Genomic DNA, 72,089 nt, shown 5'->3' with positions numbered 1-72,089 from the left:
ATGCGTCGATTTGTCTTATACGTATTCGTCAGCAAATGAAATGAATGAAAGAGGTTTTAAATAGATGCTCAAATGTTGCATCTTTTTTGTGGTAATTTTTTCAGAGCACAAAATAATTACGAAAAATGTCGGAACATACACGTGCTCTCTTATCATTTGTCACATCTCTTTAAAAAACCTGTGTTTTTGTTGTCTCCAAAGGAAAACAAAAGACATCTCCTCGCTGTGGTTTACCTCTGACAGGGGGAAGCTCTGTGCAAGATGAGTGGCGCCACGTGCCAGGTTTGATCACTCTTCACTTGAGAAGACAGCATGCAGATCTGTCAGGCTGAAACAGGCCTCGATCTATATGCCTGTTTCATTTTCACGCTTTGACCGTTATGTATTTTGAATGGGAAATCGCTAACAAGTCAGAAGGCGTATTCTCTGGCGCTACAAATGGGATATGTTGGGAATTAGACTTCACACCCATGTGTTATGTATTGGAAGCTTGGTGAGTAATTTCTTCTCTCCTGCTTGTCAGGCCTTGCTTTCCGCTCAAAGTGGTGCACATGTCTTTGTGTCACGAAGCACAGACAGTATGACTCGATGGGCTGGATTACGATGCAAAGTTTCTGAACTATGAGGGGTGTAAAGGTATAAATATCAGAAGCTAAACAAAAAGTGCAGTCTTTTGGTGTCCGTTAATCGCAAATTTAAGTAACGTATTTTCTTTGGGAACTTTGGGGACAGGATGTGGGCTGAGGTCTAGGGCGGTCGACCTCTGAGTCCGAGTCTCGACAACAACGTTCAACATTCTGTGATTCTGGGCAAATCACTGAGGGTCATATGTATCATTCCAAATTCCAATCCCAAATGCCGAAATTCTGTGAATTTCGGCGTTTGCAATCGCAATTTGGCTCAGTGGTATGTATGAAAGCAAAACTGCCTCGCAAAATAAGGAAACGCAAAATTTGTGATTCCTTATTTTGCGATTGTAGTTAAGGAATCACAAATTGCGATTCCTTAAATGCAATGTAGGAGGCACAGAAAAAGTGCAATTTGGCCTTAAGGAATCGCAAATTACCACCAACTTTAAGTTGGTGGTAATTTGCGATTTCTTTGAAAAATTCACTTTTTTGCATTTTTCAAAGCACCATGTGGTGCACTTACATGCCCTTAGGGCATGCATGTGTGCCACATGTGCACACATGCACATTTCAGGGGTGGAACAGGGTGTCCTTTTGACACCCTGGAACCCTTGAAATTGCATTCTAAATTTGCGATTCTCTAATTGAGAATCGCAAATTGATAATGTCTTCCCATTCATTCCTATGGGCCTTTTAGGGAGGTATTCCTTAATTGCGAATTGCAATTTTCAATTCACAATTAAGGAATATGTAGGATTCGCAAAATTATTTGCAAATCCGACATACATAGCATTTTGCGATTCTCAAATAGCGATTCTCTAAAAATCGCTATTTGAGAACCGCAAAACCTGAGTTTGATATATATGGCCCTTAATCTCTCCGTGCGTAACAAAAATGAATATGTCCTTCTGTAACACAACTGGTGGTCATGTAAAGCTCTCTGATACCTTTGGGTCAAGTTTGCACGATATAAAACTCCGTAAAAAAACTTGTATTAGGCTGTGCAGTGCCTTCTGCATGCATCACTGCACTAGGTGTGAGTATTTTATTGTAGTATTTGTAAAGTGCTTCACACCACTGAGGAAACCCTGAGGCACTTTAAGGAGAATGTGTGAGAGGCTACTCACTTTGATAAGTGTGTCTGATAGAGTTTGGATAGACTGTCAGCTATTTTGGGCGAACCTTGGTGTCCTGCATGAGGTTCGGAAGGGTTCCACAAATTATACCGACAACATAGTAGCTGTGTTTACACATGGGGCCAATTTTAATAAGACAGTACTACTTGTAGCCCAAGTCGCTAGCTGCATGGGGATTAGGAATGATATAAAATAATATCATGGGAATGCTGTAGCCAGCGAGCTCAAAGCAGGAACAATAGAGTGGTGAAAAACACACTGCAAATGAGAAATCACATATGAGAATCATCGCGGGTATATTGGTTCTGCTTGTTATTTCCCCTTTCTCAGGGGAAAACATAGGAGCCCGATTTACATAGGTAAACTGAGACAAAAGTGGAATTTTACAACCTTTGATCACAAAGGGCAGCAGTCAGCAGTGCAAGATGTGGAAATACCTATGCAGTATTACATCTTCAGTTGTTCTGCCCCTTGAAGAAGTGCAAACAGATGCATACTTCCCATCTTGGGTAGAATGAGCAGACCTTTAAGTGGTAGGAAACAAAAGTTGGGGTCTCAAAAAGGGACGTGGCCTATATAATAGAGACTTAAAACATGTACATTAAAATCCTCTGTTCGGACAGAACAATCCGAACAATATTTTGTGAGCTTTCATCAGACATATCTCACAGTAATGAACATGCACCTAAAATAAGTCAAACCTATTGGCTTTTCCAAAGCTTGGCACCAGTGTGTAACAATGACTTTGTTGTGAATAATGACTATGTAAAAAAATGTAATTACTGAAAACAAGAGTGAAATGAACATTAGAAGGTCTGTGGAAGGGGCAGCCGTCATTGGAGTGTCTCAAGTTCTCCCGTTTTTCTAGCACACCACTTTCATCTGTTGTCTCTCTGTTGCACATCTATGCCCCATTTCTCCTGACATCTTTCTGAAATTCCCCACTTGCATACCTCATTTCTCATCTCTTTCCTCTTCAGCACTGTAGGAAAGTGGAGTTTTATGTGGTGTGGCGGCTTGACTTCACTATGTCATACTATCACGATACCATTAAGATGGTCCTTGGATTCACACTAAGAAATCCTTAGTTCATTCCTGGTAGTTTGGCAAAGACTGGTAGGCTTTATTAGAGGAACATGTGTTAGGCATTCACAGTACCAACATGGATGGTAAGTAATTGACATGACTCAAAAAAATACAACACCAATTTGTAAAAATAGAGTGTGTTTTTATCTTATTTAGATACCAAAACTGACGGAATAGCATACATATAACCAGAGTTAAAGATTTTTGAAGCAATATAAAATCAGCGTAGTATAATACATTTAAACTTCATCATTGCGTTCAATGGGAAAAACCAGGTACTGTTGCGTGGGACCCTTTCAGGGTAAAGGTGACGCGTGTCCTAGATGCTGAACAGGAGCCGCAGAAGAGCTGCTTTTACCACTTTCACAGTGCTGCAGGGAAACAAGATGAAAAAAACACAACAACAGGATGGTTCCTGACATTGGGCGAAGGTTGGCTGGAGTTACCTCTAGGTGCAACGATGAGTGAAGGGTCGATTGCTGGACTGGCAACCAACAAGCCTTGGCAGCTGCAAGTAGAGCAGACAGTAACTTCAACGTTCGATGGTCCTTGTGAACGCAGTAGCTGCCTGTATCTTCATGGAAAGCAGGTCTACAGTTCCCAGAAACAATTAGGCCATTTGGATTTGGGCGATCCCTTGGATGGCTTGATGGCCAGCGATTCTTTGGATCCAGGGCGTTGTTTTACCAGCAGTTTGCAGGGGAATAGTGCCCCTAGTGCAGGGGAATTTGTGGGTGCATCAAGCTTCCACAGGAGTTCTTCTGTCTGGGGGAACCAAGAGATAGCCTAGGTTGAGTCTCGATCAGGCAGTTCCAGGAGCGTTGCCACAGGTGCAGGGTATCCTATTTAGCTTTGTGCAAGTCCAGTTGTCGCTGACAAGGGTCTCTTTTTCTGTCCTCTTTGATGCAGGATGTTCAGCACTCGGGTCCTTATATCAGGGGTGTCCCTTAAATCCTAGATTTAGGGTAGTTAAGGCTGTGAGAGCAAATAGCCAATGGGCTGCTAGTCCCTGCTGCTAGTCCACCCCTGATGTGACCACATACATGGATGTGGGTCACCTTTTCTATACAGAACCCTCAATTCTGCCACTTCTAAATATGGTAGAAATATAATTTTAGTGAGCAGACCAGGCTCTTCATCCTGGAGGTGGGACTAGCCTTCTGGAGATGTGCACCCCCTTGACTAACTAATTTTCTGCCTTTCTGGGTGCAAATGTGCCTAGGGCAGGGGAGGGCTGTTTCTCCTCTGGGAGTCAGCCCTGATGCATATGAAAGGTGGTGAAGCCTTTAAAGCTCACCACCTTGATGTGCCACTTCACATGCCTGCTTGACAGGAGGGAGGTATGACCTCCTTCCTATCCAAGCCTTTGTTCCTGACTCCTGGGAATTATCACAGTGCCTGCCAGCCACAGCACAGAGGAGCTGGGACAGCAAGTTGATCAACCTCTAAGGTAGCCACCTGGATGCATGCCACATTGCCCTTGGCATAAGATGTGTGCCAGGGGTGAGAAGGAATGTTGTTTTATAACAAACTAGCAGCCCGTCCCGACCTTGTCTGGGAGCAACAGGCTTCCCCGTCCCCGCCCGCCCCGACATTGTCCAGCAGCCCGGGCCCCTGCCTGGCCCATCCCCGCCTGCCCCGAACCCCGCCTGCCCCGACCCCCGCCTGCCCCGACATGGGTCCCCTTACCTCAGCCGCCGCTCCTCCCGCCTGTCCGCTGCTCGCACCGCCGCTGGCCTGTCTGCTGCTTCTCAAGTCACTGCTCCTCCCCCGCACCATGTCCACCGCTCACTTACCTCAGCTGCCGCTCCTCCAGCCTGTCCGCTGCTCGCACCGCCGCTGGCCTGTCCGCTGCTCCTCACGTCACTGCTCCTCCCCCGCGCCATGTCCGCTGCTCCTCGTCGCGCTCCTGGACACTGCTCCTCCCCGCACTCCTGACGTGAGCGCGCACGTCGCGGCCGGCGCTACTTCAGAGGGACTACTGTTTTTTTACTCGAAATTTTTTAAATGACTTTTTTTTATTTATTTATATAGCCTATAACATCTACACACCCTGACGATTCCAACGGTGTATCGGGTGTGTGGTTCCCGAGTTTACCCGCCTCAAAGGTTGAAAGTTCTTCCTTTATTATAGTAGTATAGATATGACATATCTAGGTAGTACCAAAGGGGAGCTGCCAACCTGGGGTTTGCCTGGGGGCCAGCCCATGTTATCCTATGGCCTGTCTATCAGTTATAGTGTCCTTTAATGGTAAGGGCACTTTGGTTCATATAAGCTTGTACTTACATGTCCACATCATCAGTATAATACGCCATACCTACTGGGCTTTAGGAGGCCTGCCTTAAGGGAGGCTGGTATATATCAGAGGTAGTGCATTGACTTTGCCACAGAAGGTGAAGGCAAAGGCGAGTTCAGACAGTTTGCAGTGTGTATGCAGTTTACAATGGTAGGACTGCTGTCAGTAGTTTCTTTGAGTTACTCAGGGTGGCACAAACAGTTCTGCACACCCTGGGGACCTCGTTTCCACCCATGCCCTGTGTTAGAACCGGCTGTCTCTAGTTGGCAGAGGTATACACTTCTGACAAATAGGGACACACCTTTTCTAGTCAGGGCAAGGGGATCACACCCTTTGATAACCCCTGCTCACCCCCTTGGTAGCTTGGCAGAGCAGACAGGCTTATCTAAGAGGCTGTGTGTTAAGCATTTATGACCACATACAGTAATGAAGTGAATACACTACAAATGGACACGACACAGTAGTGTTATAAAAATAAGGATTTTTATATTAGGCTTAGCACAAGACCAAATAACGACAAAAAAATACACAATCCTAATAAATGCTCTTGGAAGGGAAAATAATAGTTCAAAGGTAGTTTCTTCTTTTTAGCACAAAGTCTTTCGTATCAAAAGCAACTCTTCTTCCTGGAAACACAGTTCTTGGCAACAATGTAACCCACACAGGAGTCACACGACGTCGAGGCAAAGTTAATCCAAAGGTTCGGCGTCGACCGCGAGGAGCGCTACGTCGAGCCCGGAGTCACACGGACCCCCAACAACACAGTACCTTAGGAAAATGAAGCACACGATGATCAGCGGCGTCGAGCAATTCGGCGTCGCGTCTTCGGTGTCGATCAGACCTCAGCAGGCGTCGTTGTCAATGATGCAGTTGCAAGAGTGAGCAGCGCTCATGGCGTCGAGAGGGCACGAGGTCGATGCGATCAGCAGTGGTGCAGATACGAGGTCCCTTGGAGCTGGAGCCGAACTCGCTACTCACTGGCGTTGCTGCTGGCGTCGATCAGGCCCGGCGGCCGGCGTCGAGGAAGCGGGACACTTGAGCCGTCACTCACGGTGTCGAGCTGGATTCGGCGACATCCGTCGGCGTCGAGATTGCTGATTCTTTCAGAGGTGCTGGATTCACAGGTTCCAGCCAATAGCACTTGTAGTAGGTGAAGTCCTTTAGCCCTGTGACCTCAACAGGAGACTGGCACTCTTCCAGTCCTTGGAGATTTTCTTAGCAAGCGTGATAGTACACACACCGTTCCTCTCTCCTGGTTCCTTGGCAAAAATAAAGAAGCACTGCAGGATTCCCCCCAGCAAACAGCACACTGGCGGAAGGGGTAGGCAAGTCCTTGGATCAGCAGGCTTCTTGTCCTTGGTTTCAGGGTTCCTTGTCAGAAGTGATCTAAATTCTTGGTTCAGGGGTCCTTCTCTTATACCCCTTTTCGGCTTTGATCCCTTTGTCCATGCAGGGGAATTTCCCAACATCCTGGGTCTGTTGTGGGTGGAGCCAGGCAGAAGCACCTGGCCTATTCACTGAGCAGGGCTGGGTCCTCAAACGCCCAGCAGGAGGTGGAGCCAGCATTGTCACTGGCAGGAGCAGTGCTATCGGCCTCCTGGTAGGAGGTGGGGCCAGGATCGTCCATGGCAGGCACAGAGCCATCAGTCGCTTGGCAGGAGGTGGAGCCAGCATTGTATCAGGCAGGGCAGGCTATCAGCAACTACTCTCCCAATACTCTCAACGCAAATGCCCCACTCATCCCACACTGACTCATCCAGACCTCTGGAGCCACCCAGCTCCTGTCACGCACACATAAGACCAGCAGAAACCAGAAATGGTTAGACAAGAAAATAGACACTTTCTAAAAGTGCTATTTTCAAACCCAGAGTCCAAAAACCATCCACACCAACGGATGCGTAATTTAACCCCGAGTTCAGGGATACCAAACTCGTCATTGCACCATGCTCCCCGAGCCAGCTAGGATCATAGCATTAATAATCCCGGCGGCTCATTCTAACTAATGGAGAACAGGTTACCTCGCGATAGTGAAAAACGAAGATGGCTGTAATTCACTATTAGGACATGCCAACTTGGTCAGGCCTGTCCTACCTTATACTTACAATGCACCCTGCCCGTGGGCCTACCATAGGGGTGACTAACATGAAGCTAAGGGAAGGTTTGAGGGACTGGCAAGTAGGTATACTTGCGCAGCCCGCGTGACAGTACCAGACTGCACGTAGGTCTCGCAATGACCGACCCGTACACATTCTTGTACGAGGCCGCTCTTGTGGGTGGCACAACACGTGCTGCAAGCCCACGAGCGGCATTTGTATTTACAAGCCCCGGCACTCCTGGTGCACTAGACTAGGGACTGACAGTAAACCAAATAAGCCAAACATGGAATTCAATCGATACATCAATTTATCATAGGGAGCACTTGCACCGTGGCACTGATCAGCAGTGGTACAGTGCCCAAAAGCATTATCCAGCAAAAACATCGTAAAACAGTGGAGGCAAACAGAAAAAATGGAGGAGAGACTCAAGCCAATGATGTCAGGTCTAACACCCTGGGTGACACTAGTGCCATATACTAGAGACTTATGAGGAGGGTAAAGGCCTTGTCAATTGGGATTGCCAATTCAGGCGGAACAGTTTTAGGGAGAGAGTACTGGCACTGGGGTCTGGGCAGTAGAGTAATAACCAGCATTGGAGCAAACAGTGTGTGTTGGGGTGACCATACAAAAAAGGCACCTTCCAAAAGCACCCTTTTTTCCCTCTCCCCGCATGTACTTCTTGCATCTCCTTCATTTTACCACCCCCCTATAAATGGAATTCATCCACTCACCTCAAGCGAGCATTTTTTTTACTTTCACACAGTCAATATTTGTGACAGCTCTGTACATCCTTCATATGCTTTAACACAGAATCACGATTTCAATTGGCACAAAAGACAATTGCTCTGTACGCTCTGCAGATGAGCCCAGGATAGGATGAACATGCATTCTGAACCACTTTATTACCCTCTGACAAGCAATGAGAAACCTTCAGCCGCACCTTCGGAGCTCCTAGTTGTGATGTAATGTAAACACCTACACACAACCTGAGTTCACAGAGAAACCTAGAGGCTACTTACTTCACATTAGGCACTCACTGTTCAAGCTTTATATGCTGTACAAAAAACCTGCAAAACACCTCACCATTGAAACAGATAACACTTTCACGGAATGCCAGATTAAGTAAAACGTGTTAAATATAAACAGGAACCACCATGCTGACATGGGATTTCTTAACAATGTTTACAGTCATTGTTCACTGATCAAAAAAGTTACTTACATTTTGTAACTCTCTTCCTGGTAGAGACTTTATCTAGCTATATTCCTCACATTTTGAATACTCCCCAGGAGTTAGATTTGATATTAAAAGTTTTAGCACTACGCATGTCCCCCAACAAGTGACGCTATGCAGGCCCGCACTGACATCACCCCAATCTGGAAGTGATGCATGGGGCCTTATATAGGTGTCACCTATGCATGCTGACATCAGTTGATTTATGAATTATCGGTACCCACAGACACAAAATCCTAATTGTGCAGTGACCAGTAGGAATATGGAGTGTGTGTTTCAGTGGTGCCTGCTGTCATTTTTAAAAGCCAGCCCTGCCTTGAAGGCTGTTTTTACATTGAAATTATATTGCAATTCAACTGGATCTAAGGTACTGCCAAAGTATTAATCTACCATATTTCTACATATAAGTCAACCCTAATGACTTCTCTAGGTGCCCAATGGGTAGGGTGCCTTGTAAATATTAGCAGGGACATTATAAAAGTGGTTTTAGAAGCCCTGGTGAGGGGAAAGCTGCTAGTTCAAATTTTCTCTATTGAAGGGAATGGCTTCATAGGCTAACGTTGTAGTATTTTATTTAAATATAATTATTGATTGGAGCCATCTAAAAATATGCTTCAAGGTATCATATAAATAGTTAAGATAAATCCAACAACTTGCCACTGTTAGATTTATTATAAATAGTACAGAAAATAAGTTATTACACTTTCTCTTCTATGAGCCAAAGTCCAGAACCTCAGCTGCTCTTTCCTGATTGGGCAGCCTCTGCCTAGGCTGGCCAGGCTGCTCTAATGAGCTGTGAACTGCCCTGCTAGAGAGACAATGGATTTCCTGTCCGCAAAGAAGTTCAAGGTTCAGAGCAGATGGATGGAAGGGGCTGAGGGGTAGGCAAACTAGTTTTCTAAGGGAGGTATGCCCACATGCATCAAGCAGAATTGCATTCGCAAACGGTGCGAATCGCAGAAATCAGCCGTTTGGGAATGCAATTCCTGTTTCTGAGATGCATCATGAAGAAATTTATTTTTCGCATTTTGCGAAATCGCAATTCTGTTTGCAATTCCTTCAAAAATCGCAAATTTAAGGAATCGAAAAAAACCTCAAAAAAGTGTATGCATCAAAATTCGCAAATTGCGATTTTTTAAGGAATCGCATTTAGGAATTCCTAAATTTAGAAGTACTGAGAGCAGGTGGTATTTTTTTTTTTTTTTTGAAAACATGTGAATCCAATTTGTAGGGTACTTAAGGGGTTCCACAGTTGAGCAAGACCTCTTTGAGGATCGCAGCAGTCATTGTCCTAGCACGTCGCTGGCGGTTGAGAGCAGCAGGAAGGAGAAGGAGGATGCTCAGTGAAAGGATATTTAGATTGCGCATTACTTTGTTTGGTCAGACACAGGCTGAAATATATGACAAGTATAGGCTGAATACTGACTCCATACTAGATCTCATTGCTGAATTAGACCCTATTTTGCGTAGAGAAACTCGTAGGACCCTAGCCATACCCACCCATGTGCAGGTCTTATGTTGTCTACACCTTCTAGCCTCAGGTTCCTTCCAGGGAGTTCATAGCAATTGCTGACGGGGTGTCACAGAGTGCACTTCATAGATTTTTCCATGAGTTCCTTAATGCAATGCTGCTAAGGATACGGCATCACATTCATTTTTCAAGAAATCCTCAAGAGTTGTTGGAAACAAAGTTGGACTTCTATAACATGGCTAATTTTCCACATGCTATAGGTTGCATAGATGGAACCCATGTTCCCATCTGTCCCCCATCTGTAAATGAGTGTATTTTACGCAACAGAAAAAATTATCACTCATTAAACATCCAAGTAATTTGTAATTCCAAAACACTAATCAGAGACTTAGTTGCAAGTTACCCTGGGAGTGCCCATGACTCCTACATTTTCAAACATAGTGCCATCCATGGGCGACTGTTGTCAGGTGAATTTGGAGATGGATATTTGCTTGGTAAATAATGTTCTGTTTTCCAAAGTAAATTTCAATCACATGCTGTTGCAAGATATGTCAACTTCAATTGTACCTTTTTACACCCCCATAGGAGACAGTGCCTATGCTGTGAGATCATATATGCTTACACCATACCTCAATCCATCAACCCGTAAAGAGCAAAACTACAACCATGCCCATATTTCCACCAGAAATGTTGTAGAAAGGACCTTTGGGGTCATGAAGTCTAGGTTCCGGATACTGCACAAAACTGGTGGAGCACTGCAATATCGCCCTGATGTGTGCTGCAATATAGTAGCGACATGTGCCATCCTGCACAACATTGCCACATGCAGAGGCTTGGAACTGGATGTAGATGACATTCTACCAAACAATGACAACCAGCCACAACAACCACATGCAAGAATTCATGGACCAGATGCAGCTGAAGGAAGGCGAAGGCGAGCAGAAATCACAGAGCATTATTTTTAAAAGAGGTAAGAAGCCAGTTTATATTCAGTAAATCAGATTGACATTTATTTGTAATCAAAAAAGGAGTAATGCTAAACAAAGGTAACATTAAAGCAAAATAAGTGGAAATTAAATCAACATTTAGCTTTTGACTTTCAGCAGTGTTTGGCTAGTATTGTCATGATGTCAATCCTTTAAGTGGCTGTCCATTTATTTCCTCCCTCTCACACCTAAAGCTTTGCTTTTTGTATTCCTCAGAGCTGAAGATGTGTTGCTTTGCAGTGCAACATGTCTTGAGCTGCGGCGCCCAACAACTGTTTCTGCTTTAGATTCACAAGTGGGTTTAGCACCTTCATTTTCATTGTCCCCATGTATTGATGGAAGCACACTCATGTCTTCCTGCATGACATCCTTGGTAGTTGTGTTGGCAACCATTCCTTCAGACAGCTTATTGCAACATTTACTTAATTCCTTTTGCATGCACAGTGTAGTTGTTATCATTTTAGCATTGCTATTGCACAAGCGATGTATAGCTCTGGTATAAGTGTGGATGCTTGACATTAATCTTAAGTGCCTATTGCAATTGGCAATATTCCGTGCTTGTATTGCTTCACACATACTTTCCATGGCTGTTGCCATGCGCTCCAGTTTGTTACTTGACGCCATATGTGCAGTTTCCATCACATTTGTCATTCTCACAAGACTGTCACTCATGGTACTGATGTTGTTACTAATATGGTTCAGTTTGCCCTTCATGGCCCTGATATCTTTACCTAGCAGCCTTTGGACTTTGAGGAGCTTCTTCTCTACTACACTGGCCTGGCACTCATCTTGTGAGGATGACCTTTGGTTTGCAGGACGTGACCTTCTTCTGTAAAGTTGTTGCAGTCTACTACGTTGACTTACATTTCTCTTTGGAATGACATTCATTTCAACTGCTTGTTGCAAATGTGCATGTGCATTGGGCTCTTCATCAGTGTCAGAGTCTTGCAGTTGACAAACCCTTTTACTAGTTTTTTTCTTTCCAACTGTTGGTGAGGATATCTTTTAATTTTGGACTTGAGTGTTCTCTATGTCAGTATTAACTGTGTTGTCCAAATCAATAGTTTCACCCTCCTTTTGAACATCTACAAAAGGAAAATGTATGTAGAGTTTACTTTTAAAATGTCTGTGATTTATAATTTAATTGCGCAAGATTGCATTTGTGATTCTAAATAAACATCTACTTTGCTAGAAAATAAATGTACTCACATATGGGATAACTTATTTTGCATTTGGATATCATTTCCATCATGAAGTTATTTTTGTTAAATTTGGAAAAAACTACATCTCCCAAGATGCATTGCTCCTATGCTAAATCATTACTATTACTTTCAACCTTTTTGTATGTGCTTGAGGTTAGATGCTGGGGATTACTTATATCATTTGAGGTTGAATTAAAAGGTAAGTATCTGAAACACATATGCACAGCAAAATTAGACAATTACACACTTACCTTGCGAAGTACCAGCATGTTCAGAGGTGTCTATGTCAATCACACCAATCACAGCTTCAGTGACCAGGGTCCCCTCAACCATGTCCTCCATTGGGGCATTTGGTTTATCCTTTGGGGGTCCTCCACCAGTTTTATTCGCACTTTTTATCCTGCACGCAATTTTCTCCTTCGCACGGCTGCGTAAATCATACCAGCGTTTTTGTAGATTTGTAATGTCTCTGTGGGCAACCCCCACAGAATTCACTTTGGATTGAATAGCCAGCCACAGTCTTCTCTTCACTCCTTCAGGGACCTTAAGGGAATCTTTGCCAAAAAGCTGATCATGCCTCAGAGTGACCTCATCTATTAAAATCTCAAGTTCCTGGTCACTAAACACTTTAATTTACGTTTTCTGGCATGCAGGTCTTCCACAGCACTTTCAGTAGCCATTACTCCTTCAAGAGCACACCAAACACACTCCTCCTGTAGCTGCAAGCAGAGCTCCAACTGCCAAAAGCCACTCCTGCAGTTTGAACTGGGCTTCAGCTGTGTGTAATCAGTGTACTGGCTTCCTGGGTGTGTCCTCATTGGTATGCATCAAATTGCGAATTCGCAAATTGCGATATCGCAAATTGCGAATTCGCAAGTCAAAATTCGCATTTTTCTTGCGATTCGGTAAAAATTGCGATTTTTACCGAATCGCAAAAAAATAGCGAAAAAAATTGATGCATACCATTTTGCGTTTCGTAATTTGCGATTCGGTAAATTTCGCAAATTAGGAATCGCAAAAAATTACTTTGATGCATGTGGGTGTACGTCACTTTAGGACATCACCCCACATCCTGCTTTTTCAGCCACAAAGATCCTCTGTAATTAGACTAGAGAAAGGGTGGGCAGGGAATCTTCAGGAAAATTAGCCACACCAGTAGGCTAGGTTAGCCTGCTACAGCTCCCCTGGAGAGACGCTCTCCATGTTGGATTTCGAGAGAATGGTGCTTTCTTGGACAAGATTATCCCACACTTTGGAGGAAGTGGTCAAATACCTAGGTGACCCCCTGCTTCCCATTGATCAGGGATAACTCCCTGCTTGATGCTGAGAACGCATGGATACATATAGGAGAGCTGTATAGTTCCTCAGATCTGCTGCCTGAAAAGACAAGGAAAAGGACTGTCCTGCTGACTCACTGGCCTGCACCAGTAGGACTACACTCACCAAGACTGTACCTGCTGCACACGTTGGGACTCAGAACCAGAAGGACTCTGCCTGACCCTGAAAATCTAAGGAGTTGACTCCCTGCAAGCTACAGGTTAACAGAACCCACCTGCATCATCTCCACCACGAGCCCCCTTCCTCGAGTGCGTCCGGAGGACTTTTGAGGATTTGGTCAGGTGCATTGTGGGAACTGCAATCCAGACATTTGAAGGAGACTCCAGATGCTTGGATTTGCATTTGGACACTTTGAACTCTCAATGGGAACTTCAGGAGGAAGTTCCAGGACCTTGCAGAAGTTTGGAGCAACGTTTGGAAAAATCTACATAAGCAGACAGACCCGACATCGAGAGTAAAGCCTGCTACCTTTAACAAAGACCCAACCTGGATTTCTGGTTCATCTCACTGAAAGCTCTGGAGCTCCACACTTCCAGGATTTGACGGGCCTTGTAGAAAGCCAAGCCCACGAACCCGTACTGAATGCGGCCTGGCGAAGTGCCTTGATCGACATCGAGGTAAAAGCTCCAGAAAAATGACTAAGGGCCTGATTCCGATGCGGTCAGGAAATCATTCTGACTGAATCGGTTTAGGACTGGTTTCCAACCGACTTGGATTGGGGGAGTCCAATCAACCGAGAACGATGCATCCGGATGTTTCCAGATGCGATTTGGTTAGACTCTCATTGACTTTAAAGGGAGCCTGTGTTCCAACCGAATGCATAGGCTCCCATTGAAGAAAGAGATGGTTGGGGAACATCAGGCACCTTGTGGCGGGCATCCCCTGGTGCCTGCTGCTCTGTGCATGGCTGATAAGGGGGATCTATGGGTACCCCCACAGGCCCAAAAGGGAAGGCTCTGGGTGCAGGAGGGCCTGCTATGGGCCCCCAAAGCCTGATTCTGACTGCCGATTCGATTCGGACAGCACAATTCAGAAGGCTGCCTGAATCCAGCTTCATAATCGGTTGTTCAGAAACACGGCCCGCAGAGACATACAATGCGTACGACTCAGTCATTCCAAATGCCATCGGGTTCGAATTGGGATATTCCTAACGCCTGACACACATCGTACTCGGTCGGAAACCTTTCCGATTCAGTGGGTAAGACACATTCCCGATCTGATTCGGACGGAGCAAATGCCATTAGGAGGCCTTCCTAACTGCATCAGAATCAGGCCCTTGGCCAGAAAGACACATTCCCGATCCGATTCGGGCGGAGCAAATGCCGTTAAGAGGTCTCCCTAACCGCATAAAAATTGTGCCCTAAGTCTGAAGGTAAAATTATGACCAAGGTCTTCCACTTAGTGTATCCAACCAGGGCTCTATTGCGGTTGGCCTCAAACATTGACTATGTCTCAGTAAAATGCGACCAGATGTTTCAAAGTGGCGCTTTATGTTTTTAAACACTAGAAAGTATTTATTCTTTAAAAATGCATATCTCCGGTTCCCTACATTGTATTTTTGTTGTTTTGGTGTCTATTTGTTCATGAAAATATAATCTATGTTTATAAATTGGAGTTGCATATTTATTGAATGCTGTGTTTTACTTATTTAATGTATTGGTGTTTTTAAAGTAAGCTTGCCTGCTCATTGCTAACTACAAGTGTTGAGCAAGGGATTCATTTATTGAGACTCTAACTGAACCTTTAATAGTGTTTGTGGCCTTATTAGGATTGCTAAGTGTTAGACCTGACCTCATTTGCGTGTGCCTTCCTTCCATTTTTGACGGATTGCCTCCTCTGGTTTGATATGTTTTTTCTGGATTTATGCTTTGGGCACTGTTCCACTGCTAATCAGTGCCACAGTGCAAGTGCCCCCCATGTAAAATTGATATACTGATTGGATTCCATGATTGGATTATTTGATTTATCTGTCAGCCCCTAGTACAGTGCACCATGTGTGTCCAGGGCTTGTAAATCAAATGCTGCTGGTGGGTTTGCAGCACTGGTTGTGCAACCCACAGAAGCAGCTTGTAAAGTGTGTCTCAGGCCTGCCATTGCAAGGCATGTGTGCAGTCTAGCACCGCCATGTCGCCTTGGCCAAGTGCACCCACTTGCCAGTCCCTAAACCTTCCCTTTGCTTCATATTAGACACCCCTATGGTAGGCCCAAGGGCAGGGTGCATTGTAAGTATAAGATAGGACATGCTCTGATGTGTATAGCATGTTCTAAAAGTGAATTACAGCCATTTTTATTTTTCACTATTGAAGGCTACCTGTTTCCATAAGCTGGAATGGGCAGTTAGATTATTACATTCCTATAACCCTAACTGACTCAGGGAACATGGTAGAAATTCGAATTTAGTATGCCTGAACTAAGAATAATAAAGTACATCTTTTAGTAACATTTATTTTAATATTCTGTGTTTGCAAATTCCACTTTTAGAAAGCAGGTATTTGCTTGCCTAACCATTTGAGCCTGCATCTGCTGGGATGTGTAATCATTGTCTGGGTTTGTGTGTGACAGAGTTGTGGAATTCCAGGAAATAGGCTGGGGCAGCCCAGTGGTGAATAGAGAGATCTACATCTAGAGTGGAGGGAGGAGTTACACCTGGGACCTAAATAGGGCTGGGCCTTCCCTCTACAATGCTGGCTCCACCCCCTGTGACTTGTCTGATGTCCCTGCCCTGCACTGTGAAAGGAGAGGAGGAATCACAACAGAGTGCTCCAGAGCTGTATCTTCCGTCCCCTGTGCTGACTCCACCTCCAGTGGGACGGCTGATGTCTCTGCCCTGCACAGTGAAAGGAAAAAGAGAGTCATGTCAACAAAGTGCTCAGGAACTGGTTTGAACTAGGCAGAGGCTTGTCTGCCTTCAGAGAACAAAGGGTCTTGGGGTATAAATATTGGGACCCTGATCCCAAGAAATTAGATTACTTCTGGAACAAGAAACCTTTCTGCCAAGAAGAAGAACCAAGGAAGCTGCAGGAGTTTGGACTGCCCCTCTGCCAGTGTGCTGTTTGCTGGGTTGGCCTGCAGTGGTTGCTTCATTGCCAAGGGAAAGGAGAAGAAACTTTGTAAGGACTTTCATCTACAGAATATTCTCCAAGGGCTTGAACTGTGCTTGCCTCCTGCTGAAGTCTCAGGGACAAGAGACTTCACCTCTAGCTCCCTCCTGATTTTCCTTGCTGGGAATTCCTACTCCAAACACTTGCGTGCCGCTGGGAGCTGGAGGCGTAATGCATCGAGTAGAAGCGTGTCGCAGCTGCAGCTGAAATCATCAGAACGCCGGAGAAGCGAACCTTCGCGCATCTCCCTGGAAGCGTGTGTTCATTGAAGTTGTCTGCTGTCGCATCACCGGAGAAGCGTGACGCCATCGTGAGAGTCGCCATCCCATCACCGGAGAAGCGTGTCGCAGGGCCTGTCGGGGCTCCAAAGTACAGAGTCATCACAAGGCTGCCAGGGCGCCATCGCATCATCATTGCATCGCCACATCAAGAGCGCCATTTTCTCGCATCACAATCGGATCGTCGCATCGCAGCGCAATCTTGCGCACTGCAACGGGCCCGCAGGCCGAGAATCTACACATCACCTGCGCACTGGTAAGGCTCACGACGAGACCCCTACTCTGCGCAAGCATTGAGGAAGGACACAACCATTACCGCGGGTGACGGAACCGAAGTATCTCCCCTTTTGCGAGCCTTTTGTTCACTTTGCGTTACGCATCCAGGTACTTTGTTGAGAACTTTGTCGCATTTACCAACAACTTGAACTAAGAGACTTTAGTCATCTTTTAAGTAATCTTAAGTGTAGTATTGTGGATTTTTGTCATATGTGGTCTTGTGTTAAGTCTATATAAAGAATACTTATTTTTATAAAACCTGTGTTGTGTCCATCTGTAGTGTTATCACTCTATCACTGTGATTATTCACAAATGCTTAACACACTGCCTCTGAGATAAGCCTGTCTGCTCGTGCCAAGTTCCCAAGGGGGTGAGCAGGGGTTAATAAGGAGTGTAATCCCCTTATCCTGACTTAGAAGTAAGGGTCCCTATTTGGACAAAGGTGATAACCATTGCCAAAGAGACCCCCAGATCTAACAGTAAGTCACTGCTTATCACTACTAATAACTCACTTTCGAACACCTGCAAGGAGAGAGTCTGTTTCAAACCAAAAAGTCCTACAGGACTGAGCAGGTAATGGGCCCTCCTCGACAGACCTGATTGTCCCCACAATAGTAATTTGTAAACATATGGAAGGATGCTCATGTCTATGCCTGGCAAATGCCCTAGACAGGCACATGCCAAAACAGTGGTAGCAGCATGGTTCTGGCAGAGTGAGCCCATAAGCCCTCTTAGAGGCTGTTTTTGGCCAATGCGTAACAGATCTTTATACATAGCACGGTCTAGGGAGAAGTGGTCCTCCTCTGCACAGACTTACCTTTCTTTGCTCAAGCGAATGCGGTAAAGAGTATTGTCCACCCATTGTTCTCTGGTATGATCAATATAGAAAGTAAGGGCAGCCATTGGATCTAATCGATGAAGTCTTGCCTCCTCCTTGAGGCAGAGAATTTAGATCACAAAGAACCTATCACAGGAATGACCTAGGAAACAGAACTTTAGAACTTGAAAATCCTGGTGTGCGATCTTGTACTGCTTCGCCACAACGAGCTTTGCTTCCTTTGCTTGAATGGCCGTGGGGTGCATCAAGGTCTTGAAGTTGTGCATCAAGCAGGCCATGGAGTTGTGCAAGCAGTCCTTAGAGTTGGGGCGGAACCCTAGCCACCAAAGTCAAACCAAATGTTGGTCAGTCACAGACATTTATTTGTGACATTCTTCACAGGGTTTGAACCCTGTAGATTTTGGAGGTGACATATTCCCCTGCAATCTGTGGATATTTTTGCAGACATTTTCAATATTTTTCTCAAAGAGACAAGGGGTTGCTTCAAATTTGTGCCTGTTGCTGTGGAAAGAAAGGAACGAATATCAGTGCACATGGGTGGTGCCTAAATAGGACCTCGTGTATCACTTTCAGAATCATGCAACATCAATGCAGGTTCACATGGCGCATCCTGTCGGCACGCAGGAGTACTGCTTAAGATTTTCCTGATCCAGTCTGATGCCTGTGAGCTTTACCACATTGAGGAATTTACTGTTAGAAGTCCCCATCTATAAGTATTTTGGATTGTAATTTTAAGGACATCAATCCCAATAGGGACCCGTATCAATTTCCATTGGTATTTGCCAACTTGTTGGGTCCAACTTATTTAAAGCTCTGAGTCTGAGGTTAAACCATGCATGATGGAAAGTTGCAATTGTATATGTGTTTTTTAATATGGCCTCTGTGGGAAGAGTATGTAATGTGTGTGAACTATATGTGAAGAGTTTTGGTATCATGCTTAAGGTCTGGTACTGCTTCCCATTTTGTTTTAAAGAAATCATGCTGTTTACAGTGAAAGTGCTAATTAGGGAACACTGTGAGTTTGAATATGAGATAAAGACAGCAAGGCGTAGTACCACAGTGTCGATCACTTCTGCATGCATTTGAGACATGCTTTTTACAGCTCATGTTCTAATTTGCATTGCTTCTCAGTTAGAACATGTGCGGTAAGCTGGGCCATTTTGTGAGCAATAGAAGTGCAGCTCCATTGCCTTCTGTCAGCATAGTCTAGGTTCATGACTCGGATCCTGGAGCTTAACGGACTGGAGCATTCAGCTCTGGAGTTTTTGCAGGAATGTAGCATCGAGGACAGAACAATCAGTAGGAAGCTAGAAGAAGTAACCGACAGGAGTTTTGAAGCAACTAAACAGTGTGCAATTCCAGTCTTTATGTAAGAATTTACAAGAACCTCAGACAGCATAGATTGTCTCAAGTCCAAAGGAAGGCTTAGTCTGGCAGCAGGGGTGGATTAAAAAAAAAATCAATGCCTTCAAAGAAAAGATTATCTGCCTACACATCACCGCTCTCCTGTGAATACTTACTACCTACTGTTGTGTCAAAAATGTGTTGAAGCAAAACGAGACGTGGAGTCCCACGACATGCACCCATTAGTGAAAGAAAGTGAGACTGCAGTGCAGATGCATAGGCGTTTCGTGTCAGGACAGTGCACCTTCAAAAACCAGTGTAAGACTCTGGGCCTGATTCACAAAGGTAAACTTAAACCTTTATGGAAGTTTACTATTTATTTTGTGTGTCACAAACTCCAAGTTAATAGTAAGGTTACAACTACAGAGCCTCGGCAGTCAGGATGGAAATATCAGCACCGAAATAGATAGGACAGGCAAGAAATTCTTCCTCCAGTCCGCTTTCCAACTGGGGATGCAATTTTGCAAAAAAAAGTTAAAAAAATCCAAAGCTCAGTGAATAGCACATAATTAATTGATTTGTCTTAACAGTGTAATTTCACATCAGCAAGAGTAACTCAAGATTGATATACTAACACTAATTACACCAGCGTTTCGCAAATATCGCCCTGGCCTAAATGGGACATGGAAACACCACGGGCCTCATTTATGAGAAGTGACGCATCGCTGCGTGAAAGCAGTGATGCGTCACTTCTCAGTGCGCCCTCCTTGCAACATGATTGATGCATCATTTTTACTGTATGACGCATCATGTCGCAAGGAGTTACAGATACATCAGTATTTCTGATGTATCTATATGGCGCAAAAGTGACGCGTTGCTGGAGTGAGTCACAAAAGTGACGCAACTCCAGCAATGTGTCCTTTTACATGGGGCAAGCCCCATGTGAAAGGGCCTGCTTAAGTCTTATGCCTGCTGTGATGCAGGTATAAGATATAGACAAATTTGCGTTCTAATCTTATAGATTTCACTGCTTCACTTCTATGACACTTTCTTGCGCCAGAATGCCCCCATGAATACATTATACCTGGAGCAGATATAATGTGGAGCAGGGGTTTACAAAGTGACGTATCTACCTAGATGCGTCACTTTGTAAATATGGTGCAACAAGGCACATTTTTTACGCTGCTGGTGAGTCACAAAAAGTGAGGCACCAGCAGCGTAAAAGTGATGCACAGCCTCACAAATAAGGCCTCACATTTCCCTACTTTCTGTATCAGCCAAAGCAGTGTGCAATTTTACCAATTGGCAGGGCTTTAAGTGGGCAGGGTCCTGACAGTGTTCAACACCGGCAGCTTTTAAAAGAAGATGCTGAGATGGGTCCCTATCGGGCTCTCCCTTTTTCCCTCAGTGTGAAAAAAAGTCACTGCTTTTAATGAAACTTCAAAGAGTCTCGTTTTTCAGTTTTATACAGCACAACCTTGGAGCACTTTACATGAGCACCAGTTACATTGCATATGGACATCATTTTTTTAATCAAAGGACGTCAGGCTTGCACCTGCTTTCTCAGCTCGAGGGCCAGCTGCTCTCGCTTTCGGCCACAACCTCGCCCACAATATTTTCAATATTATATACAACAAAGTCACAGTTGTTGCTTATTTATTTTATGCAACTTACACCCATTGACAAAACCAATAGTCCTGGCTTGTTGCTGGTGTAATGTTACTTGGGTTATATATCTAGAGCAATGACAGAAGCAGCAATATACCAGTTGGGCAGCGCACTCTGCTAAGCACAGATTAATAGCTAAAGTCTTTTAAGCCCCACCCATTAATTTCAGGGGCCACGCCACAGTTTTTCATCCTACTTAAAGCCCTGCCAATTGGAATTAGCGACCAGTAAAACCGGGTCTGGTGTTTCGGCACCTGGGACCACTGGACGCGGGTAGACCAGGTTTGTCATCACCAGGAGGTGCAGAATTCCATTCCATAATTCCACTCCACTTGGCTTGTAATCAGAGCCTAAATCCCACACTATCCAATTCTCATGAATTATTCCCCTCGCCCTGCATGCCTTATTTCCATTTCATAACAAAACAGGTGATGGATCGAATGTGGATCAATGTCACACATTCACCCCAGTCCAAAGATCTTGTCCCAAATCCATTGTTTTTTTGCACTCCACACCACCCTGGGTTAGACAATGGCGATATGCAAATCAGCTCTGACCCTGTGCCCCATGGGAACAGTCCTGTCCGAACTACAAAAGTCATGTCCTTCCCAGAACGGAATCAAGCATCCGAGGACCGGACCGGTTTCGAGGTAACACCTCTCATCAGCCCGGCTAGCTTGACTCCAGTGGTGTGGAGTGCCTGGGACCCACGTCTGAGCATCCCCAGTGCACTTAGGGCGGTATTTGCAAACAAAACAGGTGATGGATCGAATGTGGATCAATGTCACACATTCACCCCAGTCCAAAGATCTGGGCCCAAATCCATCGTTTTTTTGCACTCCACACCACCCTGGGTTAGACAATGGCGATATGCAAATCAGCTCTGACCCTGTGCCCCATGGGAACAGTCCAGTCCGAACTACAAAAGCCATGTCCTTCCCAGAACGGAATCAAGCATCCGAGGACCGGACCGGTGTCGAGGTAACACCTCTCATCAGCCTGGCTAGCTTGACTCCAGTGGTGTGGAGTGCCTGGGACCCACGTCTGAGCATCCCCAGCGCACTTAGGGCGGTATTTGCAAACAAAACAGGTGATGGATCGAATGTGGATCAATGTCAGACATTCACCCCAGTCCAAAGATCTGGGCCCAAATCCATCGTTTTTTTGCACTCCACACCACCCTGGGTTAGACAATGGCGATATGTAAATCAGCTCTGACCCTGTGCCCCATGGGAACAGTCCAGTCCGAACTACAAAAGCCATGTCCTTCCCAGAACGGAATCAAGCATCCGAGGACCGGACTGGTTTCGAGGTAACACCTCTCATCAGCCCGGCTAGCTTGACTCCAGTGGTGTGGAGTGCCTGGGACCCACGTCTGAGCATCCCCAGCGCACTTAGGGCGGTATTTGCAAACAAAACAGGTGATGGATCGAATGTGGATCAATGTCACACATTCACCCCAGTCCAAACATCTGGGCCCAAATCCATCGTTTTTTTGCACTCCACACCACCCTGGGTTAAACAATGGCGATATGCAAATCAGCTCTGACCCTGTGCCCCATGGGAACAGTCCAGTCCGAACTACAAAAGCCATGTCCTTCCCAGAACGGAATCAAGCATCCGAGGACCGGACCGGTTTCGAGGTAACACCTCTCATCAGCCCGGCTAGCTTGACTCCAGTGGTGTGGAGTGCCTGGGACCCACGTCTGAGCATCCCCAGCGTACTTAGGGCGGTATTTGCAAACAAAACAGGTGATGGATCGAATGTGGATCAATGTCACACATTCACCCCAGTCCAAAGATCTGGGCCCAAATCCATCGTTTTTTTGCACTCCACATCACCCTGGGTTAGACAATGGCGATATGCAAATCAACTCTGACCCTGTGCCCCATTGGAACAGTCCAGTCCGAACTACAAAAGCCATGTCCTTCCCAGAACAGAATCAAGCATCCGAGGACCGGACCGGTTTCGAGGTAACACCTCTCATCAGCCCGGCTAGCTTGACTCCAGTGGTGTAGAGTGCCTGGGACCCACGTCTGAGCATCCCCAGCGCACTTAGGGCGGTATTTGCAAACAAAACAGGTGATGGATCGAATGTGGATCAATGTCACACATTCACCCCAGTCCAAAGATCTGGGCCCAAATCCACCCTGGGTCAGACAATGGCGATATGCAAATCAGCTCTGACCCTGTGCCCCATGGGAACAGTCCAGTCCGAACTACAAAAGCCATGTCCTTCCCAGAACGGAATCAAGCATCCGAGGACCGGACCGGTTTCGAGGTAACACCTCTCATCAGCCCGGCTAGCTTGACCCAAGTGGTGTGGAGTGCCTGGGACCCACGTCTGAGCATCCCCAGCGCACTTAGGGCGGTATTTGCAAACAAAACAGGTGATGGATCGAATGTGGATCAATGTCACACATTCACCCCAGTCCAAAGATCTGGGCCCAAATCCATCGTTTTTTTGCACTCCACACCACCCTGGGTTAGACAATGGCGATATGCAAATCAGCTCTGACCCTGTGCCCCATGGGAACAGTCCAGTCCGAACTACAAAAGCCATGTCCTTCCCAGAACGGAATCAAGCATCCGAGGACCGGACCGGTTTCGAGGTAACACCTCTCATCAGCCCGGCTAGCTTGACTCCAGTGGTGTGGAGTGCCTGGGGCCCACGTCTGAGCATCCCCAGCGCCCTTAGGGCGGTATCTGCAAACAAAACAGGTGATGGATCGAATGTAGATCAATGTCACACATTCACCCCAGTCCAAAGATCTGGGCCCAAATCCATCGTTTTTTTGCACTCCACACCACCCTGGGTTAGACAATGGCGATATGCAAATCAGATCTGACCCTGTGCCCCATAGGAACAGTCCAGTCCGAACTACAAAAGCCATGTCCTTCCCAGAACGGAATCAAGCATCCGAGGACCGGACCGGTTTCGAGGTAACACCTCTCATTCGGTCCATCACCTGTTGTTTTTGCAAATTCCGCCCTAAGTGCGCTGGGGATGCCCAGACGTGGGTCCCAGGCACTCCACACCACTGGAGTCAAGCTAGCCGGGCTGATGAGAGGTGTTACCTCGAAACCGGTCCGGTCCTCGGATGCTTGATTCCGTTCTGGGAAGGACATGGCTTTTGTAGTTCGGACTGGACTGTTCCCATGGGGCACAGGGTCAGAGCTGATTTGCATATCACCATTGTCTAACCCGGGGTGGTGTGGAGTGCAAAAAAACAATGGATTTGGGCCCAGATCTTTGGACTGGGTTGAGTGTGTGACATTGATCCACATTCGGTCCATCACCTGTTGTTTTTGCAAATTCCGCCCTAAGTGCGCTGGGGATGCCCAGACGTGGGTCCCAGGCACTCCACACCTCTGGAGTCAAGCTAGCCGGGCTGATGAGAGGTGTTACCTCGAAACCGGTCCGGTCCTCGGATGCTTGATTCCGTTCTGGGAAGGACATGGCTTTTGTAGTTCGGACTGGACTGTTCCCATGGGGCACAGGGTCAGAGCTGATTTGCATATCGCCATTGTCTAACCCGGGGTGGTGTGGAGTGCAAAAAAACGATGGATTTGGGCCCAGATCTTTGGACTGGGTTGAGTGTGTGACATTGATCCACATTCGGTCCATCACCTGTTGTTTTTGCAAATTCCGCCCTAAGTGCGCTGGGGATGCCCAGATGTGGGTCCCAGGCACTCCACACCACTGGAGTCAAGCTAGCCGGGCTGATGAGAGGTGTTACCTCGAAACCGGTCTGGTCCTCGGATGCTTGATTCCGTTCTGGGAAGGACATGGCTTTTCTAGTTCGGACTGGACTGTTCCCATGGGGCACAGGGTCAGAGCTGATTTGCATATCGCCATTGTCTAACCCGGGGTTGTGTGGAGTGCAAAAAAACGATGGATTTGGGCCCAGATCTTTGGACTGGGTTGAGTGTGTGACATTGATCCACATTCGTTCCATCACCTGTTGTTTTTTGCAAATTCCGCCCTAAGTGCGCTGGGGATGCCCAGACGTGGGTCCCAGGCACTCCACACCACTGGAGTCAAGCTAGCCGGGCTGATGAGAGGTGTTACCTCGAAACCGGTCGGGTCCTCGGATGCTTGATTCCGTTCTGGGAAGGACATGGCTTTTGTAGTTTGGACTGGACTGTTCCCATGGGGCACAGGGTCAGAGCTGATTTGCATATCGCCATTGTCTAACCCGGGGTGGTGTGGAGTGCAAAAAAAACGATGGATTTGGGCCCAGATCTTTGGACTGGGTTGAGTGTGTGACATTGATCCACATTCTGTCCATCACCTGTTGTTTTTGCAAATTCCACCCTAAGTGTGCAGGGGATGCCCAGACGTGGGTCCCAGGCACTCCACACCACTGGAGTCAAGCTAGCCGGGCTGATGAGAGGTGTTACCTCGAAACCGGTCTGGTCCTCGGATGCTTGATTCCGTTCTGGGAAGGACATGGCTTTTGTAGTTCGGACTGGACTGTTCCCATGGGGCACAGGGTCAGAGCTGATTTGCATATCGCCATTGTCTAACCCGGGGTGGTGTGGAGTGCAAAAAAACGATGGATTTGGGCCCAGATCTTTGGACTGGGTTGAGTGTGTGACATTGATCCACATTCGGTCCATCACCTGTTGTTTTTGCAAATTCCGCCCTAAGTGCGCTGGCGATGCCCAGACGTGGGTCCCAGGCACTCCACACCACTAGAGTCAAGCTAGCCGGGCTGATGAGAGGTGTTACCTCGAAACCGGTCCGGTCCTCAGATGCTTGATTCCGTTCTGGGAAGGACATGGCTTTTGTAGTTCGGACTGGACTGTTCCCATGGGGCACAGGGTCAGAGCTGATTTGCATATCGCCATTGTCTAACCCGGGGTTGTGTGGAGTGCAAAAAAACGATGGATTTGGGCCCAGATCTTTGGACTGGGTTGAGTGTGTGACATTGATCCACATTCGGTCCATCACCTGTTGTTTTTGCAAATTCCGCCCTAAGTGCGCTGGGGATGCCCAGACGTGGGTCCCAGGCACTCCACACCACTGGAGTCAAGCTAGCCGGGCTGATGAGAGGTGTTACCTCGAAACCGGTCGGGTCCTCGGATGCTTGATTCCGTTCTGGGAAGGACATGGCTTTTGTAGTTCGGACTGGACTGTTCCCATGGGGCACAGGGTCAGAGCTGATTTGCATATCGCCATTGTCTAACCCGGGGTGGTGTGGAGTGCAAAGAAAACGATGGATTTGGGCCCAGATCTTTGGACAGGGTTGAGTGTGTGACATTGATCCACATTCTGTCCATCACCTGTTGTTTTTGCAAATTCCACCCTAAGTGCGCTGGGGATGCCCAGACGTGGGTCCCAGGCACTCCACACCACTGGAGTCAAGCTAGCCGGGCTGATGAGAGGTGTTACCTCGAAACCGGTCCGGTCCTCAGATGCTTGATTCCGTTCTGGGAAGGACATGGCTTTTGTAGTTCGGACTGGACTGTTCCCATGGGGCACAGGGTCAGAGCTGATTTGCATATCGCCATTGTCTAACCCGGGGTGGTGTGGAGTGCAAAAAAACGATGGATTTTGGCCCAGATCTTTGGACTGGGTTGAGTGTGTGACATTGATCCACATTCGGTCCATCACCTGTTGTTTTTGCAAATTCCGCCCTAAGTGCGCTGGGGATGCCCAGACGTGGGTCCCAGGCACTCCACACCACTGGAGTCAAGCTAGCCGGGCTGATGAGAGGTGTTACCTCGAAACCGGTCCGGTCCTAGGATGCTTGATTCCGTTCTGGGAAGGACATGGCTTTTGTAGTTCGGACTGGACTGTTCCCATGGGGCACAGGGTCAGAGCTGATTTGCATATCGCCATTGTCTAACCCGGGGTGGTGTGGAGTGCAAAAAAATGATGGATTTGGGCCCAGATCTTTGGACTGGGTTGAGTGTGCGACATTGATCCACATTCGGTCCATCACCTGTTGTTTTTGCAAATTCCGCCCTAAGTGCGCTGGGGATGCCCAGACGTGGGTCCCAGGCACTCCACACCACTGGAGTCAAGCTAGCCGGGCTGATGAGAGGTGTTACCTCGAAACCGGTCCGGTCCTCGGATGCTTGATTCCGTTCTGGGAAGGACATGGCTTTTGTAGTTCGGACTGGACTGTTCCCATGGGGCACAGGGTCAGAGCTGATTTGCATATCGCCATTGTCTAACCCGGGTGGTGTGGAGTGCAAAAAAACGATGGATTTGGGCCCAGATCTTTGGACTGGGTTGAATGTGTGACATTGATCCACATTCGGTCCATCACCTGTTGTTTTTGCAAATTCCGCCCTAAGTGCGCTGGGGATGCCCAGACGTGGGTCCCAGGCACACCACACCACTGGAGTCAAGCTAGCCGGGCTGATGAGAGGTGTTACCTCGAAACCGGTCCGGTCCTCGGATGCTTGATTCCGTTCTGGGAAGGACATGGCTTTTGTAGTTTGGACTGGACTGTTCCCATGGGGCACAGGGTCAGAGCTGATTTGCATATCGCCATTGTCTAACCCGGGGTGGTGTGGAGTGCAAAAAAACGATGGATTTGGGCCCAGATCTTTGGACTGGGTTGAGGGTGTGACATTGATCCACATTCGGTCCATCACCTGTTGTTTTTGCAAATTCCGCCCTAAGTGCGCTGGGGATGCCCAGACGTGGGTCCCAGGCACTCCACACCACTGGAGTCAAGCTAGCCGGGCTGATGAGAGGTGTTACCTCGAAACCGGTCCGGTCCTCGGATGCTTGATTCCGTTCTGGGAAGGACATGGCTTTTGTAGTTCGGACTGGACTGTTCCCATGGGGCACAGGGTCAGAGCTGATTTGCATATCACCATTGTCTAACCCGGGGTGGTGTGGAGTGCAAAAAAATAATGGATTTGGGCCCAGATCTTTGGACTGGGTTGAGTGTGTGACATTGATCCACATTCGGTCCATCACCTGTTGTTTTTGCAAATTCCGCCCTAAGTGCGCTGGGGATGCCCAGACGTGGGTCCCAGGCACTCCACACCACTGGAGTCAAGCTAGCCGGGCTGATGAGAGGTGTTACCTCGAAACCGGTCCGGTCTCGGATGCTTGATTCCGTTCTGGGAAGGACATGGCTTTTGTAGTTCGGACTGGACTGTTCCCATGGGGCACAGGGTCAGAGCTGATTTGCATATCGCCATTGTCTAACCCGGGGTGGTGTGGAGTGCAAAAAAACGATGGATTTGGGCCCAGATCTTTGGACTGGGTTGAGTGTGTGACATTGATCCACATTCGGTCCATCACCTGTTGTTTTTGCAAATTCCGCCCTAAGTGCGCTGGGGATGCCCAGACGTGGGTCCCAGGCACTCCACACCACTGGAGTCAAGCTAGCCGGGCTGATGAGAGGTGTTACCTCGAAACCGGTCTGGTCCTCGGATGCTTGATTCCGTTCTGGAAAGGACATGGCTTTTGTAGTTCGGACTGGACTGTTCCCATGGGGCACAGGGTCAGAGCTGATTTGCATATCGCCATTGTCTAACCCGGGGTGGTGTGGAGTGCAAAAAAACGATGGATTTGGGCCCAGATCTTTGGACTGGGTTGAGTGTGTGACATTGATCCACATTCGGTCCATCACCTGTTGTTTTTGCAAATTCCGCCCTAAGTGCGCTGGCGATGCCCAGACGTGGGTCCCAGGCACTCCACACCCCTAGAGTCAAGCTAGCCGGGCTGATGAGAGGTGTTACCTCGAAACCGGTCCGGTCCTCAGATGCTTGATTCCGTTCTGGGAAGGACATGGCTTTTGTAGTTCGGACTGGACTGTTCCCATGGGGCACAGGGTCAGAGCTGATTCGCATATCGCCATTGTCTAACCCGGGGTTGTGTGGAGTGCAAAAAAACGATGGATTTGGGCCCAGATCTTTGGACTGGGTTGAGTGTGTGACATTGATCCACATTCGGTCCATCACCTGTTGTTTTTGCAAATTCCGCCCTAAGTGTGCTGGGGATGCCCAGACGTGGGTCCCAGGCACTCCACACCACTGGAGTCAAGCTAGCCGGGCTGATGAGAGGTGTTACCTCGAAACCGGTCGGGTCCTCGGATGCTTGATTCCGTTCTGGGAAGAACATGGCTTTTGTAGTTCGGACTGGACTGTTCCCATGGGTCACAGGGTCAGAGCTGATTTGCATATCGCCATTGTCTAACCCGGGGTGGTGTGGAGTGCAAAAAAAACGATGGATTTGGGCCCAGATCTTTGGACTGGGTTGAGTGTGTGACATTGATCCACATTCTGTCCATCACCTGTTGTTTTTGCAAATTCCACCCTAAGTGCGCTGGGGATGCCCAGACGTGGGTCCCAGGCACTCCACACCACTGGAGTCAAGCTAGCCGGGCTGATGAGAGGTGTTACCTCGAAACCGGTCCGGTCCTCGGATGCTTGATTCCGTTCTGGGAAGGACATGGCTTTTGTAGTTCGGACTGGACTGTTCCCATGGGGCACAGGGTCAGAGCTGATTTGCATATCGCCATTGTCTAACCCGGGGTGGTGTGGAGTGCAAAAAAACGATGGATTTGCGCCCAGATCTTTGGACTGGGTTGAGTGTGTGACATTGATCCACATTCGGTCCATCACCTGTTGTTTTTGCAAATTCCGCCCTAAGTGCGCTGGGGATGCCCAGACGTGGGTCCCAGGCACTCCACACCACTGGAATCAAGCTAGCCGGGCTGATGAGAGGTGTTACCTCGAAACCGGTCCGGTCCTTGGATGCTTGATTCCGTTCTGGGAAGGACATGGCTTTTGTAGTTCGGACTGGACTGTTCCCATGGGGCACAGGGTCAGAGCTGATTTGCATATCGCCATTGTCTAACCCGGGGTGGTGTGGAGTGCAAAAAAACGATGGATTTGGGCCCAGATCTTTGGACTGGGTTGAGTGTGTGACATTGATCCACATTCGGTCCATCACCTGTTGTTTTTGCAAATTCCGCCCTAAGTGCGCTGGGGATGCCCAGACGTGGGTCCCAGGCACTCCACACCACTGGAGTCAAGCTAGCCGGGCTGATGAGAGGTGTTACCTCGAAACCGGTCCGGTCTCGGATGCTTGATTCCGTTCTGAGAAGGACATGGCTTTTGTAGTTCGGACTGGACTGTTCCCATGGGGCACAGGGTCAGAGCTGATTCGCATATCGCCATTGTCTAACCCGGGGTTGTGTGGAGTGCAAAAAAACGATGGATTTGGGCCCAGATCTTTGGACTGGGTTGAGTGTGTGACATTGATCCACATTCGGTCCATCACCTGTTGTTTTTGCAAATTCCGCCCTAAGTGTGCTGGGGATGCCCAGACGTGGGTCCCAGGCACTCCACACCACTGGAGTCAAGCTAGCCGGGCTGATGAGAGGTGTTACCTCGAAACCGGTCGGGTCCTCGGATGCTTGATTCCGTTCTGGGAAGAACATGGCTTTTGTAGTTCGGACTGGACTGTTCCCATGGGGCACAGGGTCAGAGCTGATTTGCATATCGCCATTGTCTAACCCGGGGTGGTGTGGAGTGCAAAAAAAACGATGGATTTGGGCCCAGATCTTTGGACTGGGTTGAGTGTGTGACATTGATCCACATTCTGTCCATCACCTGTTGTTTTTGCAAATTCCACCCTAAGTGCGCTGGGGATGCCCAGACGTGGGTCCCAGGCACTCCACACCACTGGAGTCAAGCTAGCCGGGCTGATGAGAGGTGTTACCTCGAAACCGGTCCGGTCCTCGGATGCTTGATTCCGTTCTGGGTAGGACATGGCTTTTGTAGTTCGGACTGGACTGTTCCCATGGGGCACAGGGTCAGAGCTGATTTGCATATCGCCATTGTCTAACCCGGGGTGGTGTGGAGTGCAAAAAAACGATGGATTTGGGCCCAGATCTTTGGACTGGGTTGAGTGTGTGACATTGATCCACATACGGTCCATCACCTGTTGTTTTTGCAAATTCCGCCCTAGGTGCGCTGGGGATGCCCAGACGTGGGTCCCAGGCACTCCACACCACTAGAGTCAAGCTAGCCGGGCTGATGAGAGGTGTTACCTCGAAACCGGTCCGGTCCTAGGATGCTTGATTCCGTTCTGGGAAGGACATGGCTTTTGTAGTTCGGACTGGACTGTTCCCATGGGGCACAGGGTCAGAGCTGATTTGCATATCGCCATTGTCTAACCCGGGGTGGTGTGGAGTGCAAAAAAATGATGGATTTGAGCCCAGATCTTTGGACTGGGTTGAGTGTGTGACATTGATCCACATTCGGTCCATCACCTGTTGTTTTTGCAAATTCCGCCCTAAGTGCGCTGGGGATGCCCAGACGTGGGTCCCAGGCACTCCACACCACTGGAGTCAAGCTAGCCGGGCTGATGAGAGGTGTTACCTCGAAACCGGTCCGGTCCTCGGATGCTTGATTCCGTTCTGGGAAGGACATGGCTTTTGTAGTTCGGACTGGACTGTTCCCATGGGGCACAGGGTCAGAGCTGATTTGCATATCGGCATTGTCTAACCCGGGTGGTGTGGAGTGCAAAAAAACGATGGATTTGGGCCCAGATCTTTGGACTGGGTTGAATGTGTGACATTGATCCACATTCGGTCCATCACCTGATGTTTTTGCAAATTCCGCCCTAAGTGCGCTGGGGATGCCCAGACGTGGGTCCCAGGCACACCACACCACTGGAGTCAAGCTAGCCGGGCTGATGAGAGGTGTTACCTCGAAACCGGTCCAGTCCTCGGATGCTTGATTCCGTTCTGGGAAGGACATGGCTTTTGTAGTTTGGACTGGACTGTTCCCATGGGGCACAGGGTCAGAGCTGATTTGCATATCGCCATTGTCTAACCCGGGGTGGTGTGGAGTGCAAAAAAACGATGGATTTGCGCCCAGATCTTTGGACTGGGTTGAGTGTGTGACATTGATCCACATTCGGTCCATCACCTGTTGTTTTTGCAAATTCCGCCCTAAGTGCGCTGGGGATGCCCAGACGTGGGTCCCAGGCACTCCGCACCACTGGAGTCAAGCTAGCCGGGCTGATGAGAGGTGTTACCTCGAAACCGGTCCGGTCCTTGGATGCTTGATTCCGTTCTGGGAAGGACATGGCTTTTGTAGTTCGGACTGGACTGTTCCCATGGGGCACAGGGTCAGAGCTGATTTGCATATCGCCATTGTCTAACCTGGGGTGGTGTGGAGTGCAAAAAAACGATGGATTTGGGCCCAGATCTTTGGACTGGGTTGAGTGTGTGACATTGATCCACATTCGGTCCATCACCTGTTGTTTTTGCAAATTCCGCCCTAAGTGCGCTGGGGATGCCCAGATGTGGGTCCCAGGAACTCCACACCACTGGAGTCAAGCTAGCCGGGCTGATGAGAGGTGTTACCTCGAAACCGGTCCGGTCCTCGGATGCTTGATTCCGTTCTGGGAAGGACATGGCTTTTGTAGTTCGGACTGGACTGCTCCCATGGGGCACAGGGTCAGAGCTGATTTGCATATCACCATTGTCTAACCCGGGGTGGTGTGGAGTGCAAAAAAATGATGGATTTGGGCCCAGATCTTTGGACTGGGTTGAGTGTGTGACATTGATCCACATTCGGTCCATCACCTGTTGTTTTTGTTATTTCCATTTCATGGCATTTAACTGATATACTTTGGATCAGCAAAACAAGGATGATACATGCACATAAACCAGCGTTTCTATTAACAATGCTGAGAACAGCCTGTTCAGTTCTCAAAGATGAAAATACCTCTATTGCCTTCACTAAAATGGCTTGCATATCTAATTTTAGGTATGATGTACATTGCTGGTTCTCATTTCCTTAATGTTGTATAGCAGGGTCTAGGTGATCTTGACTTGGTCATTTGTTTGTCATATCTAGATACAATATAGCTCTTTTAAAATGGAGAAATTATTGTTGTGATAGTATGATAACACAGCACTGCTGAATACATCTACCTGTCCACTTAGCAGCCAGAACAACACTGCGAGAACGAGCATCACACAGGCAAATTAAAGAAAGTTCGATATAAGCTAGGGTACGTCGTTTAGCACATGAAAACAAATATTAAAGTGGTGTTACAGGGAAACTGCCCTCACAGAAAAAATAAAAACCCAATTAGATGCAAGGCACAAAGTAATAGCACACATACCTGAGGGTAGGGAAGGTAGGGAAGAGGTGGTGGGATGGAAAAAGGTAAGCTCCCAATGCAGAACCTGCCAAGGGGCTTCTGGGGCTCCCATATCTCACAGACATTCATTGGCCTGGGGCTGTGAGTAGACCCCTTAAAGGGTTGGGGACCTCTGAAAGGCAAGGGACTCGTCGCTGCACCGCAAGGTCTTGTGTTACACCCCTAAAAGGAAGGGGAGGAGAATAGTGCAACCAGCTCCAGGGAGACAGGCCTAACAGTAAATACTGTCTAAATTTGTGGGTCACAGCCCACATCCTTGGCTGCCCATGCCTCGTTCATTACTCTAACGCAGTCTGCCACTCAACATATTCCAGCAGGGAAGTACCGGGGAAGGCTAGCAAAAAGCGAAAATCTTAAGCAGAAAGGCAAAATGTGATTGAATTATAAGAGATCACATACTGTGTGGTGATGAGACTGCTGCTGTGTATTGATCAGTGTTTCATCTTGCTCACTGAATATTTCTCGACAATATAATACTTTGTCCAAGATACAAAAAAGGCTTTCACCAAAAAGCTGAGATTGATATTATACCAAGTTATCCACTACCCGGTAATCTTTTAATGTTTCTTCAAAATCCGTGAAATGTGCATACTACACATATAATACAACTTAGTTCATTAACTTTGTTTCCTAACAAAATTATTAACTTGTATAATTCATTTGATTGACAAGTGTCCTTCCTGCCCATCAGTATTTTCAGTCTCCAGAATAATAATATAGTAATCCTCGCGTGCTTCAATTCAATATTTTTTTTATTTAACTAATACTTTATACAGTAAATAGTAATTATTAAAGCTCAGCTAAAACATGTTTCGCCCAATGGGGCAAGAAAGCTTAAACCTTTTTCAAGGCTCTGTGGACGGACTGATTAAATTGGAAAGGGCTGATGGCGCAGTAAATAATAAATGTATTGTTTGGCCAAAAAGCCTGTCAAGAAAAAGGGTTCCTCTTTGATATACAGACCACACAAGACACGTTAGATGGGCAATGGTGGCCCCCTTCACTCTTACTATTAACTGGGGATTCTTAGTCTAAGGAACCCTTTTCCTAATGTGACTTTTCAGCCAAAACGATGAATGTATTTTTTCCAAGATTGAATTCAAGCACCTAAGGACTACTACATTATTATTCCGGTTCAAAAGTAAGTTTATTGAAGGAATCTTCAAACATCACAGCATAATACAATACAACAGGCGAAATGACACATGTACCAGTTTAAGTTTACATAAGTTATTCATGTAAGGAAGAAATAATAAACAACAGAAAATAAGGAAAGCTGGTTTGCGTACTAAGAGATATAACATATTATAAGTTTAGAATTGTTTGGGTAATAAAAAAAATACCAAAACAGTATTAATACTAATAAAAGGAAATTCAAGGAGGCTGAAGGACTTCTGGTTGAGAGGGAGTGGGAGCCACCATTATCAAGGAACCATGTTATAGGAGACCATAAACGCAATCATTTTGCAGCAAGGGAAAAGGCTTAAAGAAACGCAGTATCCAATCTGTGGTTGTGGCAGACAGCTTTCCACCACCTCTGGAAGGATAATTTGGATGAGTCCTTCCAGTTGCTCGTAATATGTTGGAATGCAACTGCTAACAATAGATCCAGAATACGTAAATGAGACAAACAAATGTCCCAATCATCAGATAAACTTCCCCAAAAGATATTAGCAAATGAAAAGGGATTGGTAGTGCAGAAAATTGTGTTGATTTGAGTCCAAATTTACCTCCAAAATTTTAACACAAATGAACATGTAAAAAGCATATGTTTTAAGTCAGCATGTTCAGAAGGACACAACCAACAAGTGTCATGATGGTCAAAGTGCATTTTAAATGGGGATGTAGGAGATAAAACAAGTCTATTATATATGAAGAAAAGAGTTTGTGTGGTGTTTGCTGCTCTGGAAGACTTCCTAATTATTTTTGTTGTCCTCATAAATGCCACCAGAAATTGTCAGCTCTAGATGGGCTTTTCTTTGGGCCACTAACATGGGCTAACTGTTCCCGCCCTGGATCCCATGGATAGCCAACGGAGATCACCCAGAGGTAGGTTGTTTCCTTATCCCACTCCCATTCATGACGTATCATGCCCCTTTGGGAGCACAGGACCACTAAACCTCTGGCATAATCATTGGACGTTTTGTATACCTTGTCCGTTTTCTCTCAGACCATGCAGTTAATTGGGACCAGATCTTAACAGCACTTTCCCCTCCACACAGTAGGTCTAAACGACTAACAGCCATAATATTCTTAAGGCAGTTTGCAAATCGAGGAGGACTTACAGATTTCCACTCCCTGCAGATCTCCCTTCTGGCTATAACAATAACATAAAAGATAAACGGCGATATGCTGTTACTAACATTATAGTCCAGGAGGAGACCAAAAAATATCAATCTGGGGGAACAAGTGATTGGTTTTGATAGAACCTCTTCTAGGAACCCACAGACCTGATTCCTGTAACTGATGACTTCAGGGCAGTCAACAAACATATGTCTATCATATGCGCCTGGAGACCTGCATCTTGAACAGACATATTCTTCTGCCCAAATCCTTGACAATTTTGCAAGAGTCCAGTAAACCCTATATGCTGTGAATAAATGGTTCCTTCTAAGGTTAGATGGCTTTATGATTTTTGGGGAAATTGTGAATGAGTCTGTCCAAACCTTCAGCATCTCTTCAGAGTCTTGAGTTACGAGGTCATCCCAAAGCTTGATGGTTTCAGCTCCTAATTCCTCTTTCACCCCCACCAATGCATTGTACCAAAGTGACACCTCTCCTTTCCTTCCTGTCCCCCTATTAATAAATGCCAAAATCGGGATCTCGTCCTCATTAGCCCAACACTGGCTACCCCACCAGGAAGACAGCTGATAGAATTTGAACCTGGAAATGGAACCCCCCTATTAAATTTGAAAGAGATTCCCAACTTGATAGTTCGGAATTATTACACAGTGCCCACCACTTGGTTAAACCTGCAGCTCTCAAAGGAAGAGCCAGCCGATCTAATACACAGTCTGGTGTACCTGGGGAGTCCCATATGGGGGCTTGCGAATGGTAATAGGGTATGTCCAAAATTCTACGGATTGCCTTCCAGATGTTAAGTGCTGTCTTAAGGAGCTTCAGGCGAACCTTCCTAAAAAACTTCTGGTCCCCAAATTTGTAAAGAAAAAACTCTAAACCTTGTGGCAAGTCTGATAGCATGGCCTGGAAAAGTCTTCCATGTGAGGAAGAGTCTAATTTGTTTGCCAGGAGTCTAACATTCTTAAATTGAAAAGCATAACAATAAAAAAGTAAATCAGGAAGAGCCAATCCGCCCAGTTTCAGCACCCTTCTTGATTTCTGCCAGGCAATTCTAGGGGACTTGGTCGCCCAAATAAAAGAACCAATCCTTCCTTGAAGGTTAGAAATATCTTTTTTATTAAAGTGTAAAGGAATAGAGTTAAATAAGAAAGTAACGTTTGGCAAAATTATCATCTTGACTAGTATAACTCTACTATAGATGTTAAGAGGTAGAGTATTCCATCTAGTCAAGATCTTCCTTACATCCTTAACCACAGTCTGCCAACTGGTTTTAGTGACGTCATCTAGATTATGAGTAAGCTCAATTCCCAGGTATCTGATTTTTGATTTGGCTTCCGGTATCGGGGCTAGGTTGTTCCAGCACATTATATATGTCTTGGCCTTATTGATCCTATATCCCGAGACCGTGCCGAAGTCCTCAGCCAATTCGAATAACCTAGGGATAGCCTGCTCAGGATTAGATGTGTAGAGAAGCAGATCGTCAGCATAGAGTGCTGTCTTAAGAACCAATTCCCCAATTTTGAAAGGTAAGATCACTGGGTCAGATCTCAGGGAGCAAACAAAGGGCTCGATATAAATATCGAAAAGGAGAGGGGACAGGGGACATCCCTGCCTCGTTCCCCTCGAAATATCCAACCATTCAGTCAGGCTACCATTGACTAATACCTTGGCTTGGGGGCCCCTATACAACGTCTCTATCCCTCTAATAAATATATCTGGAAATCCAAACTTTGCCATGGTTTTCCATAAAAAGAGCCAATTTGTAGTGTAGTTCCTAGTTTCCCACTAGGCCCTGCGCATTGGAATAACATAAACAGTAGTATCGACGTAGAAGTGCGGATCTTCCAGGCCTCTACTGACTATGCTAAACTTAATTGGGTGTGTTACCAACTAGCTCAGAGGTCACTGGAAACTTTCTTCTCCGCATGGGAAGTGATCAGCTTCCCTGGCACAGACAAGAAGGTATTCAGCTTTCCAACAACCGTGCAACATGACAACTTTGCTCCTCAGATTAAGAGTCAATCTCTAGGGTCGTGTGAAACAATAGACATGTATTTCACTCAGTCAGGTTAGTGCAGTTTACTTTCACAATATGTAGAGAATAGAGAGACGGGCGTTTGTCAATAAAGGGTTAACATTTATTGAACAGTCTTTCTTCTCGTACAAGAGAAATGTATTGCCACAATTGCAAGACTTGTTATTATAAAAAGTACGTACAGTAAGATAAGGATTGCAAAATAATACTGTAAAAGCATTGATATGGTTTCTTAGCCATACAATGGTTTAAAAGTAATAAAACATATATACATTCATATATACATTAGGCTAAAATACTCAACTGGTGCTTCTAACTACGCCTACCCCAGTGTGCCTGACCTAAGCCTAACACGTGGAAGGGGAGTAAGTAAGTAGCTTCAAGTTAAGTTGGTTTTGCCAAGGTTTGCTTCAAGAATTCTCATCTAAGGGTTTAGTCAACACCATACCTCTGAATAGAATGATGGAGGTCTGGTATCTCCTTCAGGAGGCACTCGGTATCCCAGTCACCCACGAGGGCAGACTAGAAACGCTGGAGCTGGATTTCTCAGCAGAAGAAATGCAGCGTCTCTCTTCAGCGCGTCGAGGAAGGAGGGGGGACAGCGTCCGCGGGCAGCTTGGCATCTGCTGGGCTCTTCGCAGAGGGACGGCTGTTCAGCTCCTAAGCTCACCACACCATCGTTCGCGCTTTAGCAGCGATAATGGTATCAGTAGCTTCACCACCAAAGGGACAGCAGAAGCATCAGCATACTGCGTACAGCATACAACAGCAATGGGACACCAGCAGGGTGCACAACAGCAATTGCTTAAGGCAACGTTGGTAATATTTATACCTGACAGGTGCCTGGTTTGACGCAAGTTTGCTGGACATAAGACGTCAATTAAAGATGTCACTAGGAAGTGATAGCTATCAGTTGCTCATTAGAGTTCCATTACTAATCAAAACACAGCAAGCGGGGATTTCCAGGTTTGCTGAGTTTTTATCTTGTTGAAGAACTCGGAGTGTTAATCTAGGAATATCAGATAGTGACTTCTGCTCTGTCATTGCACTAATTGGTTGCAAAGGAAGTGGCAGAGAACTATGCTGGAATGTGGCTCTGTTCGTGTGAGGCCAGAGATGACTTTCTGAATATCGCACTTGAACGGTTATGCCAATATAGGGAATAAATGGATTTATAGCTGAATAGGGGCATAAGGTCACAGTATCGATCAGGAACCTAGATAAACACGCAACAAATTAACCTGATCGAAGGCTTTTGCAGCATCAATCGCAACAATGGCCAGCGGCAACACCCTCTCCATTGCAATATCCATTGTTCCTACAACTTGAAAAGAAAGTTCGTTCAGTTGATGCCCGGTTATGAACACCCGCTGATCAGGATGAATGATGGACTAAAATATTTTTGCCAGTCTAGACGTTAGGATACCTGAATATAGTTTTAAATCCGAATTAAGAAGTGAAATGGGCCGGTACGATTCTATATTATTGGGGTCTTTATTGGGCTTTGCTATCAGAGTGATGGTTGCTTCTGACCAAGAAGCCGGGGTGCCCTCCCCCTGTATGAAAATTTTATTAAGTAGTGACAATAATGGAGCTAGGATTTCTTCCACGTTGTCCTTGTACAGCTCCGTCGGCAATCCATCCAGGCCCGGGGCCTTATTCCTAGCCATCTTTTTCAACTGGGCCTGTACCTCTCCCTCAGTAATCTCTGTAGCTAAATATTCTTTATCCGATTCACTCAACTGGGGTAACTCTCTCATGGCCCACCAATGTTCTAACTCATCCGCCCCCAGACTATTCTGCTCCTGGTATAATTCTTCCATACACCCTCTGGCCTCTCTCCTGATCTCAGCATCTTCTGTTAAGGGCAAACCTGAATCCCGCTGAATTAGTGTACTGATATTATTCCTACTCCTCTCCATTCTACCTTTCCAGGCGAGAAGAGAGCCGCACTTCTCTCCATATTCAAAATTTCGGAGTTTACTCACTTCCCACCTATCCTTGTTTATTTTATCAGCACGTGCCTTAAAACCTATCTGTAACTCAAACAGCTCTTTTTCGAGTTGTGGGATCCTACATCTATCTTCCAATACAGCTAACTGTAGTTGCTGTTCTTTTGTTTTGATCAATTCAAGGTAAAATCTGTCTTTTTCTTTCATAAGTTTTCTCTTTAATGCCATATGCGACCCAAGAATGCCCCTTAAAAAGGACTTAAGCGTATCCCAGACTATTTGTTCTGGAGCTGTACTCGCATTGAATAAAAAGAACTCCAACAGGCTTCCCTTAATTTTACTTTTAATTTCATCATCTAAAAGGATCGTTCTATCCAAAGTCCATCTATATGATGAGGGGGTGACTTTGAGATTAATTTTTAGCTCCAGGACCGAATGATCAGACAGACCTGCAGGAATGTAGGATACTGAAACAATATCTGACAGAAAGGCTTGATCTAAGAGAAAGAGATCAATTCTGGAGTATTGTTTATATTTCTTACTGTAGAATGAGTATTCCCTAAGATTCCCTTGCTTAACTCTCCAAGCATCCTGTAGGTTAAAGTCTTTCATAATATTCTTCAGGGCTGACAGGGATTTGTTAGGGGAATTGTATTTTGCCTTAGAGGTGCCATCCAGATGGAGATCCAATATGAGGTTAAAGTCACCTCCCAAAATAACTGGAACTGTGTGCTGTATCATATACTCTACTAGTTTTTGAAGAAACCCGGGGTTGTCTTCATTGGGACCATAGTAAATAGCACTTAAGAAGGTGAAGCTGCCAATAGAAAGGACTGCCACCAGCCATCGCCCCGGACTGATCAGTTCCCCAGCTTTGCACCCTGATACCCTTATTTGCCCGCACAATAATAGCTACTCCTCTTGTGGAACCCTTCTGCTTAGAACACAGGATTTCCTGAACCCACCTAAGTTTAGAGAAAACTTGACCACACGCTTCTGCTTCAAGGTGGGTTTCTTGTAAGAGATATATATGCGCATCAGTGTTTTTTAAGAATTCGCATACTCTTTGCTGTTTCTTCCGATTCCCTATCCCATTTAAATATTACTAGCTGCCATAGCGAAACCTGTAGTCTAGTGTAGCTATAGCTCGTTGTGACCTTCGTTGAATTTCTAACCTATCAAAATAAAAACTTCTGGCATATGAGGACATTTTTAAATGTTTTACCTCCTCCCCCCTGAAACTCCTCCCACCCCACCCCCCGAGGAACCCTCCCTCCTTGTTCTTGTTTGGCATGTCCACACCCTAAGGAGCCCCCCCACCCTTGAAACACCACACCTAACTGAAAACTTTTACTTTCCCCATCTCTATATATTTGACCTTAACTATTTAGACCCCCAAACACCAGTGTGCATCTTCATTTTTTTCCTTTCTTTTTCCCCCTTTCTTTTCCCCTTCTTTTCCTTTTTTTCGTTTATTTTTTTTTCTTTTTCTTTACTCCCTCTAGTTCAGTGCTTTACCGTACAATAAAAAAATTAAAAAATTTAAAAAAAAGTGTACCAACCCCCCATCCCTGTTTTACTCATTATATACAGCTGATAACTATGTGCTCAAGTTACCACCTCCTAACTATTTTCTCATTTTATCTAGCAATTAATCTACTTCCTCAGGGTAGTTACAGTTATGCATCTTATTGTTCCACATTATTTTTAATAAGGCAGGAAATTTCACTTGAGCTCCCAGGGAACGAAGTTCAGGCATCCTGGAACCCAACTCCCATTGCCTCTGAGCCGTTTTCCCCCCTATGTCAAATCTAATTTGATAGGGATTGGCACGGTAATGAAGAGAAGATCGTGCAAGACACCTACTGAGGATTAGTTCCTTAACCGTATATGTCTGGAAATAAACCAAAATCTTTCTGGGGGCTTTACGGTCCGGATGTAACCTAAAAGGGTCTCTGTGCAGACTTCTGGATCTCAGCTTCTAAGTCTATATCTGGCCGGTCCATTAATATGTCCTCCCGTGATAGCCTGCACACAAACCCCTTAATATCCTCCACTTCTGCCCCTTCTGGGATCTTAAGTATTCTTAAATTGTTTTGCCGACTCTGCATTTCCAATCTCTCCATGTCCATTGTGAGTTTACGGTTCTCTGCCTTTAGAACATCAATGTCCTTAGAATTTTCCATCGATGTTTCTGAAAGCGAGGTTACTTTACTTTCTAAAACACTGGTTCGAGCTGCTATTTCTCCATTTTGGCCTCTAGAATATCAAATCTATCATACAGCCCTCTCTGGTTACTCTCAGAGGTTGCAAACTTATCCATCAGGTCCTCCCTGAGAGATTGAAATAAGCAGCCAAGTCTGTCCCTCTCCTCCCCACCTACAGCTTCCTCGAGCCTACCTCTGGTGTTTAAGATGGGGTCATGTGCAACACTAATAGTACTAGGAGTACTATTAGAGGAAAGAAGCGGGTAAGATAAAGGATCAGGTGGGGCTGTATGGGGGGTTTGAGAGGTAGCATGGCTCCCTGAATCCGGTAAAGTCTAGACTATGGATAATGCTGTAGGTGGAACAGGGGCCGAATTTGCTGAGACTAATGTTGTGTTTGGGGTGGGAGACCCTTGCCCGTCCAACGAAACAATGTTCGAGACAGGATCACGTTCTGGGCCAGTAGATACATTAGATTTTAATCCTTCCATATTTGTAGTCAGCTCCAATACTGCCTACCTATTTTTCAAAGGTAGAATAGACAGGGTGGGGGGGACAGACACCATGTCCGGTTGGTTAGACCCCGCTCCTACCTCCACCACTCCATCTAAAACTTCACCCTCTTCTTCAGCTGCCTCTCTGTTGGTATCTAACGCTCTTACTCCTGTCCCTCCACCTGATTTTTCACAAGGGCCTTCCTTCGAGTTAACTGCCTGCTCCATAATCTTGAAGGAACTTTTGAGCGAGGGGGTGCTTTTCTGAGCTAGAGGCTGCTTAATAATCTTAACAGTCCCCCCTCTCTTAGCTCCCCCTTCTTCTTTTGTTTATAAGGGGCTAACTGTGTTCGCCCCTCTCTTACAACTGTCTCCCCTGAGTCCCAGACCCCCTGCCTCCTCAGGTCCTGTTTTGACCTTAACTGATACCGATTTCTTGTGCCCACTACTCTAACACCGGATGCTAGCACCTCAGGCTGTTTTGACCCGATAGTAGGACCCCCCTCTGTGTTCTCTGTAACAGAAACTACTAAGCTGGCAACGGTTTGGCAGGATCAACTTGCAGGTTCTTTCAGAGCATCTGCCTCTATGCAGGCCCCCCCTCTTGAAACCTCCTTACCGGCAGCTTCACTCTTCTGTACTTTCAAGAATGATTAAAAGCCCCAACAGACAGGACCTTTCACATGAAAGATGAGTGCTCCTCTCGAGCGCTGCCAGTGATTCCTGCTGTAAAATAGCCCTCCTTGTGTGCTTTTAAAATCAGCAATCGGTGGACACGCAACAGCCTTCAGCGAACAGCGGCTGCCTCCAGTGCGACTCTGCTCTCCTGTCTCCAGCCGAGAGTAGCGCAGAACGTGATGCCGTGGCCGCATCCCTCAGGGTGCGGGTCCTAGTGCCCTGGAGCGTTTTTTGCCGGGAGACACAAGATCGAAAGAAAACAAACTCAGTGTTTGCGGAATGGAAAAGCAAACCAAATGTTTTCTGACCTCACCGTTTACAGCTCTAAAAATCACCCTCTGGACTGGGGAAAATCTATCGTAAAACAAGTTGTGGTGATCAGGCGAGGAGCTCCGCAGCAGCCGTTAGCCTGCCGCCGCCATGTTCCTCACGTCGTTGCAAACATTATTCAACCCAGACTTCCTAATTTGTGCCCAAATCTTGTTGCAGAGAGAAGTGGCCACACCATATCTAAATTCTGCTTCCAGGGAAGTTCTACCTTAGTTTTGGCTCTATTTGTAAGGGAGAAGGTCAAATGAGAATAGCTATTAGATGCCTTAGGGCTTGTACACAGGAACCTATTCAATTCAAAACCTGAAGAGGAAGAGGGAGAAGAAGAAGAATTAAAGCGAGTGTATGCCGTACATGGTGCAGTTTGTAAAATCTGATATTTACACTGAAAAGAAATAGGTAGTCAATAAAGCTGATGTGCTCGTGATAAAATAGAGAAGTGTGTCCTGTTCAAAGAGTTGAAATGCCCAAAGGAATCCCTTGTTTCTCCACAATTTCCATTATATGGGTTTATTGTTTATTAGTATAAATGTATTATGCCAAATAGTGGAAGTAATTAAAGTGTCAAGATCAGTGTGGGTAGGATGGAGAACTGACTGAAGAATCTTACAGGAATACTTAAGAATCGGTATAGATATCTTTTGTGGTTTGAGGGTAAAGGACAAATATTCTTGAAAAGAAAAAGTGGACAGAAAGGATTTTTCAAGGTCAACCCACAATGGAGAGCTGGGCAGTCAAAATATTGAATTTAAAATATCGACCTACATTAATATCGAGTTTTTAATATCGTAGGGACAGAATATCGAAGTCAAGAATATCGTTTACCAGAATATCGACTCCAAGGTAAGTAATATTGATTATTTAAATATTGAAGTAAGTACTATCGAAGTAAGTAATATCATGGGTAAAAATATTGTTATTGATAATATCGAATTTTTTTGTGTTATGTATTTTAGTATGTATTTCATATGTATGTTAAACTTTTTTTGATATATTTTTATAAATTTTAAAATAAAGTTTAGAAATTAGTAATTTTGTTAAAGTAAATTTTGCGTTTTTGTATCAGAGCAGGTTGTGGGTTTATAGGGAAATAGGGTGGGAAGTAATTTAATTATAATTAATTAATTAATACGTTTTTATTTATGGGTATTGATGATTAATTAATTATTAATTATTAATTGGTAATTGATTTGTAATAATTAGTTAATTATAATAATTAGAATGAATTCATTAATAATGATTATTTGTTGTTATTGTTAATTAATTTATTGTTAATTAATAATTAACTGGTGATACATTTTTTATTAAGTGATTAATTGATCATTAGATTCATTATGTGATTTTGTATGTGTAGTGGGCTGTGGGATTATAGGGGAATATGGTGGGAAATATATAAATTAAATTAATTAATTAAATTGTTTTTATTTATTGGTACTTATTATTAATTAATTGTTAATTACTCATTAATTGGTAATTATATTTTATTAATTAGTCCATTATAGTAATGTATTATTAATTATTATTTATTGTTAATTAATTAATTGATTGATAATTAGTGATTCATTTTTAATTGGTCTTTCATATTTATTAATTAGATCATTTATAATCATATCAATTTATTACCAATTGTTATTAATTGATTAATTGATAGTTAAATTATGTTTGTTTGTATGTGTAGTGTGTTGTGTGTTAAAGGGGGAATAGTGTGGGATGTAATTTAATGTTATTTATGTAAATATTGATTTTAATTTATTGGTATTTATTAATAATTATTTTGTAAATTAATTATTAGTATGTTATTTTTCTAATAAAAAATATGTAATTGATAAGTATAATAATTTATCCCTTACGCTATCCAGAGCTTTCCCTGCTGTTGCACTCTCTGGAATGGGAATGGTAATTTTTACCCCTACGCTATCCAGCATTTTTACCCCTACGCTATCCAATGCTTTCTCTACTGTTGCACTCTCTGGAGTGGGAATAGTAATTTTAACTCTACGCTATCCAGCGCTTTCCTTACTGTTGCACTCTCTGGAGTGGGAGTAGTAATTTTACCCCTACGCTATCCAGCTCTTTCACTACTGTTGCACTCTCTGGAGTTGGAATAGTAATTTTTACCCCTATGCTATCCAATGCTTTCCCTACTGTTGCACTCACTGGAGAGGGAATAGTAATTTTTACCCCTACGCTATCCAGCGCTTTCCCTACTGTTGCACTCTCTGGAGTTGTACTAGTAATGTTTACCCCTACGCTATCCAACGCTTTCCCTACTGTTTCACTCACTGGAGTTGGAATAGTAATTTCTACCCCCTACGCTATCCAACCCTTTCCCTACTGTTGCCATATGTGGAGTAAGTATATATATTCATTTATATGTAGATGTTTAATTAATTTTTAAATTATATGTATTAGTTATTATTTTTGAAATATGTTTTATTGTTTATATCTATAATTTTTTAAGTTATATTTATTTTTGACTTATTTTTACATTGTTATTTAAAAAAACAATATTTTTAACATCAGTATTTTTTACAAGATTTTTTTCGATATTTTTGTACTTACCTTTATGTAGATAGGACTTCGATATTTTCGATGTTGATATGTCTGTGTCAATATCTTTTTTATTTATTAATATTTGTTTTGTAAAATAATTATTAATGTTATTTTTATTAAAAAATATGTAATTGATGAGTATGTTAATTTAACCCTTACGCTATCCAGAGCTTTCCCTACTGTTGCACTCTCTGGAGTGGGAATAGTATTTTGTACCCCTACGCTATCCAGCACTTTCCCTACTGTTGCACTCACTGGAGTGGGAATAGCAATTATTACCCCTACGCTATCTAACACTTTCCCTACTGTTTAAAAAATGATATTTTTAACATCGATATTTTTAACAACAATATTTTTTTTCTCGATATTTTTGTGCTTACCTTTATGTAGATAGGACTTCAATATTTTTTATGTTGATATTTCTGTGTTGATATTTTTGTAGGTCGATTTTCTGTCTTTCGATATTTTGTCATACAATCCAATGGAGAATCCAATGAGGAATCCGAGAACCAACGAGAGAGATGGCGTAATAGAAACAGTGGATTCGAGTGGTATAGGTAATTTAATATTGGAAATGATATAAAGTATTATAGGAACTAGCATAATTTTAATGGAGTCAAGGCAACCCCACCAAGACAAATATAATGGATGTCATCTCGTAATGAGTGATCACATAGTTATCATGGAGACGGAAAATACTGATAAAGCTATGCATAGGAAGGGCACTTGTCAATCAAACGAAATATACACATTATTAATTTCTTTAGGAAATAAAGTTTATCATAAAGTTGTAATATATGTCATGTATGTGCATCCCACCTATGTTGAACTAATATGTTTTCTAGGAGTTGGGCTTAAACCTAGTTTGATGCATCTTCAACAGATTAAATATGTGCTTGACAGGGTACATTTGGTAAAAGGTAAAAAGCAAATAGCCCTTATTTTTGTCCTTCTATTTTTATGTTTCCTGTATGGGGCTACAGAACGCTATTTGTTATTGACTCATAACAAAACTTACTTAATGATTATTATACTATTACAGCTGTGAGAAAGCCTGCTATGGTACTCCATGAGGACAATACAAGTGTTGGTTGATTGTGTTATGTATTACTGAAGTCAATAAAGAGTTTGAGAAAAGAAGCTTTGACAAGAATTCAATAAATTAATAAATAGGTGTTACAGAGAGTAACAAGTAGTCTATTTGTTTTTTTCCAGCCTAGGTCCAGCCAAATATTTTTGTTCAGTATGCATTACCTCCTGTAATTTGCAGCATTTTGTATTACGCTTGTTAGTCAAAATGCCTATGCAATTACCCAATCGCTAGGAAAGAAACCCTTTCTCAGGAGCTTGGAAACAACATGAATAAATAGAACCTGAGCAGTTGTTGTTCACATCACGTGCGATTTAGCACAATTTTGTTGTGCAATTTTGGATGCGAGGAGGCATCTCAAAGTTAAAATAGTACTAAATGTCTAGCCTGTGTAATTGTGTGTAATTTTCCAAAAGTTTCATGAATTTATGCAAACGGAAATTAAATGAATTTCGCACACCTCTAATGTATAATATTAAAGTTGTTGTTGTTGTAAAGCTTTTATTTGACAATTTGTCATAAAGCCAAAACATAACATAAAAAATACATTTGTGTACAAAGTTTTAAAAAAATACATTGTTACAAAAAAGTGCTATATGTGTGTAGTTTGGATCCCAGGACAATATCACAGGATATTTGCAATTCATAGGGGGATACATTGCTTTTCCATTATTTGTAATTTATCATGCAAAGTGTAACATTCTTACAGTTTAGAATTATTTGCAAGACCGTGAAAATTTAAAAAAAGACTATGTACATTGTATGAATAAATAATTAAAATGCCAGTAGTTAAAATGACTTATTATTTTATGTTTTAAGTCCTAGTTTCTTTCTAATCAAGCAGACACTATGGAAGTACCTACTGACTCCAAACGTTACCAACTGAGAGGATGAAGATCTGAGTATCCTTTCTGCCTCTTTATACGATCTTATGCCCAAGTTTTTACACAAAGGTTTAATCCATTTCATTTGTTGTGGTTTGTATAATGGACAAAAGAATAGGATATGAGCCTCGTCTTCCTTTTGATTAAGTTCACATAATTTACAATGTGAATCATTCCCCTTGGAGTTTCCCCACCGACTGGTGTTTGCATTTATTTGTAACACCCCATATCTGTATTGTAAATATACAGTTTTTGCCAGAGGTGGCTCAACTTCATCCATGAATTGTTCAAACATAGGGGTATCCTTAAATAGTAAAAACTTTTGGGCCAAAGAGCCAGTACCAGATTCATGACAATGTGCATTATTAATAATGTAACACCAGAAAGCTGTTTTTACCTGGCCTTTACAATTAGCTTGCAGAGCAGCTGGATTAGTCCAAAAATGCGAAAGGCCTATTTTTGCGAACCAAATAGATGTATGTCTCAGCCATTTAATTGAGTTGAATATGTCAAGTTCCATAATTTCCATTAAGCCAGTTCGGTAGTCAGCGAGTTCCGGGGTTGACCATATCCTTACCCAATAAAGAAGAGGCCTCAACCAACATAGAAAGTCTGTACGTTTTATGTCAATATCAAGGTAATCAGGCACTAAAGGTGTTCTTAACGGCAATCTTAATAAGCGCCTAAAGAACACGTTTTCTTCAATTTCAAATGTCTTGTTTGAGTAGGCCCCCCAGATCTCGGCCCCATAGAGGGCTGCAGATTGTGCTTTAGCTTTGAACACTTCGATTGCAGGAGTTATAGCTTTTGAAGTGCTCCCTCCATGAATTTTTAAGATAGGAAGTGAGTTTTGTTTGAGTGACAGCCTACTTTTTTCTAGTTGTTTATTCCAAGACATTTTACTGTCTAACCTGATGCCCAGGTAATCAAAAAATTCCACGTGCTCTAGTTTGGTGTTATTTAATGCCAAATTCTTCTTTAAAGTTTTTGGTGGGTTGATGGCCATGTACTTGGTTTTTGATGAATTAATTTCTAACCCCTTTGCCTCACAATAACTATTGAATCGGTTTATTAAGTTTTGTAAACCTTTTGGTGTTTGCGATATTAAAATAGTGTCATCCGCAAATAACAGTGCTGTAATTGCCTCGTTGCATAGTTTCGGGGAATCGTGGTTACATTGTGCCAGATAATGGGGGATATCATTTACAAATAAAGAAAAAAGGGTGGGGGCCAACACGCACCCTTGTCGTACCCCCCTTTTTACAGGGATAGCTTTGGTAAGTTCGCCATTTCTTCCCCACCTTACTTTTGCAAAATTGTCAGTATGAAGCTTTATAAGGTTAAACAGCAATTCGTCCGGGACTCCCATGTTCCTTAAAGTATCCCATAGTAGGGAACGTGGGACAAGATCAAACGCTGAGCGTAGGTCCATGAATGCTACTTATAGGCTACTCTTCTTTAATTGCACATATTTCCAGCAGATACACATGAACCTATGCACCTGATCCACAGTGCTTGTCTTAATTCTGAACCCTGCTTGATATTTAGAGAGGATTTTAGAATCCTCTATCCAATCTAAAAGTCGGTTTAAAATATGCCTGGCAAAGATTTTTTGTAAAATATCAATTAAACTGATCGGTCTGTAATTACCTGGGTTATAGCAATCCCCTTTTTTATAAATGGTCACTATTTCTGCCCCCTTCCACGTTTCAGGAATCGTGGTTCCCAGTAGGATGGAGTTACATAAAAATGTATATACGGGCACCAAACATCAATGTTGTGGGTAAATAAATCCCCTGGTAGTTTGTCCGGGCCTGGTGCCTTGCCCGCCTTAATTGCCTTAATTGCACATACAGTCTCTTTAAGGCTAAGTTTGGGTGCGATAGTGCACGGAGTAAAAGAACCCAGATTAAATTGATCTGAAAGCGCATCTGTCACATCATATAATTTTACAAAATGATCATACCAGATTTTTTCATCCAGGAAAAAGTCCCTGTTGGAACTACCCTTTTTGTTGTTTTTTGATATCAAGTTCCAAAAGGTACTTTGATCATGCTCCCTAGCAGCATTTAAGAGATCTTCCCAGATTGAATTGTCCCATTCCTTTTTTGCACTAGAGAGGAGTCTTTTGTATGCATTTCTACACTCTCTTACCCTCATCTGGTCTTTCGATTTCACAGCATTTATTAAGTTACATTTTGCTAGACGACACTGTTTGTTGTACCACGGTGTCTCTAGTTCTAATTGTCTTCTTGTGGTACCCTTATCAATATGACACGTTTTACTCAAGAGGGGGATTAATGATTCTACTAAATGGTAGTGCATTTTAAGGACTTCCTGGGAACCCATTCTCAAGTCATATATGGGGATGATGTCTGAAAAGGTGTTGTAGATACCCACAAGTGTATCTTCTTTTGCTAGGATGTGTGGCCACTTTATAGCTCTTCTGTTGTTGGAAACCTCGACCTCTCCCACCTCCCTAGTAGATTCTGTTTCATCACCTAGTGTGAAAAAGTGGTGAGAGAGTAACCCCAATTGTAGAGGGAAATGGTCGCTTTCTGGTCTATTCACGACTCTAAAGTCCGACAGCAGATGCCACAGGTTGGATGTGATCAAAATGTAATCTATCAGTGACTTGGAGGTCCCCTTATTATATGTATAATTTGCTGGTTTGTCTGGATCAAGGCGACCGTTACATGCCCTTAAATCATTGGATACAGTCAATTCAAAAATCTGCATAACTGCCACAGAATTTTTAACAGATTTTACACTGTCTAGGGCAGGAATGTCATGAACCCTATCCTCATTCTCTAACAAGTTTTCGAGTCCCAACACAGGCTCGAATTGACAGTTAAAGTCCCCACATATGATAACTTGGGAGTTTGGATCCAGATTGCCTAAATATGAGCTCAGTTGTTCTACAACCAGTGATTCCCTGTTTTGGGTGTTTGGTCTATTATAAATATTTATCAAATAGACATCCCCCAAATCTTTGGTGATCAACTTTACCCCAAGCAAGTCATTGGAAACAATGTTCAAAGATGAAACCACAACATTCAGGGATATTCTTATCCAAATTATTAAACCCCCTAAAGGTCTGCCTCTAACAGATGCAGTCGCCTGCAATGAAAGGCTTTGTAGCCGAGTCTGTGGACCATATTGATTGCCCAGGTTTCCTGCAAGAGTATAATGTCATGCTCTTCCATAAAAGAACTCCAATTCCTGTCACATAAATTCCTTGACAACCCTGCAATGTTCCATGACAGAATTGTTGTGTCTCGAGTTAATTTGCAGTGTACTGAGTTGCTGGGATGTTCATTACTTACATATGGTATTTCCCTCTCAGTAGGACCGTCCAGATTCTCAATACCCGTTACCAGTTCTTGATGTTCAGTACATGACGTTGGTGACGTGTTTTGGTCCTGTGCAATGGATCTATGACGTTACAACGCAGGCTATTACAACGCCTGCTGTTACAACGCGGTTTTTACATCGCATACCATTACAACGCATAGTGCTTTTAGGCGCTGGATAGTGAATTATTTAATTTACTATTCCAACTCCAGTCCCCGTGGATAGTAGGGAAGGTGTTAGATAGTAAATTAAATATATTCCCTATCCTAGAGCGCCCCCCAGCGCAATGCGTTGTAATGGTTTGCGTTGTAATGGTTGCGATGTAATGGTAGTGCGTTGTAATGCTTGCGTTGTAAGTGATGTTTACCTGTGCAATGCAACTGCTCACTGATACTCTCGCTTGTTGATCTCTGGAAATGCCAACAATCAAAGAACCGGCCCGTGTTATTTCGGCTGATTCAGTTACGGAGGACATTACACATGTACTTGGGTTTTGTCTTACACGGGGATCCTTCTGGTGAACTCTGGGCACAGAGGGAGGATTTCACTGACATTTATGCTCTCTTGCTTGTCAATGTCCCCACCATGACCAATTTTTATCCGCATCCATTGGCTGTAAATTCTGTGGGTGTATTCTACCACCAGGTGTTAGAGGATCAAAGAACGAGTACCTGTTATTCGTCTGGCCTACCCAAGCTGAATCTCTATTTCCTGATATTGGTTGCTTTGGATAGAAATAACTAAGGTGACAAGTTCCTATTCCAAGTTGACCTCTCCACTGGTTTTGGCCGTACACAAGATGGGCTACTGAAGGGTCTTTGAAGTTTACCAAGATGCAATCCCCTGTTATATCTTTAGGCCTAGTGCCCAGCCAGCTGACTCTTCGAACGTGGACGACCTGGCAGTTAACAGTATATGGCAAGGGTCTATTTTCTCTTAGCCAATAAAGGGTCTTATTTTTGAGTTTGTCGTAGGTCTCCCCTCTATTAGGTTTCAAAGGAGGGATGCCGGTGAGCACTACCATGTAAGGTTGGCACCCCGGAGGAAGATCAGCATTTGGGGTTTGTTTTGTAACTGGTATGCCTGTATTGGAATCGGCTGCTGGATTGTTGTTATTAAGGCCACTGTTGATTATACAATCAGTTGTTGCTGTCCCAGCAGCAGGTCTTGGTGGCGCCAAGATTTGAGAAGTGTTAGTAGTAGTAGCAACATGTTTCCCTTTGGGTGGCGCAGGTTTTGGGGGGGCTGCCGTTTGTATTCCTCCATTATTTTGCTGTGCTTTGGAAGGATCTGTTTGTGATTCCCTCGATGCAACATTGTCCTTGTTCCGGTCTGCAACCTTATCCTTTGCTAGCGGTCGGGGTTGTTGCAGTGATTTGGTGATTGTTACGCTAGGTTCTCCCCTTTGGTTATCAACTCCAATTTTGGAGTGTAGTTTAACCAGAGATTTTAAAGCGAAGAAATTATCCAGTGATGTTTGTTCAAATTTATCCAGGCGCTCCGAGAGCCCTTTAAGTCTTTCAGTTACTGGTAATATCAGAGTTGTCATAAGCTGCTGTATCTGTTCCAACAGAGGATTAGCTGCTATTGGGTCTTGTATGGAATTGTCCAGTTCAATTGACAATGCAGGACGGGCAGGAGCATTGTGATTGTTACCCACTTGACGCTCGTCTGCTTTTGCCCCTGTATGCATGGACTCTGGCTCTGTTGGATTATAGTGAGGACCCCCATTCATTTGGTTCCTTCGTATTCTCTTTAGGGCCTTCAATCTGTAAGCCTTTCGCGGAGTGACTAGTCTCTTCCTTTTCATTGTAATGCGACTGACTTTTGTCGGGGGGATAATAGATCTTGGCCTGCAGGGGCATCATGAATCGTTATTACGGGCAAAGCGGGCGGATCTGCTATTGTTGGGACTGGACAATTTATAATAGCAGCGTTACCTAAAGTGTTACTTATTATTTCCGGATCAGGGATGATGATATCAAGATGATTCGAATCAACAGCACAAGGCTGCATGCAACTAGGAGTTACAGAAGTTGAGGGTTCTGCTGGGATAATGTTCGTTGGAGATATAGCATGTACCAATGTTCCCAGAGAAGAATGCTTGTGTGCAAGATACTCCCTTGAGAGTCTGCGTTCTGCTAGGATAATTTCCTTTTCTACCACAGATACCGCACGAGTTATAAAATTGTCCATCGTGCCTATCGTTGAGTTTACCCCCGCCTTGAGCTTCTACCTGAGCGGGTAGCCATTGGGGAAAAGGCTGACATAGAGAAAGTACTAAGAGGTAGTCAAGAGCTGTGTAGTCCAACCTAAGCACAATGATACCTGAGGTCTTGGGGAGGTGGCCCGACCCGACCCCTGCTGGCCCCGGACGGCCACAGACGGCCCGCCCTTTGCCCGGGCTTCGCCCGGCGTCCCGCTTGCGTCCCGCAAGACGGGCCCTTGCCTGTTTATGTAGGTGGTGGGTGGTTGTGGGCGGGGCACGCAGGGGGGTGTTGACCGGATGTTACGTGGTCGAGCAGGGACTCCTGGGAAAGTGAGTCCCTGCCGCGCTACTCCCTTGCAGCCTCTCTCAGCCCCACAGTTGTTTCACACGGCAGCCAGTCAGCAAACAGCGTTGGTGGGTCCTCCCACGAAGCGGCTCCCACGGAGCGAGAGCGGCGAGCAGTTGACGGTAAGGCGGGGAACAAGCAGCAGATGGTATCCCCACAGCGTCTCAGTTTCCACAAAGGGGTCACGCTGAACAAATTCTCCAAGTCCCTTTTAACCAGTTTGCCGGTTGTGGGCGGGGCACGCAGGGGGGCCCTGGCCGGATGTTACGTGGTCGAGCAGGGACTCCTGGGAAAGTGAGTCCCTGCCGCGCTACTCCCTTGCAGCCTCTCTCAGCCCCACAGTTATTTCACACGGCAGCCAGTCAGCAAACAGCAAACAGCGTTGGTGGGTCCTCCCACGAAGCGGCTCCCGCGGAGCCGGAGCGGCGAGCAGTTGACGGAAAGGCGGGGAACAAGCAGCAGATGGTATCCCCACAGCGTCTCAGTTTCCACAAAGTATTATTCAGGAAAAAAGACAACATGTAGGAATATTCTGAAATAATATGAAAGAAATGTAACACAGATATAAAAATTACTCAACATAAATGTATGAAATCAGGTATTATTTAAAATGATTACAATGATTTCTCAATTCCAAATTTCCATTACATTAGTTATTTATTTTTCTTATTACAATTTCGCTATTTGTAATGCCATTTCATGTGTTCAATTGAGGCATTCATTTTTAAACATATTGCGGTGCGTTGTGTTGTTGCACCACACTAGTTCCCTCAGTACTAGTGGCCTGCATACTATGCTGTAGTTTTCCCACCACTGGTGTTACCAATATCTGTGGTAATGGTAACTCGGGTTGATAAAAAGATATCCTATAATGAGATGAACTTTGAGGGGCCACTAAGAAATAAAGAATTACTCTGGGAATCACTGGTTTCAGGTCGGATTTCCTTGGTAATTCTTCTTTTTACCCAAACTGTTATAATGAGAGCTCAGCTGATTTCAGATGCAAACATTTCTGTGTAAATAAAAATCATGTGACTCTGACTGGGTCGAAAATAGGGGTGGACGTAGTTCGCGAAGTAGCACTACGCGAAGCTACGCAAAGTGCACTTCGCACTACGTGAGCTACGCGTAGCACTTCACGAACTGCGTAGTAGCATGTTCGTACTGTGCAAGATGTCATTTTCAATGATTGAACAGTGCGGACAAACATCCAGCACTGTGCAATCATTGAAAATGGCATCTTGCACAGTGCAAGCTGTACTTTTCGGCCGCTCAGTAGATTTTTACTCGAGCTGCAGCTTTCTCAACGCGGACTGGTAGTTTCTCATCGCGAGCGGTCACCGTCATGCACGACCACTCGCAATGAAAAACCTGACCTTCCCGTGTTGAGAATCTCACTAGGAGGTTTATTTTCCATGCTCACGATCACAAACAAGGAAAAAGTCTCGCGAGGATGTCATTTTGCTTGCTCGCAGTCACCAACTTAATGTTGAGGACCGCTACCAAGCAAAAAATTACAGCTGCACTACGCTACGCATGTTTGCACTGTGCTACGAGCAGTTCGCGTAGTGCGAAGTTGCGCAAACTATGTGAGCGTAGCATAGTGCTTTGCCCAGGGTTAGTCGAAAACTGGTGCTATTATACCTATTGATATTAAGAGGCCAGTCGAATCGATGGCCTTAGTATAAGAATATTCTCAGAAGGTTAACCGTGGTTCTGAAAGCTTTAAAAATGAGTACTAATTGTAAGCTAAGCTACACCACACATCCTATCCTTGGCTCTGCCACAGCCAGGAGAATTCCCAATCTGAAACTTGACATGTACCCTAACACTGTGACTGGTAATTTTATATCTGAAGAATGCACAGGCAAAAGAGTACGTTACACAGCATTTACTAGGACATGTATTCCTATATATGCTCCAAGAAAGGGGTGTAAATCTCAGCTGTGCATATGTACACACCTACCCACTAGTGAATATTTCTTTTTGTTAACTGGCCATTCATTATTTTTGGTAGTTGGGTCAATCATGGGTAGTTCACACTTAGGCCTCCACATCTTTTTTCATCTTAAGGTATCAACGCAAAATGTGTGCTCTTTTTAGTCTAACATTTTGAGGATTCTAAATGTGTCCAGGGTATGTGGATTCCCCTAGAGGGGACCCAAAAATGGGCAAAATATAGCACAAAAACTGAGTTTTTTGGGGATAAAGAAGAAAAAGTGCTAAGCAAAAAAGGGTCTGTGGCTGTGTTAAGGTCACCATCTTCCCAGCTTTCATGATCATGCAGAGCTGAATTAATAAAACTATTTTATTTACCACAGATTAAGCATTTACCAAGAGGCACCCCATTTCCCTATTTTTTTGCGCTTCATCCTAATTACGGTTTGAGGTGGAAACTGGTATGAAACCTGTGGACCAGGAAAGCAATATATTTCCGAAAAGTAGACAAAATTCTGAACTCAGAAAGGGATCATACGTGTAGATCCCTCAAAGGTTTCATAAGAAACTAACTGTTAAAATAAAGAAATATTAAAATGAGTAGGGAAAAGAGCTTGTGACAGTGTTTTCATCTACAACTTTTTGGTCCGATGGCCAATTTACAAAAACAATATACCATTACATTTGCTAAACCATTCTGGTTGTGCAGCAATATAGGGTTTGTAGGTAGATCAAGAACCCGAGGTACCCAGACCCAACAACTGAGCTGCAATTTACAGTGGATTTTCATTGTGTATAGATTACACACTAATTAATGTTGTGAAATATGTAAAATGAAAAATGGGTATCAAAGAATCCAATGTATTTCTGAAATTGGCATTTAGGATCAGTGGTTATATGCACATCTCTGAATTTGTGGGTACCCATCCTTGCATGTCATTCAGAATGCATTTCCAAAAATTTCTTCGTACTTACACACTGGCTTACGTTTGGAAAACACAAATGCAGTGAAAATAATCTGCCCGTGACAGAAAGTGCAACACGGACACATCACATTTTTTCATTGGAAAGTTACACTTTTTTTGCATTCTCAGTAACTGTAGAATATGGCCTCTAGCTCAGTCAGCACATAGGGAAACACAGGAAATCTGTACATTTTTTAAAATTAGCCATCTAAGTGATTCCATGGTGGGGTTACTTGCATGGTTCTCACCGGGTTTCCTTACCCATAATCCCTTGCATACCTCAAACTTTGGCTAGAACACACACATTTTCCTTGCATTTCTGTAAGGAAACTTCTGGACTCTATAAGGAAAACAAATTTCCTACCACGCAGCATCCCCCCAAGACCCTGGATAAAAATGGAACCTCATTTGTGTGGTTAGGCCCAGTTCCTACTACAGGAAACAACCCAAAATGCAACATGGGCATGTCACATTTTTCCACTGAAAACTGACCTCTTTTTTGCCATGTCATTAGCTGTGGATTTTGGATCCTAGGTCTGCCGGCACCTAAGGAAATCTAACAACCGTGTATATTATTAAAAAGTAGATTCCTAAGGGAATCCAGAGTGGTATAAGTTGAGAGGTTCTCACCAGCTTTTCCCAACCAAAATTTCTTGCAAAACATTGAATAAAAACTAGCACATTTTCCTCACATTTCAGTGATCAAAAGTTCCGGAGTCTGTGTGCAGTCACAAACTTCCTACCACCTAGTACTGCCCCAATTGTCCGAATAAAAAAGTGTACCTCATTTGTGTGGGTAGGCCTACAGTCCACAATAGGAAACGGCACAAATGCAACATGAACACATCATATTTTTCAATTGAAAGCTGTTTTTTTGCAATGTTGGTAGCTGTGGATTTTAGGTGCTAGCTCAGACTGCACCTGGAAAAAACTAGCAAACCTGTAATTTTTTTTAACACTGAACACATACAGACTGATTACAAGTTTGGCAGTGTGGTAGTGGACTGCCACACCGGTGGTCCACTCCCGCACCGCCAAACCTGTGGGTCCACCGCCAGCCAGAGTACGAGTATCCTAATGTCTGGAGGACTTTTTATTTCATGGTCCCACGGCGGTGACTCTGAAAATGGGCACGCAATTGGAATGCCCAAAAAAGTTCCTGCATGTTATTGACTCTAAAGTCCATGTAGTGCAGGAACTTGGGTGCATGAACACAGGGGGGCACATGTGGGCACCCCTGCATGCATCTCCATGCACATGGGCAACAGGAGGCCCTATCCTGTGTTTAAGGACCACCAGCCTTTTCATGGAGGAAAGTCCTCCATGACACTGCTGGAGGTCCTGAAACCTTTAATACACATGGCGGTCGGATCGCCGGTGCAGCGGTGGCTGGACTGCACCATTGTGTCCTTGCGAGGTACCGCAACACTTGTAAATAGGCCCATAGTATATTCCAGGGTAGGGTGCCTTGTGCGGCTCTCAGTAGATAATTGTACCCAGAAGCTCTTGCCAACCACAAATTTTGACTAACAAAGACACATTTTACTCAACTTTTTTGAGAGCAAATGTGTACCTCACTTCTATTGTTAGGCCTAGTGCCCGTGAAATGAAAGGGCCCAAAATGTAACAAGGAAACTACATTTTGCCACTGGAAACTGCCCTTTTTTGCAGTGTGGGTACCTGTCAATTTTGGGGCCTTGCTCAGTGGACACCTGGGGAAACGTAGAAGACCTGCACATATATGATAATTAGACACATAGAGGAATGCCGGCTGGGGTGGCTTGCATGGCTCTGTAATTTTACCTAAAAACCCTTGCAAACCTCAAACTTTGACAAAAACATGCATTTTTCTCCTATTTCTGTGACAGAAAAGTTTAGAATATGGAGGGGCACACATTTTGTTACCACCCTGCATTTCCCTGAGTCTCCTGATAAAAATGGTACCTTCTATCTGGGGTAGGTGTAGTGGCTGCGTCAGGAAAAGGCCCAAGTGGACATGGACCCATCAAATTTTTTCTATTAAAAACGGACCTTTTTTGCAATGTGGAAAGCTGTAGAATGTGGACCCTAGTTCAGGTACTTAGGGAAACATAGCAATACTGTATATTTATTTTTATTATATACCTAGGGGATTCTACGACAGGGCTACTTGCATGTCTCTCACCAAGTTTCCTTACACATAACCCCTTGTAAACCTCAAATTTTCTTCACACTTCTATAAGGAAAACTTGTGGCATCTATGGGGAACCACACATTTCCTACAACCTAGCATTACTCTACGTTTCCAGATAAAAATGGTATTTATTTCTCTGGTGTGCGTAGGCCCAGAACCTGCTACAGGAAATGAAAAATGCAACATGGACACATCACATCTTTCCACTGAAAACTGACCCGGCTTTTTTTGCAATGTCAAGGGCTGTAGATTTTGGATTCTACTCCAGCTGGCACCTAGGAAAATCTAGCACACCTGTATATTTTTTGAAAAGTAGACCCCTAGTGAAATCCAAGGAGGTGTGACTTGTGAGGCTCTCACTAGCTTTTCCTATCTAGAATCCCTTGCAAATCTCAAACTTTGATTAAAAAATACATTTTCCTCACATTTCTGTGATTTAAAGTTCTGAAATCTTTTGACAGCCACAAACTTCCTACCATCTAGTAGTTCCCAAATATCCCAATAAAAATGGTACCTCACTTCTGTGGTTAAGCCGAGAGTCCGCAACAGGAAACTGCCCAAATGCAACATGGTCACACCACATTTTTCCACTGCAAAACAAATCCTTTTTTTACTATCTCGGTAGCTGTGGATTTTGGGCCTAGCTCAGTCGGCACCTAGAGAAACCAAGCAAAACTGTACATTTTTTTTGTGTCGTAATTTTTTTATTGAATAAAAGGGTGTTAACACATCATTGCAGTTGAAGGTGAACATTGTACAGTTATGTACTTCTGTTTGGTGGCAGGGGTGGCTGGGGAGGGGGGAGGAAAGGGGAGGGAGATAAAGTTATGGAGGAATAGGAGAGAAAAATAAGAAAAGGGATGAGGGAGGTAGGGAAGAGGCAGAAGAGGGGATGAGGGGTATGTAGAGGGTATACATCATACAACTAATGTGTCTTTCTCATTGACAATATATCAATATAAGAAAAGGTCTCTGGCATATACCACTGCAATGGTGTGGTGCAGAGCAAATATACAATAGTGATAAGTGTTGCAGTAAGGGTTTCCGGCAAGGGGCACAGAGACTTCGAGTAGAAAAATCAGAAGCCAGGAAAGGAGACGGGGTACTGGTCTACACTGATGTTTGTGTCTGCCAGATATTAGGTGCGTCGGTCATTAGTGGTAGTTGGGGAAATTACTTGATGATAGAGCTGAGTGGAGAAGGGAAAGGGAGGGGGTTAGACATTATACCTAGGGACAACATAGTCTATGATTGGAGGACCCTGGGGTTGTACGGACAAGAGTTGGGATTGAGTCTCTGGGTGAGAGGAAAGGTTGGAGTAGGTATGTTATGGCATGTAGTATACGTTGAGCTTCGACTGTTTGTAGCTTAAGGAGGAAGAGAGGGTCCATTCCCTCCCCTTCGTCCCTTCACCCCCCCTCCCCTACCCACGCCCCAAACCCCTCCCTTTTATTCTGTGGGGAGGAAGGTAATGGTCGGAGGGATGAGTGACCAAGGGAGGGAGTGGGGGAGAGGGTTGAGTTGTGTAGGAGGGGGGGGGTGTAGCAGATTTACGCATGTAGGCTCCCAGAGAAAGGGTGCCCAAGATTGTTTCTATACTCCTCTTGATCTTGCATATCATAAATTCTGTGCTTCTAGGACGCCGTTTGGACTATCGCTACCATCCAATCTTGCTGTGGGGGGGGGGGTGATCTCCATTACTGGAGAATGCATAGTTTGACTGTTGAGAGAACCGTGTGCAAGAGACATTCACAGAGAATGTGGGGAAGGTCGCAAGTCATTCCCGGGCATCTCCAGCAGTGAGAGTGCGCAATAAGCCGGCTTGGTGCAGCATCAAGGGAGTCCAGTACCAATTGTGTAGGACTTTGAATAAGCAGAACTTCATTCAGGCTTTGTGGGCTGTTTTGTCTAGGGCCTCCACCATCTCCGACAAGTCTTTGGTATCAACAGTGATGAGTAGAAGGGCCTGCCATTTAGGTTTGTAGGTCATTCAGGAGAAGTTGAGAGGACAGGTTGCTCGTCAGAACTCAATATAGTCCCAACATCACTCCCTTGTGGCATTCCCATGTCAATAGATAGCCAACTATCGGTGAGGACTGTAATGTCCAGGGGTTGGGGTTGACACATCACCTCAGGCAGTGCTGCAACTGCTGGTGCCGCCAGACCTCTTACGGAGGGAGGTCAAATTCCTCCCTTAGCAGAGAAAAGGACTTGAGATTGCCACCCAGCAGGACCTGGTCTGAGGTTTGTATCCCCACTGCTTTCCACCTGGCCAGTAGGGTCCCTTTCCATTTATTTGGATATTGTCATTACCCCAGATCGGAGCTTTGGCGTGCAAGTGATGATGAACTCCCATAAGACGATGCACGCTGTTCCAGTTCTTTTGTGTAGCTTGTATCACTGGATGCTGGGGGATTGCTGGAGAGGGTGTTCTGCCTAGAGAGGGCTCAGGCCTTCACTATTAGCAAGGAGGTAGTGCTCAGATGTGACCCATTGTGGGGGGTCTGGTATGCCAGGGAGTAAGTACACAAGTTGCGAAACGTGGAGAGCTAGAGAGTAATGTTCCACGGAAGGCAGTCCCAAGCCACCACGGGTGCAGCGAGCTATGAGCTTTGATGTGGCTAGGTGAGGGCAGGTGGTACCTCAAATGAAAGCCTGTATCCGGGCGTCTACGTAGCGCAGAGTGCTCAGGGGTGACATCCCCAAGATATATGTGAAGCGCAGCAATGTGACCATTCGATTGCATGTACTCTGCCCCACATGGAGAAACCTAGGAGGGGCCATTTGTCAAAATCTAATTTCATTTGCACTATCAGGGTTGTCAGATTGTCTGCAACCATTCTCTCCAGACCTCTGTGGACCAAAACTTCAAGGTATTTAAGGTGGTAGGGCTTCCTCCAGAAAGGGTATCCATGAATCGCCACTTTTGTGATGCCCGATGAAAGAGGGAGAGCTTCGCTCTTGTCCCAGTTCACCTTTTAGCCAGATAACGTTGCAAAGTCCTCGATTATTTCCAGCAGCACCAGTAGGGTGCTGCTGTACTGGTAGGGTCTCGTAGGGTGAGTAGAATGTCATCAACATATATACACAGTTTGTAGAGGCCTCCTGTTATGGGTATACCCTAGGCATGACAAATGACGGCTCAGGGAAAGTATGGGGTTCCATGGCCAGCAAAAACAAGACGGGGAGAGTGCACATCTCTGATGCATGCCCCGGTGTATCTTAAAGGTGTCCAAAAGGAAACCCCTGCAGTTGACTTGGGCCACTGGGCAGTCATATAGCAAGCAGACCATGGAAATGAACCGGTCTCACAGGTCGAAGCAATTCATTGCCTCAAAAATGTATCTCAAGTTTATGCAGTCAAACACGTTTTCTGTGTCTAGGGAGAGGGCAACTGCATCTTTAGGCATGGCTCTTGCAGCCTATAAGGTATGGGCTAGGGTGCGAAGATGGTTTCAGGAGGATCGGACTGAGACAAAGTCGACCTGCAGGTGATGTTTGAAGGAAAGAATAACATTGCATAGGCGGGCAGCCAATATGCTGTCTAGAATTTTGATGTCTTCATTTAGGAGGGAGATAGGTTGATAACTGCTTCATAGTTGAGGGTCTCGATCCAGTTTGGGCATGACCACAATCATTGCTCTATTGGATATCGAAACTAGGGATGCTGTTCTCTCAGTCTCCGGCAGGGTCACGTGTAAGGTGTCAACCACCTCCCCTCGACCATTTATAGTATTCTGTGGGGAATCCATCTTCACCCAGGGATTTATTATAGGGCAGGTTGGCTACGGCTGCTGTGATCTCCTCCTTGCTGATAGCGTCCTCCAGCATTTCTCTGCCTTTTTCTGTGAGACGCGGCAGCTCAATAATCTCGAGGTACGCAGATATACGTTCTTCTGTGGTTGTCTTCTCCGGGGAGTACACTTGTTCGTAGTAATTGGTAAATAAGAGACTATATCCTGAGGTCAGGTGAGCACATCTCTTGACGTAGTTTGAATTGCTGGAATAGCCATTGCTGCCTCGTGTTGTTTCAGCTGTGCCACCAGTAGACGACCGGCCACTTTTTGTAGTGACATCCTTTTAAATGGAGTAAAGCATATTCACTCTTGGAGGTGTAGAGGATGTTAAGAGCCAAGCGGGCCAGCTCCAGTTGACGGTATGTATTGAGGGGTGCAAGGTGTATAGACAAGTTAAGGAGCTGATTCGGCCTTCTAGATCTGTACGACAGAGAGTCGCTACTTATTGGCTACCGCTGCATCTCTCATAACTTTCCTTTGAAACCACCCATAGGGTTCTGCTTGAGGAAACAAGATCCTATTGTCTGTTAAGTAAGTGGGCAGGTGTGATTGTAACTGGGCCTTACCCTGGGGTGAGCGGTATCTCTGGATGTTGAGGGGCCACAGTTTGGAGCCCGGTGAGGCAAGGCCTAAGCTAAGAGCAAGGATGACTGAGGAATGATTGGACAGAGTCGCTTCCAATATGTGCAATTGACAGGGGCAACCACAGAATGGGAGATGAGGAAGTAGTCCAGTCTGGATTGGATGCAGTGGACTGTTAACAGGAAGGAATATTCCTTTTCCAACAGGTGACAGAGACACCAAAGGACTGTAAGGCCATGGTCCGAGATTATGTCACTCAATAGGGCCCTGTCTCTGTCATTACCTCTATCCAAGGGACCTGTCCTATCCAATACTGCATCGCGGGCGATATTCCCGTCGCCCCCGATAATGTACCTTGCCACTCCCACCTCTTTGAGGAGATAGTTGAGGTGGAGAAAGAAGGAACGTTTATTCACTTTTGGGGTGTACACTGAGCCCAAACACACAGATCAGTCATCAAACTTCAGCTTGGCAAAGGAGCATCTGCCATCTGGGTCAGACCATGTTTTAACTACCGCAACAGGCAGGGTTGAGTGGAGGACTTTTGCAACTCCACATTTGCATGGCTGGCACCCCTTGTGGTTAGCCAATGTTGACACGCTGCTATGAATAACTTTGCCTACCCAGTCACGACAAAGTATTTCAGACTGAAGAGCATCAAGATGAGTCTCTTGCAGTAGAGCAATGTCTGCTCTCTATGGGCCCGATTATGATCGCGGTTGGACTCGAGTCCGTCCGCAACCCCTGAGGAGGAGGGAACGTCCGCAGGGGCTGCAGCATTCCCTGCGAGCAGATTAGGATGTGACCGCCAGGGTGGCATGGAAATCCTGTGGGAAACCAAGCATCGTAATCCCAACGGTGGAAATGCCATCCATTAGGATTACGTGCCGTTCTCAAAGTGGCCGACAGGCTCCTGGAACCTGACGAAATCCAGCCGAAATGATGGGCCAGCTTCAGTTTCAACTGACTGCATCATAATGTGGTGGTCGAAAGTGAAACCCGCGATGCGGCACGGAAAGCCTCCGACCTGTGGTCAGAGGCTTTCCTGGTCTCATCATAATGAGCCTGTGGTTTACTATTACTAAATGGAGTCTAAGATACTGACTAAAGCCAAGCAGTGCCGGGCAGACAGGTTTGTGAGCAGTCCTAACTTGTCAGTTTATAATGGCAAATGAATGTATAAAACACTTTTCATACTGTGTACCCAAATATTACACGATAAACAAATCCACCAAAGATAAAAGGAATATATATCAAAAAATACAATTTATTATAAAGCCTCCCTTCAGGGTTACAATCTAAATTAATGAAATACATTAAAATCAATTTTCCACATAGTGGAAAAGTATGATAAAAAGGTCAAAAGAAAGAGTCGATGCGGCGTTTCGGTGTTCTTTTACAATATTCACACCTTCATCAGGACATTTTGACATTTGGTTGGAAATCTTAATTTTTGAAGATTCTGTTTAAATTTAAAAGACTTCTAAAACAACTGGATACTTGTGTACGTCTGTTTCTTATGGTCATATGGTACCTGAAATGAGGTAACCACATAAAAATGATTAGTACAAGGAGGAGCCACCGGAATTTACTCTTGGGTCAGTTTCAAAGACTCTGGATCCCTTCGTCAATTCAGATTCACAAGTTTATCCATTCATTTTTGTGAGGCCAATGTGATAAGTTGATCAATTGTCTGGTTTAAAATCGCTTCTTGTTTTTCTTACACCTTTGGGGATTAATTCAGCCTCCCTGCTCCTCCGTGTTAGAGTCCTCCTTGGAATTAAAAACCGACGTTCGGATCCAGCCTTAATGCTGCCACGGAGGACTCTAAAACGGAGGAGCAGGAAGGCCGAATTAATCCACAAAGGTGTAAGAAAAACAAGAAGCGATTTTAAACCAGACAGTTGATCAACTTATCACATTGGCCTCACAAAAATGGATGTATAAACTTGTGATTCTGAATTGACGAAGGGATCCAGAGTCTTTGAAACTGACCCGAGAGTAAATTCCGGTGGCTCCTCCGTGTCCTAATCATTTTTATGTGGTTACCTCATTTCATGTACCATATGACCATAAGAAACCGACATACACAAGTATCCAGTTGTTTTAGAAGTCTTTTAAATTTAAACAGAAGCTTCAAAAATTAAGATTTCAAACCAAATGTCAAAATGTCCTGATGAAGGTGTGAATATTGTAAAAGAACACCGAAACGCCGCGTCGACTCTTTCTTTTGACCTTTTTATCATACTTTTCCACTATGTGGAAAATTGATTTTAATGTATTTTATTAATTTAGATTGTAACCCTGACGGGAGGCTTTATGATAAATTGTATTCTTTGATATATATTCCTTTTATCTTTGGTGGATTTGTTTATCGTGTAATATTTGGGTACACAGTATGAAAAGTGTTTTATACATTCATTTGCCATTATAAACTGACAAGTTAGGACTGCTCACAAACCAGTCTGCCCCCCCACTGCTTGGCTTTAGTCAGTATCTTAGACTCCATTTAGTAATATTAAACCACAGGGTCTCCTATTTGGCATTACTCTCCCCCTCCCTGTGACAATAATCAGGGGAACCTTCCAATTAATTTGTCTCATCATAATCAGGCCATAAGTGTGAAGTAAGGAAACCAGTTTCTTTCTCACTCCATATTCCTAAATATTTGAATTTATTTCTGACAGCTAACTTTGATTTGACATAGTTAACATTCAAGAATAATTGTATAAAAATTAATTACATTGCACGTTATTTGCCAGTATATCTTAGTAATGTTTGTGCCATTTTACCTATTTTCTCCTGTGTTCTTCATACTCTCCCATTTCAAGAACTCTTTCATTTAAGCCTATAATTCCCTGAAGCACAATGAAGTATTAATGTGAATTTGCCTGTCATACGCTCTATTTGCTGCTTAGTGGAGACTATTATAACTAAATACATTGTTTGAAATTGTATATGGTCGACTGCTTAAGGACTAGGGACTATTATAGAATAAATATGCATTGCTTGTGCATTTATGGTGATTATACAATCCATTTTGCATTTTGAGTTTTTTTACTCCTAGAGAGAACAGTTCTACTTAATTTTCAGTTCATGAAATACTGGCTTTGTCTGATATAGCAATAAATAAAAGTATATTTCTGTATTTTTAAGTCGTCTGTAGTCTGCTGATTAGATGGGGTTTCTGGGTGCTGTAAAAATCCTAGTAGGGTAGAAATCCAAGACAGTAGATATAACACATTTAATTGAATCCATGCACACACTATTAAATGTGGATAAATAGCACGACACGCTAGAAGGAATTTTTCGCTGATACACCGGGCTGGATTGGGCTGGCTTTAAGAGTAGCTGAGACAAGGATAAATAGGCATGGCTCAGTTCTGTGATTTTTGGAAAGCTGTACCACAAATGATCGAATGCTTGTTTTTGTCATAAAGCTGCTTTGGGTAACAGGAACTAGGTCATGGTGAAGTGAAAGTTATGCAGGGAATGTGCAAGAACTTTAGATGGATTCACTGACAAAACAGCACCATTCAAGGCATAGTTCAAGAACTGCTGCCGCCACTCTCAAAGAGCCGAAAAGTACAAAGACGCCAGAAGACTGGGCTAACGGAACTAGAATTTTGCCGACCCCACAATGACAAAGGTGTCCAGCTATGTCAAGAAGAGTTCCATCTGATGCTTGGAACATCTTTCTTCAGCTTTCGCATATCTTGCAAACTTGCCATCCTGAGAAATTCCAATTTTTTTAAAATGGTCCGACGACAGGTAAAAAATTGTCGCCAGTGTGTTTTTTTAATAACTTCCATTGTGACGTTAGTTGACTTTTTAATAATTCTTGATTGAAGTATCAGCTTTAATGATCTTTTCTGCCATTTTAATACTTAAATATTAATCCTTTTATCTATAGTGTTTTGTGAATTGTACCTATTGTTTCTCGTTTATTTCTCAAATGTTACATTATTTTGGTGTTGATTATTATGTCCCTGATGCAATTTTATCTGGGGCTGGCCTTGCGAATTGTGCGAAGCGACCAAGTGTAACTAAAGGGGAGGGTGGCCTTAAGCATCTCAAGCATGTGGATTCTCAGCCATTCATTTTTCTTACCCAGTGATTTCTACATGCTAAGTTAAACTGATGAGGGGGCACTTGCCCCTTGAAACTGGTCAGGAATAAATAGCAATTCCTATATAAATCTCTTATCTTCATTGGCAGCTGGGGTTAACTAAAGGCTGGACTATAGTAACGCAAAGGCTGGGGAAAGGTAAAAACTCCTCAACCAGGTTCCACATTACAATGAAAAAGTATGAACAACGGCTTTGATGTAATTGCCATTAATTCCAGTGAGAAACAAAGTGGGCTCAAAGTGGACAAGATTTGTGTACCGAGAAACACTGTAGGGGGGACAGAGAACAGATTATGCTCATGTGCTAAGAGCTCAAATATGGGAATGTAAATAGACTTGGAAAAATTGAAATAAAAACTGTGGAAGCATAGGCAGTGGCAGCACAGAGGACCAAGAAGGAAGGGCCAACTCACAGAGAATGAAGATCGGGAAGGGCAGCGATAGGGGCAGCAACAAAATGCAGTGGCAGCCCAGGTGCATTGGCAGGACAACGACTGGGCAGGGGAGGGACAGGGGCACTCACACAGAGTAAGAGAGAGGTGGCAGGGGCAGCAATGGAGAATAGTGGCAGCACATGGGAGGGCGAGCACAATGGGCCTGGGAGGGAGTGGGCGGGGATCTGCAGTCAGAGAATGGTTGGGCAGGGGTAGCAATAGAGGGCATTTACAACATAGGGGCCAGTCAGGGAGGGAGCATCCCTATGCCCATGGGGAATGGAAGTTTGGGGGTGACAGGAGCAGCAATTGTGGGCAGTGGCAGCAAAACACACCAGGAGGGTGAGTACAAGGGCAGAAACATCTAGAATGGTGGCCAAGGGGAGGTGACAGGGATAGCAACGCAAAGCAGTGGCCCCACATGGGCAGTAGCAGGACACCTGACCATGGAGAGAGGGGTCAGTGGCATGCACATGGAGGGTGAGGGAGCGGGCAGGACAGAGCCATCAATAGAGGACAGTGGCAGCACAGGGGCAGTGGCGGCACAGCAGACCAGGAGAACGCGGGGAGGGGCATGCACATGGAAAATGAGCGGGCGTAGGGCAGTAAAAGAGGACAGAGGCAGCACAGGGGCAGTGGCAAGACAATAGACCAGGGAGGTAGGGGAGGGGCAGATACATTGACAACTGGGGTAGGGGGGATGGGCAGAGGCTTGGGAAGTAATAGAGGCCAGTTGCAGAACAGGGGCAGTGGTAACACAATGGACCAGGGAGGTGGAGCCAAGGGAACACACATGGAGAATGAAATGGTAAGGGGCAGACACAGTAATGTAGGGCAGTGGCAGCACAGGGACAGTGACATTCCAAAGGATCGGGGAGAGGGCAGAGGCATGCACATGGAGAAGGGGCATGAGCAGTGGCAGCAACAGATGGCAGTGGCAGCATTGGGGCAGTGGCAGCTCAACAGATTAGGGTAGCTTGGGGCAGAAGAATACACATGGAATAAAGGACAGGGGGAGGTGCAGGGGCAATAAGTTTACCACAAAGTTCAGGAGGCAGAGGGCAGGGGCATGCAGATGGAGAACGGAGGGCAGATGAGATGGGGGCAGGGGCAGCAAATTGAACATGGAGGTCAGGCTTTGTTTAGTTGGCCACCCACAGAAGTGGGCCTGGGCAAACCCCTTATTGCTATGTATGGTCGAAGGCCATGCACAGTGTGAGTGTTGGCTGATCGTGATTTTTAAAAAAAAACAGACATTTACTTAATAAAATTCAGGGTTAAAGACACTTTATAGTTAGGTATGACAATTTGATCTTTCCTCATTGAAAATATCACAGAAATTCACTGAAAAAAGAAAGGTTAAATTAACGTTAGTGTTAAGTCTTTGTGTGAAAAACTAATGTTTAAAAACCTAAAATACACTGAAATTGGCCTGTTGTAGTTCAGTGATCTAACTATTATTTACATGACCGCCATGCACTGTATAATATCTCACATACTACATTACTTATGATCTGTTAAATTACATCATTGATGACATCAATTGAAGGGTTTCAAGACAGCTATTTAGTCTGTGAAACGTGCCCTAGTGTTGGAGTACCAGGGGAAGAGGATACTTTATTAGTTCCGCCTCTGGCAGTTTTGCAGATGGGCATTTTACTCCGAGAAGCTTGCCCTGCCATTGGTGTACCAGGAATGGGGAGAGTTTACAGTTTCGCCTTTTGGCAGTATTGCAGTTTGATGGTTTCACAGCATCCATGAACTTCACCCTGGAGTTGATGTACCAGGAAGGGGTGATGAAGCTTTACAGCTTCACAGATAAACACCTCATTCCATTAAACATGGCCGAGGGTTGCTGTTTCGGGGTGGAATCGTAGAGCTTGATAATTCTAACTTTCGGTGGTTTTGTAGCCGGGATGTTCAGTCGGTGAAGATTGCCCTGCTATTGGAGTTGTAAGGTGAGAGCGTTGAAGCTTTACAGTTCACCTCTTGGCACCTCTGCAACCAAACCCTTCAGCCTTTGAAGTTTGCCCTGGTGTTGTTGTTTGAGGGTGGGGAGGCGGGGAAGATTGGTTGATTCACTTTTAGACAGAATCACAACTGGGCCCTTTAGTATGTTAAGCTTGCCTTGACTCTAGTGCCAGCATGGGGAGTGGAGCTTGGAAGTTCCACCTTTTGCCATCTTCATAGCTGGGCAATTGAGTCAGTGAAAGTTGCAATGGGGATGATGTTCGGGAGTAAAGGGTGGTGGAGCTTGATGATCTGGGTTGAGCTTAGCAAGTTACACCTTTAGCTGCCTTTGCAACTGTGCCCTTGCACTCGTATTGGTGATCCAGGATGGGAAGATGGAGCTTGATGGATCTGTCAAGCTTCACAATTGGATCTATCAGTCTCCGAAGCGTACCCTAGCCTTGGTGTTCTCTGTGTTTGGCAGTTTCACCTTTTGGTGGATTTTCAGCCAGGTCCTTCCATATGTAAAGCTTGCTCTGGCCTTGGTGTTCCAGGTTTGGAGGGGGGGTGGAGCTTGGCTCTTCTGCTTCTTGGAGCACACCTTGTCTTCAAGCCTCTGAAATTTGTCTTGTTGTTGGTGTTCCGTATTGAGTGCAATTGGAGGACACACCTTTTTGTGGCTTTGTCACCGGGCCCTTCAGCCTTGGTGTTTCAGAGTGGAAGAGGATGGTGCTGGTTCCTACTTTAGGCTGTTGCGCTACTGGGAGTTTCTGACCATGATGCTTGCCCTGGTATTGGTGTTTTCATGGGTAGAGTTGGTGATTCTACTTTTGACAGTTTCACATTTAGGCCCTTCAGATCATGTAGATTGCTTTGGCATCGCTGTTCTATGTTGGTGGTGTAGCTTGGGCAGTTCCTCCTTTAGGTGTCTTTCAGTTTGTAAGGCTTGCCTTGGTATTTGTGTTCCAGGATGTAGGTGAGGAGCTTGTTGGTTCCACCTTTTGTCGTTTTCACAGCTTAACTATTCAGTCTGTGACGTTCATCTTTGACTTGGTGTTCCAGGGTGGGTGGGGTTGGAGCTTAGTTGTTCCACCTACTGGTGCATTGACAGCCACACCATTTAATCTGTGAAGCTTGTCCTGATTTTTCAAGATGGGGGAGAACATTGTCAATTCTGCCATTTGGTGCCTCTACAACCTGGCCCTTCAATATTTCAAAATGGCCTTGTCATTGGCATTCTGGGATAGGTGTAGTTAAAAGTTTAGCCTTTTGGTGGCTTCTCCAGTTGGTCTTTTTCAGTCTGCTAAGCTCACCGTAGCCTTGGTGTTTCAAGGTGGGGAGGGTGGAGCTTAGCACCTCCTGCTTTAGATGGCTTTTCTGCCAGACTATGGAGTCTTTAAAACTTCCCTGGTATTGGGGTTTTGTGCTGGGTGGTGGAGCTTGGTTGGTTTACTTTTGGAAACTTTGCAGCTGGACACTTCAGTCCATGAAGCTTGCCCTGGCATTTGTGTTCCACCACGGGGGATGGATGTAGTTGTTTCCACCATTTGGTGGCTTTGTAGGCCAGGCATTCAGTCTATTAAGCTGGACCTGTTCCTGAGTAGGTGGAGTAAGCGGTTACCCCTTTTGGTGCCTTTGCATCTGGCTCCTTGAGTCTATAAAGCTTGCCTTGGTATTCCAGGTTGGGGGCTGGATCACCTTTTGGCAGTGTGCATCTAGGCCCTTCATTGAGTAAAGCTTCACCTAGCAATGGTGTTCTGGGGTGAGGGGCCTGGAGCTGGGTAGTCCCGCTTTTAAGCGGCTTTACGGTTGGCCCCTCAGTCTGCGAAACTTGCTCTGATGTTGCTATTCCAGGGTGAGCGTGCAGAGCTCTACATTTCTTTCTTTTATTGGCTTTGCAGTAGGGCTATTCATTCCATGAAGATTGTCCTGATGCTGGTGTTCCAGGATGAGACAGTTGATATTAGCAGTTACACCTTTTGGTGGCTACGGATCCCGGCACTTCAGTTCATGAAGCTTCCTCAGCATATTTCTTCTAAGGTGAGTGGTGCTTGGAATTTCATCCTTTTAGTGGTTTGACAGTCAGGCTGTTCAGACTGTAAAACCTACCCTGTCATTAGTGTTATGGGGTGGGGAGTGGATCTGGTTGTTTTTCGGCAGCATCACAGCAGAGCCTATCAGTCCATAAAGCTTGACTTGGCAATTGGGTTCTAAGGTTGGTGGAGCTTGACATTTCTACATTTTAATGGGTTCACAGTCAGCCGTCCAGTCCATTCCTGGGGTAGACCTTGATTGATCTGGCTTTTAGCAGCTTTAACAGTCTGGCTTTTTCAGTCTGAGAAGATTGTGGTGACATTGTAGTTCTGGAGTGTGGGGTGGAGATTGGTAGATATACATCTTGGTAGCTTCACAGTTTGGCTCTTTAGTCTGAGAAGCTTACCTGGTTTTGGTGGTAAGGGGTGGGGAAGATTGAATGTGATTCTGTTGAATTCACAGCCAGGCTTTCAGTCCCCGAAGCCTGCTGTTGGTGTTCCAGAGTGGGAGGGTGGA

The sequence above is a fragment of the Lissotriton vulgaris genome, chromosome 10 (genome assembly GCF_964263255.1).
Source record: "Lissotriton vulgaris chromosome 10, aLisVul1.2, whole genome shotgun sequence".
In the NCBI taxonomy this organism is placed as follows: Eukaryota; Metazoa; Chordata; class Amphibia; order Caudata; family Salamandridae; genus Lissotriton; species Lissotriton vulgaris.
The sequence above is the reverse complement of the archived record's forward strand: the minus strand, read 5'-3'. Positions refer to the sequence as shown.